This window comes from Tamandua tetradactyla, chromosome 7, assembly GCF_023851605.1.
Source record: "Tamandua tetradactyla isolate mTamTet1 chromosome 7, mTamTet1.pri, whole genome shotgun sequence".
NCBI lineage: Eukaryota > Metazoa > Chordata > Mammalia > Pilosa > Myrmecophagidae > Tamandua > Tamandua tetradactyla.
Genome location: NC_135333.1, coordinates 75,571,623 through 75,643,711, shown reverse-complemented (window position 1 = coordinate 75,643,711; position 72,089 = coordinate 75,571,623). Strand labels below are relative to the sequence as shown.

Here is a 72,089-nt window from a genome sequence, read left to right as displayed (position 1 = left end):
AAAAGCATGAGGAATAAATAAATAAATAATAGGGGGAGATAAAGGGTAAAAAATTGGGTAGATTGAAATATTGGCGGTTAAGAGAGTGAGAGGTACAGGATATGGGATGTATGGGGTTTTCTTTTTTTTTGCTTTTTATTTCTTTTTCTGGAGTGATGCAAATGTTCTAAAAATTATCATGATGATGAATACACAACTGTGTAATGATATTATGAGCCAGTGATTGTACACCAAGTATGTACTTTATGTGTTTGAAGATTTCTCAATAAAAATATTTTTTAAAAAAGGGTGGTCCCAGAAGTTGGGACAAATATTAAGTGCCAGTGAGACCATTAAAGTTCTCTTGACCTACCTTGGTACTAATCCTAGACCTGATGCTCACTAGCTGGGTAACTTTGACCAAGTTGTTGGGAGACAATTTTCTGGGGTCCTCTCACATTTTTGCATGTCTTATGAAAGGGACATTGACTGCCCTTTGTTCCAGATTATTTTTTCAGTGGTGTATATATAATAGGCAGTTTACTGTCTCTGGAAGACAGCAATAGTGCCTTCCTTTGGAATGAAAATCAGGCAGGTTTATTGCCCATTTTAAAGGATTTGGGTTCCCTAAGTTCAGGGTTCCTCTCCTGTAATGAAACCCACTGAAATACAGGTATCACCTGGCCACTTAGCACATTTACTCAACAAATTCAATTCCTTCCTTCCACTAACTAACTCAGAAATATATTGTAGGCATCCTTAAAAAGAGCTCATTGTAAATGCTAATGTACTACAATATTATAAATAATTATTATTAATAATATAACCCTTACTGCTTCTTCAAGACCCAGTTTAGCCGTTTGTCTCCATGATGATTTTTTCAAATTCTCTAGGACATAGACTAGCCACATAATTTACCATATTGTCAAAAATGTTTATGCTTATTTCTTGAATGTTATTCTTATCTCCCTGACTTGACTGTTAGTATCTGAGGGCAAAGATCATATCCCCTATTTCTTCTGGATCTGGTATCTATACTTAGCTTTTTGGTGGGAACCCAAAAGTAAACACTTATAAGCAGAGTCTCATATGTCACTATTCTGCATACCTATTACCAGAGGCAATTTAAGAAAAGTCAATAGGAAAGAATGTTAATTGTTTTTAATCAGTTTTACTATCTCTGTGATGCCTGCTTTGTAGCCTAGAGAGAGGGCAGGCTGGTAAAAACTGTGTATGGGATGGCAAGCCGATTGAAGTTATCTGAAAGGCTGATTTAGCAGGTAATGAGTTCATTAAGATATTTGCATCATGTGTATTCTTAAGCACAGGCTTAAGCATTTATATATGCAAATAGACTGCAATAATTCATATTAGCTCTTTTCAGAAGCTCATCAGGTAAAGCAGGCCATCTGTCCACCCACAGAAAATAGTCAGGATCAAATCTCAAAAGTTCTATCTGCACCCTATTCCTGGGATCTCTGACCACAAAGTATGTCATCTATTCCAAAAAGATGTTACTGGAATTGAGAACTGAGCTATAATAGTCATCAAGCAATAACTCGATGAGCAAAAGCAAAACTAAAGCTGGTAATAAAAATGGTCACTGAGCTATTATCATCATTATACATATTTGAGGCATCCAAGCAATTTATTTCCTCCGAGATACTTGTCCTGCAATGCGGATGAGTTGTCTTGGCCATGGCCTGACAGCTAGTTGCCTTGGACATGTTTTAACTCAGAGACATGGTTAACTAAGAACTCTTAATGCTAAAGGTACTAAATTGTTTCTACAGAGTCACAAATACAAATCCAAAATGTTACTGTCATTGTATAGATTAGCCTACAAAGTAAAATGAGTCTATCATTTCCCAAACCTCTAAATGAAGCTTTGTATCCCCAAAAGTGCCTAAATATTGAAGTGTATTGGTGTTAGAGTCTCACATTTCAGCATTGTCATCTCTCCTAGGCATTCTATCCTACAACAACAAGAATGTCTTCCTACCCCTTTATCCTTATGTTCTGATCTAAACTACACATCACCCATTGCATTCTTTCACTTAGATTTTCAAGAGCCAGAGCACTCAGGTAACAGGACAACCTGTGAAAGTAAGTGAATTGTATATGCAAAGTGTCTGATCTATTATAAACATTCCCTGAATGTTAGTTCACTTCTTTCTTTCTTCTCCCTAAATAAATCAGAAATTATAGATAAGAATGTGTCACCAAACCTAAGAAAGCAGTGATGATGAGAGATCAGCTTCATCAAAAGCCACCTCCATCCCTGTTTGCCATGTGTTGGTCAGGGAGCCAGAGGAAAACCCAGGCATTTGTTGCTACTGGAGATGGGAATACGCATCTTTAAAAGCTTGTACTGTGAAGAGATCTGCCCCCAATCAGTAGATCCTAATCCTCCTAATAGGTTCAGGTTATTTCTAGGCAGATAACATATCATACTGAGAGTATTTACATGGGTGATTAGGAAATAAATCTCTGCCATCTTTTTCTTTCACCAGAGCTAGAGAGATTTGCAGTGTGATTGAGTGCTGGTGAGCTAGACAGAGAACCAACCTTCAACCATTCCCAGTTGTGCATGTGATAACCTCCAAATCAACCACTATGCAGTCAGTAACTGGTCATTCGGTAGAGGTAGCCAGACAATTCACATCACTCAGAACTGGAAGCTGAGAAGCCCTTCAGCACCTCCTTGATTGAAGAACTCCACAAAGTTAATTAAAAATCAGAAACAATCAAATGATCTCTTCTCAAACCAATACATTGTCATTGCTTTTGTTGTTGTTTTCACCTAAGAGGTGAAACTGTAAACTTGGGCAAGTCAAACTACTCTCTCTATAATTTATGCCTGACAACAGATATAAGATATGTCTGGGATAAATATCTTAAAATGAAAGGCTCAGTCGTCTTTGCTGTTTCTGATGTTATTTTGCAGGAATCCAGTGATACTACTCGCTTCCTCTTTTGTCCCATGCTTTCTACTTCCCCTGGCCGAGGAAACAGAGCTGGAGAGAGTTGCTCGGACCCAGATTTTTCTCTGATTTTCTATGGGGAAGGGAAAGAGGAATGAAAGGGGACTTCTGGGTTAAGCTTTTCTGGTCACTGAAATGTAATAAGCTTTTCTCTTCAAACTAGATGAGTGCTGCAGATAAGGAACAATTTTATGATGGGCTCTATCAGCTCAACCTGTTGAACCTGCTATGCAAATACTATTTGTCTTAATGAATATTTTTGCTTCTTTTACTCAAGAGTCTTGGATTCTTTAGGATGAAAGGCCCCGGGAGCTTATAAGGCAGTAATGACAGACTTTCGGAGTTATTATCCTCCCACAGAGATACCTGCAATCTAGAAGGCAGGAGGTAAGTTTTTAGCCTGAAGCACTCATGTAACCGTGCAATTCTTGCTGCTCCAGAAAATCTCCCCCAGAGTGATCAACAGCACCAAGAGGAAAGAAGAACAAGGAAAATAATAGCAATCATGGGTTGAAAACTTACCATGTCACCAGATGCTGTTCTAAGTCCTTTAATTTAAGCCTGACAATGATATGATTTCCCATTTTACAGTTGAGGAAACTGAAGCACAGAGAGATAATGTAATTTCCTTAAATTTAACCATTCTGTAAGTGGTATAAGACAGGGTTTGAATCCATATAGTCTCATTCTGAAAACCAAGCTCTTGGCTTAGAAGAAATAAAGTCATTGAATCCTGTCCATTTCAGAAAAGACTTATCGACTCAGGTATGGTTAGAGCCCCCCTACTGTGTTCCTTGTTCCCCGATTGTACCTCTGGACTAATCATTGATGAATGCTAATCCTATCCACCATACCCAAGAATTTATGTGGAGGGAAAATCAAGAAGATAAGGAGGTATCTGCTGAACGCCTGCTCCTCCACACCATCTAAGATACTGCTGTGACAGGTTAGGTTAAGCAGAAAGAATAGTGAGAGACAGAAAGAGGACTACATTTAGCTCTGGGCATTCACTTTAAAATACAGACAAAAAGGAGCTCTTTCAGACAAATAACCAGAATGGTGGAAGGCCATGAAACTACACCAAATGCAGAGCTGCTGAAAGAGCTAGAAAGGGTTATTTAGCCTGGTATAAAGATGACTCAAGACAGGCCAGCTGTCCTCAAAGAAGCTATCTGTTCTTATGTGAGGAGGGATGAAACCCCTGCCTGGTGGCCCCAGTGGAAAGAAGTCACACAAAGGAAAAGAAAATGAAAGTTCAGGTGATGTCCAGAACTGTCCAAAGAAGAAGGGACTGCCTGTTCTCCAGCAAAGGATTTGAGTATAAGCAAGAAAATCACAAGTCAAAGATTCATGCCTGATGTCCTGGCATCCTTATTAGAAACACATCCTTTCACTCTCAAAAGTGTCCTAGTTTGGGATCTAAATTACTTGTCAGAGGAGAGAGGGAACCCAGCCCCTCCGCTCCCAGATAATTGGATAGGTTTCAAAATATTTCCAAGCGTGTAATTTAATTTGCCTAAGTGAAAAATTTTTAGATAATCCTATTAATGATTTGTAACTACATGGTTTATACTTTCTATCTCTTCTTCCATCATTTCCCACCGTGGTCATTGAGCATATTCTTTCGAAGGTTTGCTCCATTTTCCTCTATCTGTGAACTACGCGCCAGCAGTAGAAACAAACACAGGAATGTTGTACTGAATGGAAAGGCAGGAAAGCACTGTTTCACTTGGAATTCCATGGCATGTGGCTTGCAGGGTGGAGAAGTGACTGAGCTTTCTGAACAGGGTGTTCTTAGGGGCCTAGGAAACTTGGCAAGGGGATCTAAGTTCAAAACGAATGGGCATGCAAGGCAGGAGGGAGCAGAAGGGACCAGACCTGGTGTCCTGTGTGTTAGGTGGATGGTAGTGTCCAGCGATGTGTAGTCTTTTCACATTGCATTGCTGTTTTGTTTTAAGAAAATGTACCACAAACTTAGGGGCCAAAATAATATTCATAATTTTGGTTTATAAGGAGGGAAGAATTAAGAGAAAAGGCAAGCAAAAAATATAGAGAATTCAGTAAAAGAAAATTACATGAGAAAATGAGATAAACTAGACCCTCATACATTTTGGATATGCCTTAATTAGAAGAATAGAGCAAAAGCTCTCTCAAGCTGCCTTCTAGCTTACGAAGTCTGTTACAAACAGGAACTTCAGTTCAGTGCAGTGTTGAGAGAACAGAGAGCACTTGGCTGGGAGTCACTTCTTTCCCTGCTCAACTATGGAAATTTAACTGAATCCTCTTGCCTGAGAGTCCACATTTGTCCACATGAAAGTATTGGACTAGATGTTTCCAGGTCTCCTTCTAACTCTGAAATTTGGTAATTCTGTAATTAAATCCAAAAGGAGCATGTAATTGCCCCTAGAAACATCTTCCTCCAGGTAATGTATTGAAATGGCGGGAGTAGCAGAAAGGAATTTTGTCCATAGGCTTCTTGAAATGTTTGTAAGAAAGGAATAGAGCCAATGGGAAATGTAAGGGGGCATCCCCCAGCCTATTCCAGGAGATCAATAATCTTTGTCCTTCTCTACAACATTTACCAATATGGACCCTCTCTTTTGGACATCTCAGAGAGTGAGGTAGTGAATGGTAATGGTGAAAACTGAAAGTGTCACTTCCCCTAAAGGACCTGGAGAGACACAGACTGGAGACCTATGTGGCAGCAACAATCAGCTTTGTTAATAACCAGGTCAAGCGTCAAGCCCCATGAACCAAGTATATGAGTGGGTCAGCCCCACACCATGAGTTACACAATCCGGAAGAAGAAATTTGGCAAAATCTGGAGGGGACAGAGGAAGTATCAGGATAGAAATATTCATTACCAGGAAGTCAGAATAGTTAGGAGTTAGTTACTTTCTCATGGGGAAACTCTGTTCTGGGATCATGGAGAGTTCCCTAAACACAGCCAGTTTCCCCCTAAATGCCTGCCAGTAGTCTCAGGGAGCTCTGCATAACCAGTGACTTGTCAGTGCAAACACATCAGTGTTCAGGACACACCAGAGCACATCTCCTTTTGCCCCTGAAGGAGATCCAGTTTTGTGTCTATTGCTTTGTCAAGAGAACTTTAATAAAGACCCAGACCCTCAGCTGAGTAATATCCTAATAGTACCTTACAAGTATATTCTGCTTTACAGTATTTATAAGTGCTATCTCTGCAGATGCTTGCAACCAACTTGCAAAGAAAATAGAACTGATGTTATCACCCCCATTTCACAAATAATTGAGGCTCAAGGTGACTTAATGACATATTCAGGCTCCCATAGCTAGGGAGGGTCAGAGCATGGACTTTGGTGTCTAAATTATGAAAGGCAGAACTTCAAAGGAGAATGAAAAGACACATGACCAAATCCTCTTTGCCCTGCTTCAGAATTTACTTTCATTTATGCAACTTTCAACATCAGCCCCAGGGAAAGAATTGTGTGCATGTTGCTCTGAAAGAAGTTCCCAGTCCCTAGCAAATCATAAACTTCTCCCATGCACATCTGCCATGTATATTGCACACAACTCCCCAGAACCACATTGGGCCAAAAAATTAATAGCAGCCCAACTTGCCTCTGGCACCAATTAGTACCTAATATATTGAACACCCACACGGAACTCACTGAGACCTGAAGGGCTTTATGGCCACAGAGAAAATGCTGTCTTTTTTCTCAATGAATTTGCAGTCTTAAGAGGAAGTAGGAGAAGATGTGTATCAAGTTACATGTGGCATAAAATGCTTCACAAAATGCCAGTATAAAAAAGAGCACATGAAATCTGAAAATAGGTAGATAATGTCTCAACCAGGGAAAATTTATTAATATTTGGTCATACTTTCATGTCTAAAGCTAATTGCTTGAACAAGCATATATGCCTTGTTTACTGTCATTAGTAAATTAATACATAACATACTTGCATATTTTCAGATATATGCTTGAACTTCAGGAAACCTGCATATAATATTACTGCAACTAATATACTGCCCAATTCCTTTTAAACATTTCAATTCCATTCATATTGATTATGATTATTAATAATAATAGCTTCCATAATTAAATGTTTCTGTGCCTGACATTATTAAATGCCTTATATTGTTATCTCATTTAATTCTCTCAAAGACTGCGAAGTTGAGTGTCCACTTTTCAGATGAGGAACCTGAGACCTAGAGAGATTTTAAATAAACTTGCCCAAAGTTATATAGCTTATAAGTGAAAAAAGTAGGATTTGAACATGATCTGTCTAAATCGAAAGCTCTTAGGAAGTTTTTATTTTCTCATTTTAGCTTTATGACATCCTTAGGAAATGTTTTATTAACCCTATTTTAAAGATGTAGAAATAGGGTCACCCAAAATTTCAATGACTTACCTAAGGATTTTGGTGCTAAACTACAAGCCCAGTCTACTTATAACCCATCCCATCATCATTCTACAGTACCAGCAACTACTGGCATCAAGACAGGAGAACAGAATATCATAATTAGCCTTGAGGCTGAAGTATAAACAGGAGTACAATTCATATATTCTCTGATTGTTCTCACATTCAAATATTAAAAATTCTTTCTAGGATAGAGAATGCAGATGATTTGGAATCTTCAAAAAAAAAAAAAAGCTGAAAATGCCCTACTTTTGAGAAAACTCTTGCCATGAACTATTTTTCCAAGCCACGTGATACCTGGGATAACTTGGAACATTGAACAACTCCCGAATACCTATTTTAAAATAGCAGTTACATCCAGATTCTTAATGATTCAGCAGACTCTAGACTCCATCAGAGTTACTCTCCACACATCCTGTCCACTCTCAGTTTGCCTCTATGGAGATCCACCTTCTCTGAAATTCTATCATATTTGTTAATCATCATAATACATTGAGGTAAAATATGTCTCAGCCATGGTTCTGCTCCTTGCACAGAATTCCCATTAAAGCTACAGCCCTGTCATGACTTCTCAGAAAGCCGCACTCCCAGGTTCCTCATCAGTAAAATGATGTTAATAGAACCTCATTGCATTAACATGAGACAGTGAATTTTAAAACTCATAGTATGTATCTATCATGGTGTGCCAAACCCCAATCAAAACTATTCCTGCCAATCCTAAAGAACAACTAGGGCTTTAACTGAAATTCAACAAAGGCTCCATGCATTATGATTATTTTACAGAAACCTACAATCTCCAGATGGGTTCCTAGGCCAGATAAGTCTTGAAACCCAGAGAAGCCAACCTCTCAAGAACATCAGTTAGTTCCATCTCCTTATTCCATATTATCAACAGCCCCTTCCAATATGAAAAAGTTAAATGGGCATAGCTCAAATACTCATAAAGATTGGGAAAAAAATCAAAGGAAAAGGTGGAATTAGAACAGATGGGATTTAACAAATGAGTATGACTGCTGAATGCATTATATTGATGCTTCTTTTAGTCTCCAGTGTCTTGGAGTAGCCAGAGGAAAAACCTAAAATTGTGGATCTGTAACCCATACCAAACTCTGTAATCTGTTCTATAACAGATGTGGTGTGCTTTAAAATTTATTTCTTTTTCTATATATGTTATTTTTCACAATAAAAAAGTTAAAAATTAAAAAAAACTCATAGCATGTTACTGGTACAATGGAAGTAATCAGTAAACTTTAGCTAGCCAAACACTATTATTTTTTTCTGATGAGTTTATATAAAATTTAGTTAAAGAAAGCACATGGATTAAAAACAACAACTCTGAGCTGCATCCTCTCTCAATCAAACTATGATTTAAGAAAGAAAAAGACAAGAGGTAGAATGAATAGCGTAGTCAATTTAGATAATGTGATTGCCTATGATGTCTCAATGGACCAGAGAAAGAAGGCAAGGGTGGAGCCATCTACCTTTGGGTATTAGAAGAAGGAAAGGCCTATATGCAGAAGTTACATACCAGAAATTGCATTTTTGAGACTCTTGTTTCTTTATACAAAGTATCATTATATGTTCAATTTTCTATGTCATAAATTAAAAGCAATGAGACTCAGAGAGGACACACCTTCCAGAAGTATGCAAATGAGTTGGACCCTTATTTAGTGGAGGATTTTTTTTACATGATCATAGTACAATTATCAACATCAGTAAATTTTACATTGATATAATACTTTAATCAACCATCCACATTCCAATTTTGTCAATTGACTCAATAATATCCTTTATAGTATTTTTTCTCCTCAGATAAGGCATTTAGTAATCATGTCCTTAATTTTCTTTAATTTGGAATACTTCCATAACTTCTCTTTACCTTTTATGATATTGACATTTATGAAGAATATAGTCTAATATTTTTAAATAGAATGTTAGTCATTTTTTGATTTGTTTGATGTTTTCTCATGTTTTGATTCAGGTCATGCAGTATCAGCCTAAATACTATATAAATGATGCTGTGTCTGTGTCCTTCTCAGGGTTTCACATATGGAGACATAAGATGTCCATCTACCCCTCATTTGTGATGTAAATTTTAATCACCTTGTCAAGGTGTTACCCAATTTCTCAACTGTATAATTACTTTTTCCCTTTCAACTAATAGGCAATCTGTGGGCAGACACTTCAAGACCATGCAGACAGACTGTTTTTCATGAAAAATTTCCTTTATATTTAGCTTCCATTAATGATTGTGCCTAAATCCACCTTTACTCTAACAGTTTCAAAATGATTTTCCAACCAGCATCCCATCCACTCTTAACAGTAGGCGTCTTACACTGTGCAGAAGGGAAGTAAGTTTATCTACTTATCTGTTCATCTACCTATTTGTTATCAGTATGGAATCATGGATTTCTATTTATTTCCAATGATTTATAATTCAATACTGTACATAATTATTTCAGTGCTCAAATTATACCAGCTTTAATAAAAAGACTCTTTCACACTGACTCCTATGTCCTTGTGACATACCCCCATCATTTTTTTTTCTTTTTAGCATTTATTTACTTTCTGGTCTAACAAGATGTCTCAAGTTCATCTTGTACCAAATTTGCTCCAGGTCTGGAATTGTCCATTTCTTTAATGAGCTCTGTTTCCTTTTAGTGGAAAATGGTATGGAGACCAAGATTTGAATGCTACGTGTGCCCATTGTTACTGGGAAGTCTACTTCTAGGCCTTTCAGTAGACAGAGCTATAAAAATTACTGTTGTACTTTGCAGGTGTATATATCCCAGAAAAGGTCATGTTCTTTTAATCCATTTCTATAGGTGTAGACCTATTGTAGGTGGGACCTTTTGATTAGGTTATTTCAATTGAGATGTAACCCACCTCATTCAAAGTGGGTCTTAGTCCTCTTATCAGAGTCCTTTATAAGAGGATACAACACATAGAGAAATTCAGAAAAGCACCAAGAGAAGCTGAGAGAGGAAGCAGTCAGAAGCTGAAAGCAACAAAACTTGGGAGAGAAGGACCAGCAGACACTGCCACATGCCTTCCCAGGTGACAGAGGAGCCCAAGTTCACCAGCAGCTGACCCTCAGAGTCCAGGTATCATTCTGTTGATGACTAGATTTGGACACCTTTCTCAGTCTCAGAACTGTAAACTAGTAAGCTAATAAATCCCCACTGTAAAAGCCAACCCATTTCTGGTATATTGCATTTAGGCAACTTTAACAAACCAAAACAATTACACATGTATTTATACATTTACTTACAAAGAAACCTACACATAGATATTCATATACACAAACATATATGTGTGCATACCTATTTTATGTACATGCATATATACATCATACGCGTGTGTGTCTGTTAGAACGTGTGAGTTTATAGTGATGCCTCTAATTCCCATTCACCTCAGTAGGGTCCTTTCTTGCCTTCTCCATTACATATTTTCATTTCCCTTCTTCCACACTGAGAACACCAGTTCCCATTAGCATGAACACATTTCCTCATTTGTCCAATTCCATAATACATCTAAAATAATTTCAAAATTGCTCTACACATCTACCGATAAGCAATGCTACTAAGAGTTCAGGAATTGCTTGCACCTCTTCCCAGCCTCAACTTCACCTAGGTCTCAGGGTAGGTAGTGAAACACTGTGTTCCTAAATTACTTGGATTCATTCTTTCTTTTGCTCTTTTGCCCTTCAATGTGGTTATAATATTCATTTGAAATACAATTGTGTTCATTTGTTTCAGTTTAGATTTTTTTCCCTCCCAATCTTGTTTCAACTTTATTTTTAAATATGCAAAACAACAGCATGCTTCCAAAAGTCAATACTATACAGAAAAATTATTCTCTGAGAAGTATCACTCCCTCCTGAATAGCTTCTACTCCATCCCCTCCCTCTAGTATATAATCAACTTCATCGTTTTCTGTTTAATTCTTCCTGGGTTTCTTTTGGTAGCAATAAGCAGATATGTGTATGCTTTATTTCCCGTTCTTTCATACACAAAAGATAGTATATTATATATGACCTTTTGCACTTTGCTTTTTTTTCTGTTAGTACGTCCTGGAAATCATTCCATATCAGGTCATAGAAATCTCCTTAATATTATTTACAGCTGGTTAGTACTCTATTGTTTGTGCATACCATATCTCATTCAATCAATCTGTTATCCTTGGACATTTAAGCAGTTTCCAATATTTTACAATTATAAATAATGCTGCAATGAATGACTTTGTGCTATATTCTCCTACTGTTGGAGGTATAGCTTCAAAGGAAAGGCCTAGAAGTAGCATTTCTGGGAAAAGGGGTAGAGGTACAAGTAGTTTTGTTAGATATTGCAAAAATAGAGGTGGCACCATTTTGTATTCCCCTCACCAACATATAAGAGTATCTGTTTCCCCAGAAACAGGTTTTCTTTTTTGCTGTTCTGACAGATGAGAAATGATATTTCATTTCTCATTTCATATTTTCATTTGTATTACTCTTATTACTTGTGAATTTGAACATATTTTCATATATTTAAGTCATTTTACCTCTTTGCCTGTTCCTGCATTTTCCTATAATTTTAAAAGTTACTTTCCTTTCATTTTTAAATGTATTTGCATATTATGGGTATTAGCCTTATAGCTGTGCTATATATTCCAAATATTTTCTCCCAGTCGTAATTTACTTTTTATTTTCCTTATGATAATTTTGCCATGCAGAAGTTTTTCCTTATTTTTTAATGCATTCAGATTTATCAATTTAGAAATCTTTTCTTTACACCCAAGTCATAGAGGAATTTATGTTTTCTCATAGTACTTGTATAATTTCATGTTTTAAATTCAAATATGTACTCTGTTTGGAGTTTATTCTTGTATTTTAGTATGAGAAAATGATACAATTTATATTTTTATTCTTGTATATAGTATGAGAAATTGACACAATTTATATTTTTCCAAATGACTATACAGTTTTTCCAACATTATTTGTTAAAAGGATCATCTTTTAGATATTACCTTTGTCTTATAATAGATATCTATACGCAGGTGTTTTTATTTCTGGATTTTCTATTTATTCCATTGGTCTGTTTGTCTAGGCATGCACCAATACCACTGTTTGAATGGCAGAGGCTTTGTGGCACGTTTTAGTATCTGGTAGAGCTAGTACCCCTTCAGAACTCTTCTCTTTCATTGTTTTCCTAGCTAGTCTTGCGTGCTTGTTTCCTATATGCCCTAATATCAACTTGTCTTAACATTTTAAAATGCTCATTGGCATTTGTATTGATACTGTGTTATAATTACGAATTATTTAAGGAGAATTGACATCTCGATGAAGTTGAGACCTGCCAAGAGCAAGGCATGTTATTCCATTTGTTCAAGTTATTGTGGTAGATTGAATCATGTTCCCCACAACATGTTGAAGTCCTAACCCCCAGTCCTGTGGGTGTGAACCCCTTTTTAAATAGAACCTGCAAAGGTCCTATTTGGATGAGGCCACACTGAATCAGTGTGCCCCTTAATCCAATATGGCTGAAGTCCTTATACTCACAGAAAACTGTACACCGAAGCAGAAACCAGAGGAGGAGAAACAAAGAAACAGGTGGCCAGAAGCAGAGATTGAACCACCACCAGAATGCTACAGTCTTCACAAAAAAAAACATAGCCTGTCAATACCTTGATGTTGACCTTCTAGCCTCCAAAACTGTGAGACAATAAATTTCTGTTGTTTAAGCCAACTAGTCTGTAATGTTTGTCATAGCAGCCCTGGCTAACTAAAGCAGTTATTGACACTTTTAGATCTGATGTTCTCTCTTAGACATTTACTTTGGTATCTTAGGTAATTAAGTAAGATAATAATTATTTATTGAGCAACTATTATGCCCTCAGCTCTATATTAGGCACTAAAAGTAAAGAAGTAGCTTCTGTCCCTAAGCAGCTAGGCATTCCATAAGATAAACAGCCTCACACAACTAAAGCAAGCCAAAGTTCAAGACCCCATTTAAAGAAATTCCTCATTGTAGAGCTAGACCAGAACTGCTATGCAAGCTCTGAGGAAAGGGAGAGTAATGACAACTAGAATAATAAGGGAAGAATTGTGGCTGAAATGGGGCTGAAATCATGTGCCCTGAAGATTGGGTAGGATTTAAGTGGGGTGACAATGAAGTGGCTGGAATCCCAATGAAGGAAAACCTAGGTCAGCACAAAGATGAACTAAGCATATCACTTCTCAGGAGACAGAAGGTCCCCAGCCAGATTCTTAGCTATTGTGGGAGTTGTGTCTTGGTGTTAAAAGTTCCCAAATCCTAATTATTTATTCATATTCAAATTTATTATTCATAAAATTTATTATTCATAAAATTATGTTAGCAAATGTCTCATAAGTTTCCAGATACTAATCCTTTATTATGGTAATTTATTTTCATCATAACCTTGTCAGGGAATGGTCTACAGCTGTGCTATCTAGTACACTAGTAGCCACTAGCCACCACTGAACCCTTGTAATGTGGCTATTGCAATTGAGGGACTAGGTTTCTAATTAATTTAAATGAAAATGTAAAAACTAAAGCAGTGTAAATGGAAAAGAAAATGTATTTTTCCATTGAACACATCTTTGTTTTGTTAGAACTACACTTTACTGGTGTAAGATTGCATAAGATGTTATTGCATTGCACTGTGTGTCCACTTTATTTTTTTATATGTGGCTACTAGGAAATTCAAAATTACATAGTGGCTCAACATTGTATTTCTCTTGGACAGCACTTGATTTAGACGGTACAACTCAGAGTGTGGTCTGCAAATCAACAGCTTCTGCATCATGTGGGTGCCATCCCAGGCCTGAAAATTTTGCTTTAAGATCCCCAGGTGATTCTTATGCACAATAGAGAAGAAGCGCTGATCTAGATGACCTCAGAAGACATCCGCCCTTTGGTAGATACTCCAGGTTGCTCCCATGCTCTGGGGGGGAGGGGAGGAGGCAGGGGGAGCAGCAGGGTGGTCCCTGCCTGCCACTGTGATGTCACAGAGTAAACCCTGAGTCACCCAGCCCCTCCTAGGCAACTCTACTTTATGTCCTGCCTTCAGGACATCCTTTCCATTCTCTCCAACTCACCCCACACCACCTTGCCCCTCTGCTGGCAAGAGGGGACCTGATTCATCCTCACACACTCCTCATTCTACCCAGCTGAATAACACAGAGCAAAAGTGAAACTGAAACTCATTTGCCTCAGAACTTCATTAGTGAATGAGAAACCTCTCTCAACTGATTCGCAATGTTTGTTTCACCCAGGAGGTAGGTGGTGCCTTGATTTTTGAAATCTCATGGTATATCTCATTTGCGTAAAATGTGTATCATCTTAGTGAAACTGAGAATACAGATGTTAAGTTCTATTCCAAGAATAGCGAGACATCCCCATGGTCCCGCTGGAAAGCAGTTCTGTGCTGGAACTTGCTGGAACTGTGAAGTAGAGTGCAGCTTCAGGCTTTTTCTGGTCTGGAAAAATCTGCAGGGATCCTTCTAGACCCAAGAAAACCATCTCAGTCAGCAGACACTGCTTGGACAGATCTCTGCTTTTTTTAGGTTGGGACCCACATCTGGAAACCGCCTGCCTCCAGTGGGAGCTGCCAACTTTCAGCCCAAAGCGTTACTAAAAAAGCAACTGTTCATTCTCATATATCTTACTTTCCTCTGGAGAGAAAAGTGAAGCTTACAATTAGCCAGGGAAATTATTGTAGAAGTCAAATGGGGAGCAATGTGGGGTGCTGATTACTGGCTGAAAGCTAGAGATCTCAGGAGGAGAGACAGGGCCTAAGTAAGAGACTGTTTTGAGCCTGCAGATCAGAGCTAACAATTCTGCAGAACCATCAGTGGGGGCTCACCCAACTTCCCTAATTCAGAAGAATAGATTGTGAATGGCAGAATCATCAGAAGTGGCTGTGCGTATGACAGAAAAAGCCAGGCACAGCTTAAATTTTACTATTGTTTTTCTTTTTTGTTTGTTTTGGTACTATCGTTTTTCTGTTAACGAATTTCGAGGAGACAGAAAATATGGGAGAGTTTATTAATGTATACCTGCGAAGTATGAGGTGCCCTTAATACACTGCTGCATTCTGAGTTTTCATAATCTGGCCTGAACGTTGCATATTTTTTAAAGGTGCATATGCCTTCCATTTACGAAGAGACTGAACAATGAGTCAAGCTCACAATCTATGGAGATTTGAATACCATCTACTTAGTTTTGTAGCCTTAAACAAATGTTCCGAACCTAGAATGGAAAAGCTCCCTCTTTCAGGCTGGTTGTGAGGACTTAAAGTGCTGATGTTTGAGAGGAGCCTAGCAAGAAGCCTGATACAAGCACAGCTTCACTTTCCCTTCTTTTCCCCTTAGAAAGCACTTTCAAAAAGCTCTTTTGAAATCTACAGCAGAACTGTGAAGAGCAACTCTTTAATCTATCTCTGAGGAAACTGTCGCTCAGGGAGGTTATGTAACCTTGTTCGTAAGGGTGTGATCAACACAGATTTGCTCAGCTTCACAGTGAGATTTCACCTCATAGACCCAGGAATTAAGGCAAAGTCATACCCTTCAGAATAGGACCACCGAGTTGCCCCTTTGGCCGGAGGAGGAGGGGACAGGGAAATGCCTGACATTGGGTTCCACAGCAACCCAGCATCTCTTGACCCCCGGGCTCAGGAGCTAGGGTGGGGCATTTACCAGATGTCCAGTCACTTCATCCCTTCTCCCAAGCCCTGTCAGGGCCGCAGGGGGCTTCCAGCCACCGCCACCAGACGAGCAGCCAGGCTGTCACAGCCCCTCCCTCAGCGGCTCCAAGCCCCCGCCCCGGCCTCTCCCGCCCTTTCCCTCTCTCTGGGAGCGCCCCTGGGACACTGTTCTCTTCAGACGCAGGAAGACAGGCCCCTAACGCCCCTGCCCCACCCGGTCAGGAAGTCCGGAAAGACCAGCCGCCGCGAGGGCGGAGCCCCGCCATACAATTCAAAAACGTTGCCGGCGCGTCGCCGTGGTAACGCGCGGCGCTGCTAGGCAACCGGGCCCCGTAGTAAACGTGGGGAGGGGCTGCGGACGGCCGAAGGGAGGGAGAGGGCGTTCCACATCTAGGGAGCCGGCGCTAGTGAACCGGCTCCGGCACCCAGACAGCCGGGGGCGGAGGGCGAAAAGAAAGGCGGAGAGGGGCGCCCACTGGCCGCCACACCCCGGGCTCCCCTTGCCGGCCGCTCCCGTTCCCGCCCCGGCTGCCCCGCGGGCCCCGTCACCCGCGCGTGAGCGATTGCCCCACAGGATGTGCAGCTGTGGCTGCCCCCTGATTGACTCCAGCTGCTTAGGGCAGGGAAGAAAGGCGGCTTCCTCTCCTGGAAGTGACTGCTCTAGCAAAAGTCCTCATACAATTCCAATAAAAAGCGGAAAAGGAAAGGCAGGAGAGAGCAGGGAGAGGAGAGGCCCTGAAATGCTTTTCTTTGGTCCTTCCCACTGAACATAACTACAAGTGTTCCCAAAATTCAGACGCGTCCGTGTTTATTATGGGAATGTTTGGAGTCAAGGAGAGTAAACACAGTTACAATTTAAAATAATTAACCTGAAGGTGGGAAATCCCGGGGCTAAGTGTCCTATAGTGATGTTGGTATTTTGGATCCCCAGCAGGGGCATTTTGGTGGCATTTCTCTTCTCTTCAGGGCTAGGAGACAGGTGCCAAAATGTCCTGTGTGCAGACCTTCATTATTTTCATCAGTGAGGGAGTCAAATGGTTGATATGGAAGCAAAAATTGTTAACAAGAGCAACAAACTCTCAGTGGGTTCCAGTCATCTAAAAGGGCTCTCTAATCCGTAGGGAATCACGGAGCTTGGGAAAGGGCATAACATTTCCTATCTGTCACTGGCTTTTGAGCAATCTGTTTGTACCACAGTCTCTGTGAACTAAAGATAATACATGTCCATGAGATCATTGCTGTTTTCTGAACTTTGCTCATCCAAAAGCAGGAATGTTTCCACAGGTGGGAGGAAATGTATTGGCAGAGGATCTGTTGGGTGAAATTCTGGATGCATCTGTGTACAAATGTGTAAGGGGGGTTGGGTCAGGATCTGAGGATCCCCTTCTTACCTTACCCTACTCTTCTAAATGTGACTTGGATTTATGTCCACTTCAGCAACAGAAGCCTGTTTGGACAGATTTCTTTATTCACATCTGATCTTCGTCCACAGGCTTCCTAACTGAATTAATGAGCTTTGTTTCCATTACAAACCTCATTCATTCATCCATCAATATTAGTGCTAGGCTCTGAGGATCAACAATGAATAAAACATAGCTACTACTATATCACACAACTTAAAGTCAAGTGAGTAGGACAGAGAAGTAAACCGTGGAGTTGAGAGAGGCACACACACTAGCCCATGCAGGAGTAGAGAAAAGTGAGTGTCAGCGACTGCAGAAAGGTTTATACTCCAATCCAGCCTTTTGTTCTACGAGTAACAGAAGGGAGCTCATGGGGGCATGGATTGGCAATCTGGCTCCTCCTGGAAGGACAGAGATACTACTGCCAGGAGTCGCCAGTATGGATGAAGTGAAAAACAAAAAAATCCACTGGATCTCTTAGCCCCAGGCTTTGGGATTTGAGGCAGTGTGGTACACAGTCTGCTCTGGTTCAGCATTCTTACCCATAGTTTTAATCACCTCTAATCACCAGTGTATCCACAAAACAATACATTGGATTCTTATTTACAAAGAATGCATAAGTGTCCCAAGATCATGGTTTCCCTTTCTACATATCTAGTCAATGTGGTTTTGTAGTGCAGGAAACAGTGGCCAAAGACCATCGTGAGTCGCAGCACTAACCTTTGTGATGTCATAAATGTTGAGCTGTATATATATATATATATATAGCTGTGCAACTAATCCTAAAATACTAACAGTCCAATGTACCAAAGTTAAATACTGTTTGAGATATGGAATTTTCAGGTCTGGGCTGAGTGATTAGCTTCATAGCTTCTGAGCCCAGCCTAATGATGTTCCTTAGACTAGCAAATTACCTTTTCTAAGAGAGGACAAGAAAAAAATATTAACATGCCCAAATTACAATTAAAGGAAGTGAGTAGATGATGGGCATTGATATTTGTGGCCAGGCTGAGAAACTCATGTTTTGTTAAAAAGAGGAAATAAGTTGTGGCATCAAGTCCTTGACGAGGGGATTCAAGACTGGTTATGGCTAGCAGCTATCCAGCTAGTTGATTGTAAACACAAAATGTATAGTGGCTTAAGGGGTAGATCCAGGTTTTGTGGAGGTCTAAAATAATAGAATTTTAGAGGCCCTCTTTAAGAAAAATAACAAAATTGCAAACACAAATTTAGCAACAGGGCCTTGGAAGGGACCTGAGTAAGCAAGGGACCATGAAGCTGAATTTCCCTTAGCTTTATTCTAAATTCCCCACTAGATCTCTTCATGTTACACATTAAGATCCTGCCGCTCCCATTCCGTTTTCCCTAGAGAAGGCAAACATCAGATTATTAAGGCATAGGGGGTGTGGTTTATGAGCAGAGGCAATAAAAACCAAAGACATAAGGTTGTGCCAAATAGTGACTCAAGTGGGATATGAGAAATGTCTGCAAGTATTTGGAGGGTGTAAGTTCAGAGAAGGAAAAAGAATCATTCACTGTTCTGGGGTGGAAAGGGAGCGAGGATACAATTAAATAAAGAAAAATGTGCACAAAACTCATCAGGAAACGTTGACTAAATGTAGTTTCTGATACTATGGACTTTATTTCCCATGGGAAGTATTTGAGGATCTATTGAATCACCAAAAAGCTGGAACTGGCAACAAAAATGTGCTACAGGAAACAATCCCACAAAGACATCCTCAAGGGAGTGGCTAGATGCCCCCAAAGATCACTCCGAGCTCTAAATTCCATAAGGCTGACACATGACATTCTGTGAATTAGTATTTGGGGAGGAGGCCAAATGAAGAAAAAAGAGAACAGTCCTACAGAGAGTCCTCCACCCACATTTTGCTGACTGATGGTGGAAACATGTTAACTGAAAGAGGAAAAAAGCATGAGGAGATAGCGCCACCCAGCGTTGGGATGAAAACCATGTAGCCAGGCAACCAATCCTGAGACAAACAGGGCCTAAAACTCTAGGGAAACCAATAGCCAATGCAACAGTAAAAAATATGAAATCCCTACTCCCTTCTCTCAAACCAGAGTGAGCCCTGTCATAATGAATAAAGGATTGCTTGGATAATTTAGGAATTGCTTCTGGACATAATCACATGTGTGTTAAAATGTGCTGACATAAGTCTAAAAGTAGTAGCGAGTATACTGGGTGAGAAAGGCTGGAACCAACAAGACCCACTTAGCTAAAATGTAGGCTAATTCAAACACTCTGAAGTTAAAGGGAATCTGCTTTTGATTCTGTAAACCAACTGCACAAATACAGAAGGGGAAAACATGACCTAGTAGAAAATCTGTTGGGAAAGGGCAGGGCAGGATATAGAGGTTTCCATGAAATGTAATCAAAATAGGAGCTCAGGGGTGGGCCAGATTCCCGGTGCCTGCCCATGTAAAAAAAAAAAAAAAGAGCTCAGTATGTGTCACCTAAGTATCATTTTGTGGTACATTAATTTCCTGGGTATAAAGAGCTTTCTGAAATTACAGATTCCTGGGCCCCATCCCAGAACTACTTCATAATCTCTCAGGGCAGCCCAAGAATCTGCATATTTTCCAAAGTTCCAGAGATTATTCTGATGCCCAGTAAGAACTGAAAACTGCTTTAAAATAAGGAAGAGGCTTTTGAAGAATTTAAGTCAAGAGGAGAGAGACAAATAATTATAATGGAATATAGAAAGTGCTATGAGAAAGTTACAGTGTCATGAGGACAGAGGTGGGAACTGTTCTGTCTTAGGGAGAAAAAAAAAGGGTTCAAAGAATGAGTGACTTTAAACCAATCCTGAGAGGGAGCTGACCAGGTAAAAAGAGTTCGAAGGCATTCTCGTGGAAGGAAGAGCATTAGCAAAGACACAGAGGATAGAAGTCAAGAGTATTTAGGAAGCCAGGGCAGTTGCAGAATGTTTCCCAGCCTTTCATCCTACTTAATTTGTACAATTTTTGAGGACCAAAAAGAAAAACTTGTACTTCTAGATGAACAGCGGCCAGAAGATATATGATTGACCCCTTACTGACTTGTCAGATTACTTTTATAAAAATTTTAGAAACCCTTTTTTAAAAAATAAAAGATTTTTATTTATTTGCCAGAAGGTTGGGGGACAAATTAGATGCAGCCAAAGGATTAATGAACCTGGAATTTACTTCTCTTGTCTTTCTCTATCCCTTAGCCCCAACCCATTCCCACCCACCTCTTTCTCTCATTCTCTCTCTTTCAGCATTCGAAGTGAAGCAAGGCTAATCATCCTTACTAATGATGCCAACAAATGGTAGAGACCAGCAATTGGCACAAGGAGGCTCTTGTGGTCTCCATGAGGCCCTGACACTGCAGATAGTAAAGCTTACTCAAAAAGATGGAAAATCCTACTTGAGAAAATGGGAACTTTTGTAGCAACAATATTTTTTGTTTCTTCCATATAGTCAAGCTCAATCTGTTAACACCAGTTACTTAGGGAGCAGCAGCTGGATAAAAACTGAACTGTACATTTTAAAGAAACTTCCTTTATGGATGCAAATCCTTGCTTCTTTGTGCTTAACCCATTGGTAATTCCTCCTGTGTAATGTCCCAGAACGGCTGAACCATGATTGCATTGTCAGTTATTAAATGTCCATGTTCCCAGCATTTACTCATGAGGCACTCTAAAAAGTATACAGTAGAAGGGGAGGGGTTGGGGAGGCAATGTGGAAAGGCAGTTTTCATTCTTTCAATATTAAACCAATGGGATTTGGACTGCAGATGGCATTCTGTGGTCCTTCTGAACAAGATGCAAGACACTGATCACGGCTAAGGTAACCAACTCCCCATTCTCATTGCTTGGGAAATACACTCCATAGCTGTTTTGCACGTGATTCTTTTAAGAGATTCAATATATTGTCCTTTAAGAGCTACAATATATTGTCCTTAGCTTATGCTAATTCCAAGTTTGTTAATTATGTTGTTGGAAGAATTACTGAGTATTTGGGCACCAATGTGCTTCTTAATAATGTGAGCCCCTGAATTCAGTGAAGCCACTCTTTGTCCCTTTTCTAGGGATTATAGAGTCACTGTGGCATGGGACCTGTAAGGCTGTGCAATGATAGAGCTTTTCTTCACCATCAACTGCACCTTAAAGAAATAACTGCAAAAAAGGAAAAAGAAAAAATGTTATTCCAATTCTAGAGGTAACTGGAGCCTACAGAGAAAAGGCATATTTTCATGTCTTCAGAGAGTAGTGATATACCTGACAAGCCATGGCATTATAGGTATTGAAGATAATCCATGAAAATGAGAATCTTTAAGTCTGTCCTCAGTAGACACTCCATTTGAAAGGACCCTCTTAACTTCACTCCAAGCTCCTTTTCATTCTTGTTTCTCAAATCACCTCTTTCTTATTAATTGACACCTTGGTGCTGAGCAAGGTGTGGGGTGTCTACTTTGGTGTGGGATTTGTTATTCTTTATTTCTGAGTTACCTGGAAAATAACTTACAGATATGTGTAACTTGAAATAAATTGAATGTAGAATTAAAATCTGATGTGACATGATTGTAGACACATTTCCAAACCAAGTAAGATTGAAAATTAGGTTGTTGAAATGAATTTTCTAAATTTTGAGATTATAAAACTTAGAATTGCCTAAATTCTTAGGTTAATCTTTATACAGAATGATAATTATAAAGATGTTAACCTGGAAGCCCATTTCTGCATGGAGCAACGGATATAAGAATAATTAGAAAGGATAACTTATAGCATCAACAATGACTAAAACCAAGGTAATTTTCATAATTAAAAGGTAAAAAATAGGGTGGGCAACAGTGGCTCAATGGCAGAGTTCTCGCCTGCCGTGCTAGAGACCTGGGTTCGATTCCTGGAGCCTGCCCACGTCAAAAAAAAAAAAAAAAAAGATGAAAACATTCTTTATGAGGATGGGGGAAACATTTGACTCCTATATTTGGCAATATAAGACCCCTTCTCCTTCCAGATGCTGTGGTGGTTTGAGTACTTAGCCTTGGTCACCCAGAGTCTGGCAAGAACTGACAATTCCTGGTGGAGTTAATTTGTTGAATGCTTAAAAAAAAATTGGATTAGCATATTGCTTTCCAGAACTGTTTTTATATGTTTTGTATATGGGTATACATACACAGAGAACCTTGTGTATTTTTATGCCATAAATATGCACCTTGTCTGTGGTGTGCATTATTTTAGTTTCTGGAAATCCTGAAGAGCAAACTTTATATTTCGAAGATTAAGTTTTCTGCTAAGTTTAGAAAATGTTAAGTTGCGGACAGTGAGAGAGGCAGGTTTTATGGCCCTGTCCCATTTAGCTATGGTTTTATTTATGTCTCTTAATCTAAGCAGATTTGGGTCTGATTAATTCTGATATGAGTGATCCCCTGGAAAGCTCAAGATGGCTTACTCTAGGAAGCAACTGTCAGCAATGAAGCCTTGGACTTCTTTTTTGTTCACTATGTATTAACATACTAGTACAAGCTGCTCCATACCACAAAGTACAAGACATCAAGTTTCTTTCGTTTTCTAAGTCGAATTAAATCTGGCTCCCAGCCACTGCTTACCAAAGTTGACAAATCCAACACTGATCACTGCTCTTAGAACGAAGTGCCGGGAAACATAGGGGAGGGCCAGGGCTCTGGCTACAGCCACCGGCCACTGTCCTTCCTGCTGCTACCTACTGTGTCCCTGCTGTGAGCCAGGCACTGCTGCCCCTCCAGGCTCCTCTATGCTGACCAAGGTTTTGCCACCTTCCCCTTGCTACAATGTCATGACACCTGGAGTCCAGTCTCCCCAGGCACGGCACAGCCTTCCCATGGAAGGTGCTGGTTAGGGGATCCTCCTGAAGGAGGTAGGATTTGAGATGAGCCTTGAAGGGACAGGATTTCAATAGTGACTGGCCAACAGAAGTCATTGTAGTGATAACACCGCCATGTCTTCTTAATCCTGTTGAATCAAAGGCACCAGTTAGTGGTTGCAGGCAAATTAATCACTGCTGTTCAGAGAACATGCTGGGCTGTGGGAAGGTGAGTGGGCATTATGACAAGATACACATACATATTGTCCCTAAGGTTTTCCAACTGGGGATCAAACAGATATTATTATCAACCTTTGGAGGCAGATATGGAAGATTTGATATATCATCAATAATTCATTTTACTTCTGAATGGTGGATCACCTTTATCCCTAATTCTGTGTATTGCTATATATTGTTCCCACAGTTCAGCCCTTCTCATTATTTGACCTATAGAAATCACAGCTCCTTTTTCATAGGAACCACATGAGGACCAGCTTGAGCAAGCAGAGCTTCCACATAACTACCTGGAGAAAACTCCCACTGCCTGGTTATACCTGTTAGTGTTGGAGGATCACTTCTGGCTCTCCAACTCCCTTCCCTTCCACTTGTATTTATCTCTTACAGATGGAGCCGAAGGTCTTCCCCAGCCAACGGACATACTTATCTGCCTGCCTCAGCGTGCTATCACTCAGCTTCTCCACAACATTCTTGCTCAGCAAATACTGGTTTGTGGGCACACAGAAGGTGCCCGAGCCCCTGTGCAGGAAAGGTCTGGCAATCAAATGCTTTGGCATGCCGATGTCCTTGGATGGGGGCAGTGCCAGCACACCAGCCCAGGAGGTGGTGCGATACAGCTGGGAGACTGGGGATGAATGCTTCTCCTCCTATACCTTCCACAGTGGCTTGTGGCTATCCTGTGAGGAAATCATGGAAGAATCAGGTAGTCTATCTTAGCTCATCTGCCTGATTTTTTCCCTCAAAGGAATCTCACCCAGGCAAAGAACCAATTGGGATAGCTTAAGGGCTATAGTAGCAGTGGGAAGTATAATATTCCCCTATACCCAGGGGGGCTCCACCTCCAACCAAGCTCAGCGTCTTCCACCTCTGTAGAGTGTCCCTTCTCAACAGGGTTCCCTTTTAATATGTTTCTTTTTGGGGGGCGGGGGGGTGGAGGGGTGGGGAAGGCAGTGCATGGTCTGGAAATTGAACCCAGGTCTCCAGCATGAAAGGCGAGCATTCTACCACTGAACCACCAGGGCACCCAATAGGGTTCCCTTTTAATAAGGTCAGAAGTTCATCTGGTTCTTCACCTCCTGCCTTTTTAGAAGACTGTTAACAAAAGGTCTCTCTAGCTTAAAATATTAACCTTGAGGATTTCATTGAGACCTTTAATATTTTATTGAGACCTTTATCATCAGGAAAATTTTCCATTCTAGTGAAATGCTGTTCATCAGGAAAATTTTCCATTCTAGTGAAATGCTGTTTACAGACAAAACAAGGAGAGATGAATATTGTAGGAAAGCCCTAACTCTGCCCAAATTATATGAATAACTTCATTTCTGCAGCCTTGGTTTTCTTGTTTGTGAGGTGAAAGGACCAGAGTAGATCACACTTTAAAGCCCCTTCCTCCATCTCCCTATGAAAAAAAAAGTTATTTCATCCCAAGTATTTTTGTTACAATTTAAAAGACGGGAACTAAAGCCAGAGAGAGTACCTGGATCGTGTAAGGGAGCCCTTGACATGCAGAAGACAGATCCTCCCAGATCTTGTCACTTGGTGCATACTAGCAAAGGTGGCACTGTATCAACGGGTATTAGTCAGTGTTTATCCCTGGGTTAAGAAGAATTAGACAGAGGACACCTCCTCCTCTTCCCTGCATAGAGCATTCAAGGTCACCCTGTGTCCTGGGAACAGTACACCAGGCAGTGAATTTTTTCTAATGACCAGAATCATGTATAATTAGAGACCTGCCACTTCTTCCTATGTTGGCTAATGGAAAGGGAGTTGGAAGAGGAATATATGTATTTACAACTTATTTTTAAATTATTATTGTGCCATTTAGCACTGTTCCAACCCCAGTGCTAGAGACTGTTTACAGCCAGTCAGTTTGGTGGTGCAGTGCCAGCCAGCAAAATGGTACTGTGCTGTTAATGCTTCTTGATACAGGACATGGGAACACTTCCCTGTGTAGGCACTCTCAGGGAAACATCTTCTTCGTTATCAGGAATTGTGATAGAAAGAAATCTTGTATGACTCTTGCCTGTGCCATTCATTCATCCACGCATTCTTTCCTGCTTTGAAAAGAAGCATTTATTGAGTGTCTTCTATATGCTAGGCAGGCAGTGTGCCAGAACAAATGGAGCAGCACCAGGTATGGGATGGGGAGAGCTTTCAACTCAGTGGTCCAAGGAAGCATCTCCATAAACATTGTGCCTTGGATATGTTTCAGGGGAGAGGTGCCGAAGTTTCACTGAACTCACACCACCAACCAAGAGAAGTGAGAAAGGACTACTGGAATTTGCCACGTTGCAAGGCCCACGTCACCCCACTATCCGATTTGGAGGGAAGCGGTTAATGGAGAAGGCTTTCCTCCCCCACCTTCCCTTGAGGATTGTGGCAAGTATGTGGGTTTGATAAAGAATTTAGTTGCCATTGATTTGGGTCTCTCTTGACCTAAACTGTACTGTGATATGCTTTTTCCTTCTTCTGCACCCCACTGGGCGACATGGATTCTTCCTACAGATGACTTGCATTTGTCTGCAGGAACGCAAAAAAAAATGAACAGCGGAGATAAAAGAGAGTTCGCAAATAGAAAACCACCAACAGCTCCAACCTACCCTTTCACTAGCTGTTGCCAAGTAACCATGTTGAATGTTTTAGTTTTTTTCCTCCAATTTTTTTGTGTGTGTGTGTGTGAAACAAAAGGAAAGAAGGGCGGGTGGTAAGGAGGGTGTACAGAAAGAAAATAAACAAAACTGATTTTCCCAAAATTAAATAAGAAAAAAGACTTTAAAATGATACTTAACAGTTACATCCTTGCAAGACTTTATGAAAACAGAAAGCTTTCTTCTCAAATCTCCCTAATGGCATTTATAGTCCCCAAAATTAAGAACCCCAAATTAAGTAAGTTTCCTAGCTGGTTTCAGCTGTTTCTCATTTTCCCCATTTTCTAGGCTCCTAGTTTTTTAACTTTGAACAAGCATCATATGTTCACCTGTTTGTTTGGTTATTTAACTGTCAGGGTAAGAGTTCCTTCTTTCTCTGGTTTCTGGCAGAAATCCTATGGTTATCAACGGGAACCCAAATTACCTACTTTGGACTGCAATTCATCAGTTTCCTCCTCTTACTAATGGACTTGCTGTTGTTTGGGAAGCCTGGCTCTCGGCTCAAAATGAGTGCCTTTGGTATTTTCTCTTTTCAGTCAGGTGAGTACTTCCCAAGGCAGGAGAGGGTGGTTGCCCTCAGCCACCACTGAGGCAGTAGCTACAGTGTTTGATTGTGTTTCCAGAGAAGGTAGGTAGGAGCCCAAAGGTGGTTCAGTGGATGGAGATGTGAGATACAACATCTTTAATTTTAAATTGAAATGGCATGTGAAATTTTATATTGGACAATAATATTCTGTGCAAGATGATTTATCACTAAGTTCCTTTTATTTCCAAACTTTCTCAATGTGTAACATATGTTGCTTGGTTAATTTTCAGTTTTGAAATATACACATTTTGAGACCATCGCTGTTGGATAAAATGAGGACACCAATACTGGGGGTAAAGGCAGGGAGAAGTAAAAGGGAGCAGTGGTTTTCTATGCAGCATTGACCCAGGGGCTTTTTACATGGCTCTGAGCAAAAGTTAGGGGTAATCTATTGCAAAATATGCCTTGGAGGAAAAGCCTCCTTTGCAGATTAGTCTCCCTGGTCATGGGGTGGCATATGGGCAAAGGAAAGCCCCAAGATAGGCTGTACACTGATACAAAATAGGAGGTTGCTTCAAATTCATACTCTCAGTATGGCAACATCAACCTTTTTTCTAAGGACTGTGTCCTTCTGTTCCCTCTGCAGGCCTTCTGGGGATGACAGTCTATTTGACATATTCACAAGTCTTCCAGGCAACTGCCAACTTGGGTCCAGAAGATTGGAAGCTGCATGCTTTGAATTATGGCTGGGCCTTCTAGTAAGTGCTTTTCATCTCCTGAACCTTTCTAGACCCTACCCCCCAACCTTTATTAGATTTTACCTCCTCACCTAGATGCCTGCTCTGTGTCCTTTGCCTTCTCTTCATCCCTCATTCCGGAAGTCTGTCATGGTCAACAAGGCCAGATCATCACGCCATATTCAATCTTTCCCCCCTTCTAAGAGACACAGAGAAGATTCTTCTCATTTTATTTGTGAGGCTACTGTCTGGTCCAGTTGTACTGCTGACTTAGCTTTAACAATTGCTTCCTCATCTGATATGTATGTTGCCCTTGGGAAATGGGAATAATTTTGTTTGGCTTATGGAAATGACAGTCTATTTTCTAGTTACATTTATGATTCAAGATACTGGAGGACTGAAAAATGAAGAATTACCTTTGAGGTTTGGATTTAATTCCATTCCCTGTGACTGGCTCTCTCTTCTCCTGTGAAGTAATCTTCTTCCTCATACCTCCATTCTTAGTTCATCAAATTGTATTAGAAACAAAATGTTCTCTATCATTGTCATTCTCTAATCCTTAAAGAGCTATCAGGTCAGTTATTTTAGATTTTTCTTAAAAAAAAAAGAGAGAGAAGCAGCAACCATTACAAAACAAATGCATTCAAAGCTCAATTTTCCCTTTGTTTAAGAACTCCTTAACTTTCCCCTTTCCCTCTTGAGAAGCCTGAACACTCTTATGCACTGTATATTGGCCACTTTGGACTTAAACTGTATCTGGGATAAGTGCTAAGTACATTAACAGTGCTGAAAAGATATTGTTCTGTGCCTTGAATCTCCATTCTATAGGCAATATGGAAACCTATATAAACATTTTTCTTCCAATGTCTTTTATGACATCCTATCCCTTCATCATGGTTTAATATGTGCTATTTCATTCAGAAATCTTTGGTCTGTCCCACCAGCCACTACATCAGTTTGGCTCATTTTTCAGACCCACTGTTTTCTCATCTTTTGTCTATCTTCAAGCCATTTTTGCCAGAACGGCTTCTGAGCTCAGGCTACCAAACTCCCATCAAAGCAGCCCCAGGCTGAATCTACTTAGTCAGAGGCAACAGATAGGAATGTACAGTACCAGCATGTGGCCTGGCTTTAACCATCATTTAGCCTCATGGAATCCCTCACTAACTTCACAAAACGTCCTGTTTCCTGAGCGTCCCAGAATTGTGGGAGATTTAGGGTGGTGACTCTCTAAGTTTTTAAGAATGTTTGCTACAATTCTTTGTGGTACTTTTTTTTCTTCTTCTTAAATCCATCAAGATTCTCTTAATCCCCAACTTCTTTTCCATCCAATATAAACTCCCTCAAGCCAAGAACAAAATTGTTTCCATAAGCAAATTCCACTAGTGCAACCTATACCTCCAGATTTGCAGTAAATGCTTCTTGATTGACTCCCAGAGGCTCAACTCTAGATTCTGAGACTGCTAAATCCAAAACAAAGGCAGAAAAGGGACGATTCCTCCTGGCATCTGGATGAAGGAAAATCTGTGTATATTGGGGTATGGGTGTGAGAGGTGAAGTAGGGTAGTGCAGTAGGCTATGTTAACTATACACAGCTGAGTTAAAGTTCTGTAGAATCTTGGGGATTATACAAGGGTAAGTGCAACAAAGAAAGCAGGAGCCAAAAAAAAAAAAACCTCTGTATTTCATATTAAATAGGCACACATGGAATAAAAGAGAATGACACAGATTCCTGGCCCATGCACTTCCCCCCCCAAACTTTTTTTCAACAAAAAAATAGTCACATAGAAAAGAAAGAAATGTGACCCCCACCATACAGCATACCAAAAAAAAAAAAAAAAAGAACACGGCACATCCTGACGATCAGTTCGGTTAAAACAATTTCATTGAGCCCTTTGACTTTAATACTGCAAGTCATTCTCTCAATACAAAACATTCAGAATATACACTACTGAGACAGATCAAATTAAGTCCTTTTGCCCATAATTCTTTACCTGGATATGGTAGAAGACAGCACATTCAGGTTCCTAAATACCTAAGAGACATCGGCCTAGTCTACTGATATGGAGGGATCATAGTAGGTTGTTTTTTTTTTCACTTGTAAGAAAGACAGATTCTTAATGTCCAATTTATTGTTGTTGTTGTTTTGTACATTTGTACCTAGCACCTCCTGGGTTCCCTTCATCTACTGCATGGAATCCGCTGTCACCACCTTCAATAAATCCAACAGGATCGTACTGGAGTTCAAGTGCAAACATAGTAAGAGCTTCAAAGAAAACCTGAATTGCCTACCCTGTCACCACCAGTGTTTCCTGAGCAACTATCACCTGCAGCCTGTCAGGGGGCGCCTTTGATCAGCTACCTCTGGTACCAAAATGTGCCCATCTGCTCTGTCTCTGAAGGCGTTGACTTCTACTCAGCGCTACAAAACAAGGGATTTCAACAAGGGACCAACCAGGGGCTAAAAAAAAGAGGCAATTAGGTCATCTGTAGAGGAAGAACAGTGTTAGGAGTAAGAGGGTTTGGAGTGCAGGCTGAACCCTACCTTACATGTTTGTTTATCAACACGTGCTTAAGCCAAACTTTGTTTCCTGAGCATGGTTTTTAGAGACTAAAAACAAAGGTATCTTAAAGTAGAAGTCCAAAGGAGTTCTGGGGGCGCCACTGCTCCCTTTTCCTTCACAACTCTATCTAATGTCACCATCCCCCATATCTCATTTCTCCCTTCTGTGCATTCAGAATTATCTTCTCTGTCTGACTGACTACTTGTTATGTGCCAGGTGCTAGGCTAAGCAATGGAGGCAAAAAGGGGTAAAATAGAGACCCTACCCGGTCATTTATCAGGGATTTGATGGGCAAATTAATGACAGCTGGATTGTGCCTCACAATACTATGGCTGCAGTTGAATTTGAGAGGAAGTGACAATGAAAGACAAAACTATTGGGTGCTTTGTTATCAAGGCCTGATGTCCTCCACACTACCTCCTACCCCCCAAAAATGTCATTAAATAGTATCCTATAAGCCATTATGAGAGTAATATATTATGAGGAGGTCCCTAGAGCATACAGGGACAAGTCTACTCCCAAAAATGGACCAACGAAGCTATTCCAGATAGGATTATGGCTCTTTCGTGAAGAACCAACTGGAGTCTTCCCTACTGAGCAGAGGTAGGGCATATACTTTTCTATGGATCCATACCTTCTCATCTTTTCGGAGAGACTTAAACCCTATTATTTCCTCCATAAAGAATGCCATCCAACCATTCATCCTCTCTTTTCCATTAGGGAAAGCAAACCAGCCTTGATGGCCAAGAAGAATGAAAATGGCACACAAGTATGGTCCTATACATAATATTTATTTATTCTGTAACATTTCACATTTTAAATAGTGCTTTCTGGCACTATACCGGCAGGCTCTTCTTTAATATGGGCAATATGGAAAGAAATTCACATTTCAGTGTCACAATACCACACTAGAAGGGTGAGTAGAGACGATGTGGGGGGTGGTGAGGATGTTGTTTGGAGTGGAAGGGAGGGTCTATAATGGAAGGAAAGAAGAGAGATTGGGAGGAGAGGAACACCCCACATTTGCAGAAGTCATATTTCTAAGTAGCGCTATAATAGTTTTCCTGGTAACCTCATATTGAGAATTGGTTGGGTGGCTGCTGGCAAGGAGAAGAAAGTTTGGAAAGACATTTAACAAGAAACCAGCACCCACAGTGGTTAAATAAAGCTTCTTCAATCTTCAACCATCACATGTACTCTTCTGTACTTGACATAAGATGGAGAAGAAACCTAGAGATTGTACTGGGTCCAGCAAGGAGAGATGCAAACTTATGGTAGTCAAAAACAATATGTTGTGGGTTCACAAGTATGCCATGAAGAATTCACGGATATCATATTTTTCTAGCTTTCCCTTATATATTTTCTGGGACTCAACCAGCAGGAACAGTCTTCTGCCCAAAACAATCCCCCCAAACCAAGTCCTCAGTAAAACACTTTGCATTTTACTCCTTCTAGAGTGACTGGCTTCTCAAAGAGCTTCAATATAGTAGAGAACCAAGTTTATACATTGATGGCTCAGCCCAGGCTGTAGGACACCACCCAAGTTTTGAGAGTTCACTCGGGTATAATTCTATATTAGACTAAACTAGATTGTAGGCCCTTCTACTCAAGCAGATTTAAATCCCAGAAATGAACCTGAAATCATCCCCATGCTCTGGAATATCATCTAATTTGCTCCCTCAAAGTCTATAATAAGCTGGACCCACATATGTCTTCCAAAGTGTCGAAACCAAATTGCCTTCAGGAGCAACAGTACCCAGAAACCTACATGCCCATCTGCAGGTCAGGCAGCATGCTTCATTAGATCTATTGCTACCAACCTCCAGTTATGTTATAAAGGCCAATGGGCAATTAATATATCTCTTTAAATCTGGCTAAAAGAAAAATTTCTAAAACCTCTATTATTAAAGCTAGAAAGAAAGATACAGATTCAAATAAAGAGATGACCCGAGTTATCTATCTCAATAGATAACTCAAAACTCAAACTATTGAGTTATGATCTATCTCAAAACTTTCTGAGAAGAAAAGCAGTTCTCCACTAGCTAATGTGAGATTTACAGCTATATAAGAAATTATCTGGAAGCTTAGAAGTAACAAATTTACATAGGAGGAGGAAGTACTGTAGATAATTCTAAGGAAGTTAACTATTTACAAAAGTTACAGCATTTCCATAGGAATTTTCTCAAAACAATGGTTCAGAGGCTCTAAAAAGAAAGAAATATGCAGGGCAGAATGGCTGCATACTATGCTTGAGCAGCAAGGGTAAAAGTCCAGAAACAGCTTTGCTCTCATGCAAGCAAAGCAAAAGATCCCTGAATAAAAGAAAAGCAAAGTGAAAGGAGGTAGGGAAGAAAGAAGCCCTATAGGAAAAGATGCTAAGAAAGCAGAAAAGGGATTAAGCAAAGATACAGATAATGCCTCCTTGTTCCTGACTTCATTTTCTTCCAAGTTGGGGATAGCACACACACATTTCTGAAATTACTACAATAAAAAAAGACCATGACTGGCAGAGGTCATTTAAACTATATTTGTCTTGCTCCCTTTGTGGTAGTAATATGGGTATTATGGCCACTAAATATATATAGATGGACAGTCTGAGGAAAAGGATTTAAGAGATGAATATGCTGGGATGGCTAATCTCCCACACTAATCTCTCTCTCACTACTGCACACAATTTGGAAGTGGCCAAAGTGCTAGTGGGAAGAGAATAAGGAGAGAAATGAGTGGCTCAATATCAGAGGTAGGTCATCTAGAAGATTCAAGACAACCAAACAAACCAGATATATTTCAGAGGAGCAAGAAAATGGATTCCTGGAGCTTAGCATAACAAGGACAATTAACAAGGACCACAATATACTTAAAAAAAAAAAAAAAAAAAACACCCAAATGGTATAATGCAAAACAAAGTGTTTCCTAGAATTTCAATGGAATTTCCCAGCAAGAGCTTATAAATTAGAAACAAAAATAAACATAAGATTCACATTTCCAAACTACCCGTACAGTGTCTAGATGATGTTAATATAAGTACTGAAAAGGTAAGATACCCCAGCCAAATTGATCATGCTGTTATCAAAGAATTCCAACATGCCTTAAAAGTGCAGCAATCACACAGAGGTGGTAAAATGAGTTTGAAGTCTTCTTTCCAAAGAACTGACTGGTATCCGTTCTATTCATCTGGTACTGAATATTCCGTCAAATAATCTAGGGAAAAAGGGAGTTATCAGTGACTTTAATTTTTTTCATGGTAGAGATTTTCAAATAAATGGAAGAAATTTAAAAGAATACTCCTCTAAATATTTTCCTGTTTTATAAATGGCCTTCCAGAAAGGTCCAGAGATTTTATATATTCCTATAAGCTCTTGAACTTTAAACCACACCTCAGTATTTCTAGGGGAGGGAGGTGGGTGCGTAAGAGGGAATATTAGCATTCTGAGCAGGATAAATTTTTTAAATATAATGGGGAAGTATAATACATTTTCTAGTAATGTATTTCAGTTAATGATAAACATGGGCTTTTCTTTAATACAATTTTATAGGATAATTCCTTTTAATATAGAAATGCCACAGGTACTACATGATATCATCATGGCACCTACCCAGAAAGTACCAGAGTATCCATCCACCTCCATCACTGGGACAATAAAAATACGACTCCATATTCCAGATGCCCCAAGGGAGATGATATTTCCAGCTGAGAACAATTAACCATTTTTTACTGATCATAGAAGCACACTTGGGAAATAGTGCTGGTCCAAAACAACCTGTTCTTAATATCCAGCTACTCAAAAAAGCTCTCACTCTCCCTACTTTCTAAAAAACGAAGCTAGAGTTGGGTTTCCTTTCTCCTCAACCCATAATAGTATAGTTCTTTCAGAAGCTATTCACCTGGTAAGGAGATTCAACAAACTTTATCCTAGAGAGGAATCTTCGCAGCTCCCCACGGCCAATTTTGGGGGTGGTCTCCTTTAGCTGGACCATTTGGCCCTCCATCAGTGCCCACCGCAGACTAAGCTTGCTGACTACCAAGGGTGCTGGATGGCCTTCAGAGTGGGGCCCTGTTGTCCTGGTAACATAAAAGGCATCTTTCCAGAGGTCATTAATTCCAACTGAGGAAAAACAAAAATAAGAGCAGTTAACAAAGATTAATAGCTTCCAGCAAAAAGAGAGTGGTTTGCTTTAAAAACTAAATTCATTAACTCATTAATTCACCTGAAACTTACTAAGCACCGAATAAATGCAAAGCACTGAGCTGACAGTGGGTGCATAGTAGTAAATGACTGCATGCTTTGTCTTTGCATCTTTGTTTGTCTGAAGTTATTTCCAAGAAAACCCCAACTTAGGAGATAAGAGCATATGCCAACTATAGCGAGAAATCAGTAGAAAACTGAGCCAATCAGCAAATGAGAGCCTGAGAATTCTGTCAGTACATGGTCACATAAGCTATCTCTCCAGCCAGTGTTTATCTTACCTCATCTTTAAAATAGGAGTTATAATAAAAATGTTCTTGAAAGTCTTAATTACCAGTTTGAATGTTACCTGAATAATATGTTAATATTGAAAAATAACTCATTTAGATCCAATCACAGGATTTTGCAAGTTGACACCTTCCCACCCTCCACCACACACACAGCCAGAGGAGAAGCGTACCTAGAAGTTCCAGATTAGCTATTTTTCCCCATGTGTCCCAATAAAAGGAAAGCCACAAGTACTAGCTTCAACTTTACAGCGAACAGTTAAGTTTGTAAGTGGAGAGCAAGACTTTGAGTGGTAAGAGAATATGGAAAGTAGTAAAGAAAAGGGAACATGGCCAGTCTGGTCTTTGTCCTCCAGCAAGAATGGCAGATTCCCTGAGGCCAGCATGAGATACAGAATTTCTGAGGAAGAAGCCATCGGACAATTCCAGACTAGTAGGTAGCCGAGTTGCCAAAGGCTTATTTTCCTGATTAAAAGTCCCCAATATATGATCCAAATGTTGCTTTACCAATATTATTTGGATAAATATATAAAGTAGATGAACACTTCCAAAATGTTAACAATGATTACAAGTAGTCATATAATGGGTAATTTTTCTTTTTCTTTGATTTTTTTGCTAGCTCTGATTTTTATGCAATGGTCATGTTTACTTTTACTATTCAAAAGAGTTTCTGGGCAGTGCAACGGTGGCTCAGTGGCAGAATTCTTGCCTGCTATGCTAGAGACCCGGGTTCAATTCCCAGTGCCTGCCAATGAGAAAAAACAAAAAGTTTCTACTGATCCTAAAACCACACCCTGACAAAACATATTCTACCTTTTTCATTATGTCCCTTGAAGTCAATTCTAAATTCTAAGTTCCTAGAGGGGCAAGAACCTAGTCTTATTTCTATTCCCACTACCTGGCCCAGTGCCTGGCATATAGTGATGTTCAATAAGCATTTGCTGAGTGAATGGCTACATGAATCCTCTGGGGATGGGAATGTGCTTTTGCTTCAGTGTTCAGCACATTCAGAAAATATGGGTTTTCACCCAGTCAGCTTGTTGTCCCTACCAAGAGACACAGCACTCCTCCAGACACAAGGGGTACTACATAGGTGTGGCTCAGCATAAACACACTGCTGTCATTTGAAAAGCACACCTCTTTCTGTTAGTGGAAAAATGGTATCGTCATACACAGCACGTGCTCTCCCCTTGTCTGAATACAGGGACTTACCATCTGAAGCGGTCACTGTGCCCGTGGTATTGGCCAGATCCAAAAGAATCGAGGGAAATGCTGGATGTAGGAGGTAAAGGTGGTGAAGGCTAGACGGCTCAGTTCCTAGGATGATATCCTAGTGGTGAGGAACAAAAAAGAAGAGCAAGGGTAACTCTAAACTCCCAAATCCGATGCGCCTCAGATGAAAAGGCAGAGGAGAAAGTAATGATTACTCATTCAGATACTAAAAACCTGATCCAAACCATAAACATTTTCTTGAAAAAAATTCCTATATGCAGGAGACATGTTTCAGAGAGCACAAAACACTGATCCTTAACTTCTGCAAACCACTATCTATAGCTAAGAAATGCTTTCTTCTAAGAAAAAAAGGAAGAAAGGAAATGTGCATGCCCCTGGAGAGAAATCTGATGTAGAGACCCCTCCAGGCTTCTGCCAAAGGGAGTACTAAAATACTTACTTGTTCATCCTTTGCAGCCACTGGGGATTTACAGAGATAAAATCTACTTATGAAAACACAGCAAGCCAAAGACCTTTCCTTTCACTGGATATCAAACCTAATCACAGGCAGCAGGCTAAATATTACCAAATCTTAGTTCTTGAAATATACAGAACTTGGCAGATAGAACCAAATCAATTATAAAAAAAAATTCCAAAGCCTAAGTGTCAGTCTGCAAAGTCCCTACAGCAGAAGAAATGCACAATAGAAATACCTTTGTTAATATGGCTTCCTGGTGGGAATAGTATTTGGCCAATACACACATGTAAAGTTATATAGTTGTTAAAGCACTGAAGTACTCCCATAAAGGTTAGTAAATGGCGGCTCTTCTGAGCAACTCAAGTACCACCTGTGCCCTGGGACCATCTTGAGCCTCCCCTAGTAGCAGCATGGGGAAAAGTCTGCTAAGTGAAGAGAAACGTGAGTGGGAAGCTACAACCTCACACCCTCACATGCCTATAAAGCAGAAGAGGGCAATTTTCCACATACCCTTATGGTCTCATATGTAAGAAGACAGATAGATCTCTGTCACAGCTAACGACAATAAAAAAGCCAAACTTCTTCTGCAATGTCTACAGAAGGAGGTTCAAATTCCTCAGCACAAAAATCAAGGTCTTACACCATTTAGTCAAAATTTGCTTTTTTCTAGCCTGCTGCTGCATTTGTATACCCACCCACCCTGTGCTGCAAGAATGTCTGATTATTACCCTAAAACCATGCTTCATTTCTCTCTAACCTCTGCCAATCTTATCATGCTACCCTTAGATTTCTAACCATCACTCTCTACCCATTTCCACACATTAAAACACTGCCCCTCCTTAGGTCCCCAACTTGAATGCCACCTCTTTTATGAAGGGCTCCATAATCGCTCCAGCAAAATTAATCTCTCCCTCCTTTTATGCTTCTATTTAAACTTCTTATTTGTACCTCTACTATAGCACTTATAACATGCCTTTGTGTTGTAGTTATTTACATAAGTAAACAATTGAGAATCACCTAGTCCAATCACTTTAATATATGAGAAAAGGAAGTTAAAATGTTAGGTAAATTGCCCAGGGTCCCTGTTTAGGACATGGCAGAATCAGGAATATAATCTAGATTTTAACTAAATCTAATCCTCAAAATGAAGGAATATGTTAGCATCTTCATTTAATGGCTAAATATGAATCTCAGAAAAGTTAAATTGTCCATGAATTCAGGACATTTCCTCCATCAGTCTCCTTCACCTGTGTACCATCTGTCTTCTCCTCTAAATGACCAGGATTTTAAAAGTTTATCTGAGGATGCTACAGAGAACACACTGCTTGCACATAGTAGGTGCTGAGTCTAAATTTATTTAATTGAATTAAGTCAGGATGGGTCATACTAAAAACTCCTAGGCCCCTATTACAGGCAGCCCCTGCCTCATCGACCCTAATAAAATACTACATTATAGCATCTAAGACTTTCTAGAATCTGTCTTATTCTATATATTAGACCTTCTCTCACATAACTCCCCCAGTTGAACCTCCACTTTAGCCTATCCAATCCCAACCCCACTGCTAATCCCTATGTCCTCACATCTCATACCCTCTGAGATGAGTTTATTCATCTCACAGCCCAGCCTAACCTCTCCCATGACATTTTACATACCCACTCCAAACCAGTCATAATATTTCTCCATTTCAAAAACAAAAGCATATATGAATTTTCTGCACATTTTGACCCAGTATCCTGAGAGGACTTCATATATTTTTAACTAGCCTCCCCCAGTAGGCAGGCAGTAATTAGGCGCTGTTGTTGGCTTTCACATTGCTTGGCTAGAAGGTAAAGGCATGCAAGCTTAGCTCAGGAGGAAGTGAGGTCCCTGATTTTTCCATGAGAGTGTTGCTTTGTACTGCCCATACTACTTGGAAGCACAGCTAGTCGAATAACATCTCTAGACCCCAATGATTTCTACAGAGTAGCTGTCCTTGGACAAAGGGAAAGGAAACCTCCTAGGCTCACGCACAGAATTGGGAGATGCAGCTGACAGCCCTTCAGCCCAGAAGAGGAAGACAGACTTCTGGTCTGAAGTCACTGCTGAAGTGGATGGTGTTTCTTTCATGTGACATGGAACACTGTAACTCCAAGTAACAGAGCCAGAGTCTCCGTCCACCACCATCATCTGCAAAAGGGAAGACATGGAGAGTAAGTATAACCAGTCCCTAGAAAAGCAACAGGCCAAGAAAACACATAAAAATAAAATAAAACAGAAAACTACTTATATTAAAATAATAATACATATATTAACATACGAGCTTCTTCTATTTAAGAAAGTAGGGTGCTCAGAGAGCATTAAAAAAAATGGTTAAGGACCAAGACCCCAATTTTTTTAGCCTTTGTCCCTATTTAATAGAGGTTAAAGAAGCATAAAATTCTTGAGTGGTAAGAGAATATTATAAATCATCTAGTTCATCTCTCATTTTACAGATGAGAAGATGGAGGCTCAGAAACAGGGAGTGACAGGTTGTTCTGTGGCAGTTCTCAGGAAGAGAAAGAGCAGACAATCTGCAGTAACAGTATTGAATCAGATGCCTACAGCAGCACCTTATTATAATTTCTTCACTCCCACAACAGCAGCAACACTTAGGAAGCAACTACGGAGTGAATACTATGTCCTATGCACTGGGCTAAGAGCTGTATGTATTTGCACTAGAGCAGGCTCAAAAGGAATATGGTCTGAACAGGTAAAATAATAAGCGGAGAGGTTTGCATCCCTTAGTTGCATCCCTCAAAGGATAATTAAGGGGTCATATTCACAACCCCCAGCAGCAGCACTTATATCTCCTTTCATGCCTTATAGTTCTAGGACCTTTCACTTGCCAAAATCCCCTTCTACCGCCAGCCCTCTCCTCCGAGTCTCTGTTCTTCAGTAAGTGGAAGGAATAAATCTCTTTGGACAATCACTTGATCTATTTTTCCAGTCTCTCAGGTCTTGGCCTTCTTTACCCATTCTCAGACTAAGCATCACAGAAGGTCTTGGAACCAACCTGACAGAGACAGTTCTTCTGAGTAGGCAGAGAAGGAAAAAATAATAACCTAGCAATTCAAGACTCCCTTTAGCAGTCTTGGAGAGAAAAGATATCTAGAAACACCTCATTAAAATATTTTATCCTGTCACATGCATATTTTATTATAACCATCACAAAAACCCTATGAAGGAAGAAGATATCATTACTCCTGTTTTATAGATGCAGAAACTGAGGCTAGGAGAGATTATGTAATTTGCTCGAGGTCATTAGTAAATAATGGAGCTAGTATCAAAACCCAGGTCTGAAACCCTGAGAATCTCAGCTCTTAACTAATCTCCTATATACCCTTACTCCTCCTAGGAATGTCAGTGAAAATTCTAGTATCTACCTGAAATTCCTTTCAAATACAATCAGACATTGCTTCATCCCAGTATAGCCCTGCTAGAACACTCACCCTGAAGTGGTACTTTTATCATCATGACTGTCCTCTGCTTACAACCCAATAACATTATTGCCTCCAATAGCTCATCCAAATTCTGCAGCCTCACTTTCAGGGCCCTCCATAAGCTGACCTCTTTCTCATCTCTCTGGCAGTAATGCACTATCCATCTAGCAAGCCTCTTCTCTACTCTATGGTTCTGGCAAACAATTACTGACCAACATGAAGCATTGTTGACTCCTGGGCCTCTAGCCATTTGCTTCCCATGTGCACACCTCCATGGTAGTGTGTCCCATGATGTGCTAGATCAATGGGTGCATTGGTATCCAATGGACTATGAGCTACACAAGAGCAGTGGCCTTGTATTCATTAATTTTGTCTCCAGCATCTAGCACAGAATTTGGTATACATCAGAAGTGCTTGCTGAATTATTTTTCTCTGCAGGGAATAATGTATGCCTATGCAATATACAGTTACATATTTTACATAAAGATAAGTCAAAAAATTAGGTCAATTATTAAAAAAAAAGAAAGTTTAAAAATTCTATACCTAAACAAAATTAAAGGAATGAAAACTGTCTAATCAATCAGTGTACCCTTACAATATGCAACCTGACATAAAATCAGAAAGATATATTCACTGTCCTTGGAACATGTCACACCCACTTCTGTCTCTGGGCCTCTGATCTGGGTGTTCCTGACCTGGAATGTCTTCCTTTCTATCCCCTGCTCATAGAAGTGCAATTCAACTTTAAAGGCCCTGCTAAATATGGAACAGAAATCCTAGAATGAGCTGGGACTCAGCATTAAAGGATTGAGAAAACCTTCTTGACCAAAAGGGAGAAGAGAGAAATGAGACAAAAGAAAGTGTCAGTCGCTGAGAGATTTCAGAGTCAAGAGGTTATCCTGGAGGTTATTCTTACACAATACATAGATATCCCACTTTTAGTTTAAGGTGTTTTAGAGAGGCTAGAAGGAAGTGCCTGAAACTGTACAGCTGTGTTCCAGTAGCCATATTTCTTGGAGATGATTGTATAACGATATAGCTTTCACAATGGGACTGTGTGATTGTAAAAACCTTGTGTGTGATGTTCCTTTTATCTATGGTACAGACAGATGAGTAAACCATATGGATTAAAAAATAAGTAAATAATAGGGGGAACAAATGTTAAAGTAAATTGAGAAGATTGAAATACTATTGATCAATGAAAGGGAGTGATAAGGGGTATAGAAAAAAAGTAGGGGGAACAAAGGTTAAAATACATTGGGTAGATGGAAATACTAGTGGTCAATGAGAGGGAGGGGTGAGGGGTATGGTATGTATGAGTTTTTTCTTTTTTCTTTTTATTTCTTTTTCTGGAGTGATGCAAATGTTCTAAGAAATGATCATGGTGATGAATATACAACTATGTGATGATATTGTGAGTCACATTATATACCAAGAATGGAATGTTCATATGTTAAGAATGTTCGTGTTTATATGTTGCTATGTTTGTTAATAAAAATATAAATTAAAAAATAATAATAAAGGCCCTACTCATATTCTCCACCTTTACAAAGTTTTCCATCACAACCCCAGACACCAGAGATATGCTGACTTCGCTGAAATCGTATATATATATATGTGTGCACTAAAGTTTTTCCCTTTTTATATCTGCCTTTCTCCACCAAGAGACTTCAGAAGGCTTCTATTGCTTAACTCTAAGTTAGTGATCCAGATGAAGGAACCCCTGCACAGGAAGGAGGTCAGCTTAGATCAGTTTCCAAAGATACATAACTTAGCACTGAATTGTCTCTCCATTGTCTTCTCTGTTTGCATTTTATACATCCAGCTAGACTTTTGAGCTCTACAAAGGAAGGGATCATGTACAGGTTCTTTTTCTTCCTCACAGTGCTTAGCACAGGGCTGGACACAAAGTAAGTACTTTATGTTTTTTATTTATTTGAGTGCCAAAATTTTACCTTTTTCATCCCAACTCCATCTTGTATCTGCAGAAGGAAGTCCAAGGTCTGATCGTCAGTGAAATACCCAGGGGTAGGCTGGCTGCAAATGAGAACAGAGAAAGTAATCAATAGTGTCTAAGAAAACAGGAAAACAAGAACCATCTGCCCTCCACTTTCTTACCCCAGATATCAAGCAATTGTTCTAGACTGTTTTTATCCATAGAAGGTGGGTCAAAACAGCAGACATAGGAAGGAGTATGCTGCAAACCTGTGCAGGCCTTGAATGCTCAATGTCCAATAAGGTGTAAGATTTTGTCCCCGAAGCAGGACAAGGCCTTGTCTGGTTGTAATCAGGAGGTTGCTACAGTTGGAATCTGATGCCTTCACCATCTGGAGCAGCTCAACACCATCACTGAATTACACAAGACCAATGACATGACTTGAATGAGACTGCTGATCCACTTATTTTAACTTTTTCTCTTGATATACATATATTTGTATAGACTTTGATTTTCATTTCCCACGATGATCTTATTAAATGGAGAACTTAATCTTTTCCAGTTGAATCTCATTTTCTTGATCCTTAGAAACCAAGGATCTCTAGCTAATTCCATGCAAGTTCAAAAGGAACTCACAGGAAAAGTGTTGTGGTGCCATACCTCTCCCACTGGCTACTCTGGGAAAGAAAACAGAGCCAAGGATAATGGCAGAGAATGCTACCCTTACTTCTGGCAAAATGATGCCTCAACTAAGAGAAAAATACAGAAAAAGAGTAGGAAACATAGTCTTTGCACCTCTTTACAAACTTTTTTTTTAATGTATCTCTACCTAAAGGTTTCCCAGCCTCACTCTGTCTGTCCTGCTCTGACTTGGAACCCTGAACAAATATCCCTCCTTGCAACCTATGTGTGAAGCGATTACACAGTGTGGTCACTGACACATAAATATCAACAAATTATGTTACCAAGAGAAGAAAATTTCTCATCACATTAAACAGATCAGAAAATGATATACTAAGGCTACGTTTCCACCCAAAGCTCTGCCCATATATTCACCAACCCAACCAAACCAAGAGGCTCCATGGCAAGTAACTTCACCAAGTGACCAAGGACAGACATCTGCCCTACCTGTAAATGTCAATGAGTTCAGACAGGTTGATGGATCTTCGCTTCTCCCATTCTGGCTCTTCTAGCTGCAGAGAAGGTGGCATGCTGTCTCGATTTTGGGCCTGAACAAAAATGTCCCGCAGGGCGACAGCTTGGATATTGCCTAGCACCACAGGAAGAACCAACACTAAGAAGTTGAATTTAACAGAACAATCCTGGGATGTATCTGAGTGAGAGACCTGAGCCTAATCAGATGGGTCTGGCACAGCCCACCTAGACAGGCCCAACATGGAGTGAACGGGGAAATGATTAAGTAGATGCCAGATAAAGATGCTTTTCTCTGGAGAAGGCATCAAGGGAAGCAATTAACAACCAGCAACAGGAGGGGGAGTAGTGACAGGCTCCTGCAAGACCAGCTGATGAAAGGGAGGTGTCACCCACTGCTGAGCTTTCACCCTATCTCACAAGGGAGTCTTAATCATACATACCAATGAGGAGCAGTAGCAAAAACTAGCCTTGCTTCTTACCAAAGCCAAACAGAATGTAGACAGCCCCATTTGTGGTGACGTAAACCTGAGGACCAATCAGATTTCCCACTCCCACGATGTTGTACTTCACTGGTCGGCCCACTGGACTTCCGGTCCGGCCAGACACCAGCAGAAAGCACAGATCTGGCTGACGAAGCAAAAGATGGGAGTCAAGTTAATAAAGGCCTATCATTTTCTAATCAAATAGCTTCTCTAGTCATTGCCTCTCATTAGCTTAAGGTTCAAAAACATTTCCCAAAGCTGAAAAGCACAAAGCTAACGCTGCTTCACTTTATCTCCCTGGAAGTGAGAAAGTCCCTGCATTAGATATCTGCAAAGGTCATCTTTATGGTATCTCATGCAATTTCTCTGAAGTACAACTATTACTGACAAAACAGCCTCCTGAGATAAAGAATTCTACTACTCTAGAGCTAAATAAAGGTTGACTGAGCCCCAGGTCTACACTCCTACACCCAGAAATTTCTAGTAATATTTGGTCCCTACTAGAATAAATCCACAGAGTGTTCTCAAATAATAACATCAAACTTCTGGCCTGACTACTATCAACCTTACTCTCTAGTAAGGGCCAACAAACGTTTTCTGTGAAGAGCCAGATGCTAAGTATTATAAATTCTTTAGGAATTATAATTTCTAAACTACTTTGCTGCAACTACTCTGCCACTATAGTGGGAAAGCAGCCAGAGGCACATAAATGAATGAGCATGAATATGTTCCAATAAAACTTTATTCACAAAAACAAGCAGTGGACCAGATTTGGCCTGCAAGGCACAATTTGACAACCCTGCTATAGAGGATTTTCTTCTGGGGAAAGAGTAGCTAGTTGGGAAATAAAGAGATTATTTCAATATTTTTACTTCAGTAAAGCTATTGACAAAGTTTATCATGATTTTCTTATACATAACAAAAAGAAATGCCATTTGCAATACATACCCAGAGAAAGGCACTTACGGGGTCAATGACAAGCCAGAAGGAGGTTTTTAGTGGAATGCCACAGCATTCTATTGCCCCATATCTATTAAACATTCTTATCAATGACTCAAATGAATAAGCTCAATCTTATCGCAAAGCTAAGAGGGATAGATAAAATACTGTATGACAAATTCAAAATTCAAAAAGGCTAGAAGATGGGTCAAAATTCACACATGAAATTTAACAGAAAAATGTGAAGCCCCTCATTAATTAATTAACTAATTTTAAAATGTGGTTGTTTAACATCATAAAAATTCAATCTTCGGCTACCACAGCCTTTGGCTGCATAAATAGAACTACAGCAACAATATCAAAAGATGTAACAATTTTCTTATATTGATATAACGGCTTATACTACAAAGAGATATTGTTTATGGATTCAGGTGCCACATTTTAAAAGAAATATGGATAAACTGGAGTGCAAAGGGAAAGAAATTAAGTGAGAGATCTGGACTTCATGTTGCTTGAGGAAAATACAAGAAATTAGTGATAATTAGCCTTGAAAGTAGCAGGCTTAGAGGGACCAGGCTAATGGCTAAAGGACTTTCACATAGAAAGATTAGACTCATTCTGAACAGGTCTACGGGACTGAAGCTGAAACAATGAATGGAGACTATCAGAAAGCAGATTTCTTGTGAATATGACAGAATTTTATAGGGCTGTCCAAAAATGAAACAGATTGCCTCTAAAATAAGACATCAAAAAATCATGAGATTGTCAGGAAAAATGGGCTCATAATGCAACTTATTCAATGAATCCCACAAAAAGAATTTCGAATTTAGTTTCTGCCTCTGGAAATTAGTGATGTTCCCCTCCGCCCGAATACTCAAGGAGAGTATGGGTACAAATTTGTCTGGAATGCTGTATCGCAGATTACAATACAACCACATGGCCTTTAAGGTCCCTTCTCACTAATGTTCTAGACCAGATCAGTTCCTCTAATCCCAAACCAGGTCCAGTTCTCCCAAACCTTGTTCTAAATCCACATATAAGAATGTAATCACTTCAAGTCATAGACCTATTATTTCCTGTCTTGTGAAAAGAGAGCCTTCCACGCCTATTAGCTTACAGGAAGTAAACAGTGCTTCCTCAGGTTGTTGCTGGTATAGAGGTTAAAAACAGTCATCATAAAGATGAAGTGACTCCTTTAAACCCAGTACCTTTCCAAGGTTTTCCTAATACTATTTATCATTTTTCAGGCAGAATGGAGATTAGTCCATATCTGGACACTATTGTGCAAATGAGTTAATTCTGAAGCAAGCTGGAGAACGCACTGTGTGGAGACCAAAAAAGTTGCAGAATAGGAGTAGGAGAGAAGCTGATTCCTCTAAAATAAGACACCATATGAGGCAAAATAATCTGTATACACATTTTTCCACAAATATTATTTGCCAATCGTTCAATTTCTCTGTCTACAAGCATTTCCTGGCAAGCAAGCACTGGGAGATCTAAGAAAAAGTCTTAGAGAAACTTTGACAAAAGCTCAAAGAATAAAAACTTTCAAAAATTGAGACAATTCTATTCATTGACTTATTCTTTATTATGATTCCAAGGAATAAAGACTACTATTATTTTATCTGTCACAGAATAAACTTGTTCCAGTTCACCAGAATTTCCAGAGAAGTATAATTTAAGGACCACCATACTAGAAACAAAGTCTGTATTGTCAAAGCATATATTACAACAATCCTTTCTTTGGTCATTATTGTTATTACTTGCTTTTGCTTAGATTTTTTTCCATATATATTTTATGAACTTCCTGTAAGTTTATCCAATGTTTATAGTTAAAAAGTTTAACTATACATATAATAGAGTAAAACTAACAACACATTTTACATGGTTAAAAAAAGGAAAAACAGGCACTTTAAATATGTTAATTCTAATTTTTATAACAGTCCCACAGTAGATTTTAACATACCCATTTTAGATATGAAGAAACTAGAACTTGGATAGTTAATATGGCTTGCCCAAGGCCACGAACCTACAAAGTGGTAGAGGCAAAATTCAAACACAGACCTGCCTAGCTCCAGAGCTCCACTATACCATAGTCAAAGGAATAATCATAATGACTGCCAGGAAGAATGGGTTCATAAGGACAACTTATTCAATGAATCCCACAAAAAAGAATTTATTTAAACCTAAGCCTTAGTAAAAAGAAAGTCTCAAGCAGCATTTATAATGTAACACTAGGAAATGAGATAAATTGAAGCATTCCCTATAAGAAACAAGACTCATTTAGTGTAGAACATACCTGCAATTCACCAATAGCCAGAACTACAAGATCTCTGATCCCGTCTTCATCCACATCTGGCAGTACCACGGCTGGGGCAGCCAAGGTACCATTGGACAAGTATTTTGGGTTCAATGTCCAAATGGCTCTCCCTATGTAAGGACAAAGAGTCTGATCATATTTATAGCTTTCCGCCTCTGGAAAAGGCAGATGCAGGTTCCAGCTCAATAAAGAAAAACTCAATGGGCTGAACAAGAGACAGCAACTCCTACTTACTTTTATCTTTTCATTTTATCTTATTGGGGAGGAAGGGAGCAGGGCTCGTAAGATGAAGTCCTCAAGTATCTGGCAAACAAACCCATGTAATAACTTTACATCTAAATTTTTTAGAGATGAAGATACTGTTCTACAAGAAAGAACAACTCATTTGTCTAGGGAGGTGGGACTGAGCTGTTAGAGATTATTACAACTTGTAAGGAATCATCCAAGGTCAGTCAACCAGAAAACCAACTCTCTCTCCTTCTACCACATGTTCACCTAAGTAAGCACCACAGAAATTGTAGGAGGTTTTCAAGGTGACCTCAGTTTCAGAGTTAACTCACATCCAAATTTTTTTCACCCAAAAACTTTCTACCACCAAACTCCTAACTCTAAAAGTAGGATATATTATTTATTCAGCTTCAGTAGAATCTATAAACTAAGGTGTTATTTCTTTTTTAACAAGCATGTTGACAGTACACTTATGAGCATTCATTTTATTAGATTCTTCTTCAATCCTTTTGGCATGTATGTTTGAATGCAATAAGAAGATAAAAGGCCAAGTCAGCACACCTCAACAAACCTTTGTTTATTCACTGACATATCTTTAAGTCATTGATCCCTAAGTTTACACATGGACCCCATCATATCAAGGCTGAAGAGACAAGGCTCAGCAGTCTTTCATATAAAGAGCAGAGACTAGATAGTCTCTGTCTAGATAATTCAGTTTAGCTCCAACCTTTCACCAAAAAGGTTGAGCCAAGGATGTTTTATTCAATCAATCCAAACTCTTTCTCTTATTTTCCTTAATATCCACCATCCAGAGTAATAAATTAGACCTCCTACCATGTAAGGACAGGGAGGTCCCTCCACCACTGGACAGACCCAGAACTATAGCTCATTGAAGGAGAGAATCTTTGTGACAAATGAGCTTTACCTGATGATGCATTGAATGCACTGAGCATCTTGTGCGTCCCTGTCACAAGGCAGATGGTTTCAGCCAAGCTTCCTGGTATCAGATCCAGACAGGTTATATCACGGGCCTCCTCTGAGAGGGGACTAGACCAGAGTGTGCTGCCATTCATCCCCGAAAGGCATGCAAGAATAGCTGTTGGCCTTGAGACACCTAGAAGTAAACGAGAGAGAAGAAAGGAAAGAACACAGAGGAGATAAGACACAGAGATGAGCAGGAGACCTCATCTCTCAACATCTGCTCAAAACATTTCTTCATATAAAGGCAAGACATTGGGGATCTTCTCCATTCTGCTTTGTATCCATCTCCACTTTTACAGTTTGTTTATATGTCCATCTCCTCAGCCCCTACTTAATAGTGATATTCTTGAGGATAAACATGGTCTCATTAATTTCTACATTTTCAGTACTTTGCAAAGTGCCTGGCACATACTAACCAAATGTTTGCCAAGTAAGAGACAGGAGCAAAATCAAGAACATAGAAAAGTAGTTGTTGAGAACAAAAAACTAGTAGAGAAAGGGGCACTCAGAAAAGTGGCACTGAGCTAAAATACATGAATAGCAGGGAGTAAAACACCTGAATTCTAATCATCCCTAGTAAATACTCCCTAAGAGCAGGAAAAAAAAATGGAAATAAACCCAAAGACTCCGCTTAGCAAGAATCAGTAGGTCTTCCCGACCTGGTGTTCTATGCAATAGGCTCATTTGGCCAGGTCAGGAAAGAATACTTGGGAAAATATATCCAGGTCCAAGAATACCTGAGAAAAGATCAGAGGACCTCACCTCTTTAGTAAATAATCCTTTCTGTCACTTACTTAACGTATCACAATAATAACTTTCTTTCTTGCCAGTTTTACGGTGACTTTTGGGATAGGTACACTGACCCATCATGTATACTTTCCACTTCTGGCAACAACTAATACAGACAGACAAACCTAAGCTGCAGAGTACCATTTTACCTACTCCTCAGTATTACTAATACAAACCCTAACAAGTGACAAACTGTAGCTCACTCTGTCTCAGACTCTGTTGCCAGAAGAAGTGATACATATGGCAAACTGCAGTAATACATTTTACTCTTAGCCTTCCCAAGGATGCTATAGCTAATATACTGTGCTGCTTGTCCTACTTGAGAACCCCAATGATTCTGTTCAGTGCTCTAAGTCACTTTTTTCTGGGTGGTAATGGGTCCTCCCTCCCCACTAAACCATGATTCTTGAGGCAGGGATCATGCTCATCTTGTTTAGCACTACATAACCAGCACCTAACACAGTGCCTGCCACACAGCAGGCACCAATACACAGTTGTTGAATGAATGAATAAACAAATGAACAAAAAATTTTAAACTTGATTCCTTTTATGCTCAGTGACACAGATCTGTGCTGTAGCTGGCTTTATGGGCATACCAATCTGGCACATGGTCAGAGCCACACTTGCTAAGTTTGAGTCCCAGTTCTACCGTTTAGCAGATGTGGGACTTTCAGCAAGTTCCTTAATCTCACTATGTCTCCATTTCCTCATCTACCAAAGCAGGATAATATTAGTCTACCTATAGGATTATGTGAAGGGATAGATTAGTTCACATGTTATGTAGTTACAATGGTGCATCACACAGAGAAAGATCATATGTTAGCGATTTTATTATTTCTACAATCTGTGATCAAATCAGGCTGGTGTACACTGTGTCCAAACCTATGGCCTTTATATTATGAGGCCTGATTCACAGCAAACCTGAGATACCAAATGACTAAATGCATCTCTAAATCTAAAAGTGGATGGGAAACTTTTATTTCAAAGGTTAATGAGTCATAAGCAGGAAAAAATGTAATCAAGGCTTGAGCAAATAAAAACCAATTTCTAATCTGGTCAGGACGAAGGTAAATCAGGATACAGGGGTAAGGATGACATTGTCTATATTTTAGAACTTCACCTACTGTATGAAATCAAAGGAAGAGAGGTTTATTTTGTCCAAAACCTACATTTTCTATAGCACATAATATAACTCAACCTGTCTGGATAGCTTACTTATACAACCCAAACACATGGAGCCTAGAATGGAAACAAGGGCTTGTAATTCTGTATAGCTTAATGTATTATCTGGATACATCCCCGAGTATGTTGGGTAGATAATTTAAAAGTATTGGCAAAGTCCCTTGAGGGACTGGAGAAAAAGTATGGAACTATTAAGCTTTACCACCAGAGAAACCCCCGATACTGTCTCAAACATTAGGGTCTCCCAAGTCAATAGGCCAAGCCATTGATTTTGAGGCTTGTTCTTACGAAGCATATTTCTGTAGTGGAGAATCTAAGCCTACCTATAGTTATGCCTAAAGAGATACTTCTGGAGGATCTCTTTTAAAAGTTTCTCAGATGTGGCCTCTCTCTCTAAGCCCAATTCAGCAAGTAAAATCATTACCCTCCCCTCACCATGGGCCATGAAAGCCAGAGGCGAAAGTCTCCCAGGCAATGTAAGACATGACTCCCAGGGATGAGCCTGGCCCTAGCACCATGGGATCAACAACACCTTCCTGATCAAAACAGGGGAAAGAAATGTAACAAAGTAAGGTATCAGTGGCTAAGAGAGTTCAAAAGTCGAAAGGCTATTCTGGTGGCTACTTTTACACAAGCTTCATCTTTATCAGCATTACCATGGTTTGCCAACCCACAATGAAAACCATTCCTGTTAACCCTAAAAAACATATAGGGCTCTACCTGGGATTCTAAAAAAGTTTCACATGCTAATATTACTTTCTAGAAACCTAAAACCTCCAGATAGGTTCCTAGACCAGATAAGTCCTGAAAACCCAGAGGGGCCAGTCTCTCCAAGAACATCAACTGGTTCCATCCCCCTATCCTATAATGTTGACACCCCTTTCCAACATGAAAAAGTTAGAATGGGCATAGCCCAAATCAAATATCTGTAAAGATTGGGAGGAGGATAAAAGGAGAAAAGAGGAGTTATAACAGAGTAGATAGGATTTAACAAATGAGTATGACTGTTGGATCATTATATTTATATTTATTTTAGTCTCTAGTGTCTTGGAACAGCTAGAAGGAAAAACCTGAAATTGTGGAACTATAACCCATATCAAAGTGTGAAATCTATTCTATAACAACTTGTTAAAATGTATTTTGAAGTTTATTGCTTTTTCACATATATGTTATATTTCACAATAAAAAATGTTTTAAAAAAAACAATTTCTAGGCTGGAGGTTCTCTCAGCAACAGTTCATCTGCCTATATGCTGTCTACATAAATTGCATAAGCCTCAGAATGGTTTTCCTAATAACATCAGAGAGGGACACGATTTAGAATTCTCTAAAACATACCTAGACAGTTTGGCAGTTCCTCAGGAAGATAAGTATAGAATAGCCATATGATCTGGCAATCTTGCTACTAGGTTGTTTCAGTTTGCTAAAGCTGCTGAAACATAATATACCAGTAATGGGTTGGCTTTAAAATGGGGATTTATTAACTTACTATTTACAGTTCTTAAGCCATGTCCAACTCAAGCCATCAACAGGACAATACCTGGACTCTGAAGAGAAACATCTGGGGCTCTGTCACATGGGGAGACATATGGCAACATGTGCTGGTCTTTCTGTCCCAGGTTTAAGGTCTTAATGCTTTCAGCTTCTGGATCAAAGCTTCCTCTCTCCCTCTCTCAGCTTCTCTTAATTTCATCTCTTAGCTTCTGTATGTGTTTATCCTCTTATAAAAGACTTCAATAAGATTTAATACCCACGTTGAATGGGGCAGGTCACAACTGAAATAATCTAATCACAAGGTCCTACCTACAATAGGTCCATACCCACAGGAATTGATTAAAATAACATGGCCTTTTCTTGGGTGCATAACAGCTTCAAACAATCACAGAAGTATATACTCAGAAGAACTTAAAGCAGTCCACAGCAGCATTATTCACAACTACCAAAAGATAAAAGCAACCCAAGCATCCCTCAACCAATGAATGGATGGATAGAGGAACTATATAAGATCGCACATCCCCAAAACTGTTACCACTCCTAGGCCCAAAGAGACAAGGGAAGAAGCAATGACTGGAACCCAGAAAAGGAAAGTCACATAAGAGGACCATCGTGGGAGGATCTGTGATGAAGGACGTAGCCATCCTGAGATGAACCCTAGCGAAGAGGTTATGGGAAGTCCTTATAACTGTAATATGATTCTTTGAAATAAGATTTATTTACATGCAGGGACTTTCTGATAATGCTAATCATGTAAGACAGAACCACGAGGACTTTCTATTCACTGCAGATCCTCTTCTATAGTGCAGTGCTCCTCTGGAGACAGTTCTGTTACCTTCTCTTAGCCCCTCCAATCAATGAGCTCCTCCTGTAGCAGCCTCTAAAAGACATGTCTTTTACCTGTTGCACTCTCATTTCTTGAAGTTACAAAGGAGAGAAGTACATCACGTAGGCTATTTCCATTCACATCAGCCAGTTCCAAGGGAGACAGGTCCCCACCTAATAAACACATAAAAAGAACAAAAAGATCCTCAGTAGATCATCACAAACCAGGTCTCTGCTCTCCCAGGTTAGAAAGGGAACAGATGCATACCATTACCAGCACTCCCTTAAACACCAGGCAGACCAACAGTCCCAAGACAAGACCTCCAGTCCCAAGACACTTTCCCTATTCCTCCCATTAAATACAGCTAAAAACTCTGGGCATTATATATAAAACAAACACAAGAAGTCCCTAAAAAGTATAGAGAAGCAGCAGACAAGCTAGACTGTGAGACCCCAGGGATGACACAGTGCGGCATTCCCTGGGTTTTCTTTTGGCCTCATGAATTCCAGACAGGGATCTGGAGAAACTGGCAACCCAGAAACACCAACAGATGTCCCCCCAAAAAAGCTGGCTCTCTCTAATCAAAGGAGCTGGAAAGGGGCTGTCTAGCAAAACAGAAAAGTTTTAGATAATAACCCCTTTCCTCCAACCAAATGCCACAGGAAAAACCGCATCCCCACCCCCAGCCCCACAGCAAGGCCAAGTGGAGAGCCTAGACTTCACCCTAGTTGTCTGCAGCAAGGTACCCCTCCTTCCCCTGCCAGAGTGGTACTGAAGAAGGAAAAGGGGGAGCCACGGCTTTCATCCACCCCACCCTCACAGGAACAGGGCCTCCCTCAAGCAAGGGAAGCCTATATTTCTACCCCTACCCAGCAGTAATGAGGCAGCCCTCCCCCAGCCCATTGGGATGTCTCAGCAGAGGCCTGGTGGAGAGCATGAACTTCCACCCTCACCTGTCAGTGACAAGGTTTGCCCCCTCCTCTCCAGCCAGGGCAGTGTCAGAAGAATGCCTGCCAAGTTTGAAGAGAACTCTCACAATGCCGATGGAAGTGTAAATTGGTACGACCATTTCGGAAAATAATTGAATACAAACTACTAAGAATGAACATACACATATCCTATGACCCAGGAATTTCCCTCCCAGGTTTATGCCCTAGAGAAATTCTGATACAAACAGGTATAAGAATATTATTAGCAGCATTATTTATTTAAAAAAAATAATAACTATAAGCCACCTAAATGTTCATCAACAGTAAAATGGATAAATCATGAGCTATTCATAACTTGGACTACTAGAGAATAACAAAAATGAATAAACTTTATCAATATGGATGAACCTCAAAAATATTCTTTTAAATAATTCAGAATAAGAAAGTAAATTACAAAAGACTATATAATTATATTTATATAAAATTCAAAAACAGACAAAATTAAAGAACATATTGTTTAGGGATATACATCTATGTGGTAAAACTTTATACAAAAAATTAGAGGTATGGTCAACACAAAATTTAGGCTACTGTAAGACTCTGGTGGGCAGAGGAGGATACAGTCAAGAGAGGCATACAGGGGACGTCAAAAATCTTAATAATGTTCTATTTCTAAAGCTGGGCAGTGGATATGCCAACATTTATAACTAGTCTTTACACTGTACACAAGTATTATATTTATCATTTAGAAAACTCAAAAAAGAGAGCAAGGGGAAAAAAATATAAGTCACATCCACTCAGTTTTGCCTTAAGAGAAACTGAAAATGAGGACACAGAACTCATCAGAAGCTAATTCAACTGGGATCAGAGAAGTTTCACAGATAAAATATTTCTACGTCAAGATGAGGCAAGAGGTCTGGGAGAAGTCTAATCCAGTTTACAAGAGGCAAAAATCCTGAACACTGTCAGTTTAGATGTAATCCCCAACCTGGACCCAGAGCAAACTGTTTTAAAGAAACCTGCTCCAAGATACGACAAAACAGCTGCAATTATTCGGGCTGCATCACCTGACCCACTAAGAGCAAAAATGAGAAGACAGCAACTTTCTTTTACATGAAATGAAATTATTTTAAAATTTAAAATAGGTCAGGCATCTACAATGAAGAATGCCTCAGGGTCCTACAGCTGCACGAGGCTCTGCTGTGGCCAGGCCTTGGGCCTTACTTTTCTCTGTAAATATTCCTTCTACCAGTTCCGAATGCCCCGAGAGTTCTGGCTCCAAGGCAGGAACCTGGAAAATTGAAGCACTGCCTTCTGCGTCTACTGAAGAAGACCAAGGCCAACAGAGATACAACAAAGGTGGGATTCCCAAGTTTCTGATATGTATCACTCCACATGTTGTTTAAATGAAATCTTAACCTCCTAAGCTTCATATACCGGGAGGAAATTGCTGTAAAAACAATCCATTTTTAAGATTTGGAGGAGTCTTAAAAACTTCCAGGAAGTTTTACGGAACTAGGGTTGAAAATCCTCCAACTCACCTCCCTGGATGCCCAAGTGGCGGCTCCAAGTGCTGTGCAGATCTCTGGGGGGGCAGGGGATCAGGAAAGCACAGACAAGCACCAAGATCATGGAGACTATCAACGTGAGCAGGAAGACAGATGTGCGCACATAAGACGCGATGGAAGAGGCTGCCTTCTGCTCCAGGCCCTCCAGGGGCTCCGAAGGATACCCCTCTGTGGTGACTTCTGAAAGATGCGGCTTTGCAGGCCCTGGAATCTCTGCATCGGAGTCAGGTTCTGGTGCTTCTCCCAGAGGACTCTTCCCATTTTTGACCCCTCCATTCTTCTGCTGCAAGTTGAGCACAAGATCATCTTCACTCTCGTCACTGTCAGCCTGTGTGAGGGGATCATACTCCCCCAGGTCTGGGCTCTTCTTCCCTGAAAAGACAGAGACAGAGAGTCAGGAGAACACCTCCCCAATACATGGTAACTTGAATACCTACGAGAACACACAGAAAACAACAAATCTGGGTTCACATCAAGTTTGGACTTTACTGGCTATTGGTAAATAGATGCCAGCAAAGTGGAGAAGAATGGGGAAGGGGAGGGATAAAGCACAGTATTCTAGAATCATATGCCTTTACAAGTTTAAGGAAATTGAAAAGAAGATAGAAAAATTAGTAACTTTCAAATACCTGTTCAGTTTTAAAAGTATCTTAATTTGTTTGAATCTCATTAATGAAAAAGGCCATGGCTCTTGTCAGCTTTCCACATGCCCAATGTGCACACTTCCTTAGATTTTCTTAGATCTGTGATTTCCTAATCTTTCCTGGAAAATTTTTAGAATAATGCTTCTCCATATACTACTTTTCACAGTCCAATATTTGTGGCTCTCCAATTATTTCTATAGAAACAATTTGGAAAGTTAAACATTTAATGTCACCTGAAGATGTTTTACTGAAAACTCACCTCTGACAGGTGACTCTAATGACCTTTCAGTACACCTTTCAATAATAAACAATGCTTACCTCTAAAAATGCTTTTCTGAGTATGTATTGTGGGAGGGTAGCAATCTACCAGAATGCAAAAGTAAAGGACTTGTCTTGAAGCTGGTTTGCACAGCAAACACCCTGCCTTTACTTAGACTCTATGTTTATGAGGGGTGACTAAGAGGTAGAAATTAGAGGAGGGCATAAGCACACCTCCTCCTAAGCCACCCTTAGCCCTCACTGCCAACAACTGAATGATTTTTGCCTTTATTTCATTCTGTAACTAAGTAAAAACCAAGAAAAAGTTTCTGGTTTTAGAAATTACCTGGCAAACTGTTAGTAATATAAACTTTATTGTTAAATATTTTGCTTAGAGGAACTATATAAAAGAAAATACAACCTGGCCAATTAAAAAGGGAAAAAGAATTCTTGATGCAAATCTCTGCCTCTGGGTCGCTGTGATTTTAGTGACGTCATTTCAAATATTATGTGTTTCAATTTGCTCAAAACATCAAGTAAAATAAAATGTTATGGAGAGCAAATTTGGGAAATAAAATCTTCAGTGTGAAGTTCAGTGTATGGCACATAAAAATCAATAATTGTGTGTTTTAATTTAAAAAGTTAACATTCCACAGAGTATTTTATAACATCAAATATTCTGCCCCCACTCAAAAAAGCCACCCACAAAAGACACCAATGAATCATGAATCCATGTTCTATTAACTATAAACTTTCATCTACTTTCACTTTCAAAGTTATTAACTTTGGGGCAATAAATATTGGATTATATTTTTAAAGATATAAATTACAAGGAAATAAACTTCTTATTAAGAGCTCAATCCAAAATAGTACTTCATAGTGTTAACACAGGTTCAGGCTAATATCTCTCAATTTATATAGCTACTCTATGAACCAAATTATCTTATTAATTTGGATACCCCACTCCCTAACCATCCCAGATAACTTTCTATACATAATATTTGGAAACAGAACCAGAGATTTTATAGTAATATTAACTCTGAGACTTTTTAAAGTGGCTTCTTTGTTTAAGTAAAAGAATATAGAGACAAAGAAGAAAACATACACAGTTCCTCCAAATGTCAGTGTTGTTAGACTTTGAAGATCACAATATCCATCCCCATCCCTATTCCAAATTTGCAACTCCTTACAAATATTCACCAAGCAATCACACAGCGCATACCTGAACATCATCAGTATTAGGGAATCCACTGCCCTCTACTCTGGAAATAATTCCTTATACTGATTCAAGAATCTGTTTCTGAGCATTGCCAGCCATCTGTCCTAGTTTTAATTTCTGGAGTATTTCCTGCATATATATAGGTCCTCTGACTACTGGAAATACCAAGGGTACAAGACATATAACATGATATCTAAGAGCTCAGACAAACATAGAATCAAATCTTGGCTCTACCTCTTATTAACTGCGAGACTGCAATTAAATTTCTCACCTTTATTGAGCCTCAGTTTCCCTATTTATAAAATAATATAATAATTATTCCTACCTCACAGGATTGTTGTGAGGATTAGGTAAGATAATATAAGCATTGTTCTTAGTGCCTGCCTTACAGCAGCACTTAATAAATTTTAGCTTCTATTATCCTAACCATTACTATTCTTGGCATTTTATCTCCCAACTGCCCCACCCAGTCTTCTCATCTCCAGATTAAATGTATCCATCTCTCTCAACCCACTACCTGAAGAAGCACTGTTTCATCCTGGTCACTATCCTCTGGACACCACATGGTATGTCAATGCTTTCACAAGTTTGGTGCTGGGAACTGGGTGCAATCCCCCAGGTGAAGTCTGACTAGAGGAGGGCAGGGCAGAACTGTGTCCTCCCTTGTTCAGATCGCACATTACAATGCAGTGACTGTAACCTAAGATCTTGGCAGTCACATTACACAACAGATTCAACTAAAACTCCCAAGCATTTTTTATATACACACTTCTTAGCCTATAATTAATTATACACGTGGATTATTAGGATAAAGTAAAAAATTTAGCACTGACACCTGCTCAATTAAATCTTGCTAGTAAGTTTCCCATCAGCCTGAAACAGCACTTTTGCCAAAGTGAAATCATTAATGAAATACTGGCTAACAGTTTAAAGAAAATGTATTCTTTTTTATAGGAAATATACTTTTATTATATGATATACAATCACAGGTAGAGAGGAAAAGAACTTGGCTGCATATGGTACAGAAATCCGTAAAGTCTTTAATAAATCTAGACAAATAATTTGCAAATACTCTTTGTAAAACAAAGCTGATATTGAATTAATCCTTTAAAAAAGATTATATGCTTCTAGTTAATGATGGCAATTAAAGGCATTTGGTCTTTCTCTCTTCCTTAAAACCAGGAGGGAAAAAAAGAGAGAAAAATAAAAATAGGGAAAAATTATGGTAAACAGCTATAATCCCAAACCACTTTTATGAAAAATTGTTGCCGAATACAATGAAACTTGTATCAAACTGAGAAAGCATGGTAAGAGTAGGCATCTACTTCTACAGATCTCCAGCAAGGAGAGTTTCCAGAACTGATGATGATGATGATGATGATGATATGTGCAAGTTTACTAAGTACATACTACATCCCAGGCACTAGTCCAAGCACTTGACGTATATTAATTCATTTAATCCTCACAATAACCTTATAAGATAGGTATTATTACTACCCCCATTTTATCAACAGAAAAGCCAAAGTATAGCAAGGAAGTTCTACAAAAAGAGAAGCCCAGATTCAAATCCAGGCAATTTGACCAGAGAGACCACACTCCTAGCCAATAAATTATACTACCTCCTTTGCTCTAAAAATACATAGCCAAAGCAGTAATCTCTTATTTGAAAAGGCAAAGTCTGGGATCACAGAAGCACCAATAAATCCCATTCAATAAATACCACAGAGTTAAAGGGGAGAAAGGCTGAATAAGAAAAAGTACAAACTTTTATCTCTACAAGAAGCAGACTGATAATAGGGCAGGTTAGAAAAGTATCCAAGCATCCATAGGAGCAATCAATGCTAAAAAGGCAGATTTTTGACACTTATATCAATCTGGGTCCAATCAGGAGATAGAGGAAACTTAATATAAAAAGGTTATCAACAATGATAGAAGAATAAATGTAAAGCTGGAAAGGGAACTCTAAAAGGTACCCTAGGGCTGAGGGACAGTATCCAGTGACTTGGTATTTAAAGGGCTCATATTCATTTTCACAGATCAGGCAACAAAGATGAATTTGGAACTGAGGGACAATAAAACTGATAACTGGCACAACCACCAAAGAAAGGTAAATGCTAAATCAGCACTCTAAGGCCCTGTGACAAATAAGCAGACCTCCTGCTAGCCAGGGTAGATATCTCCACAAAGAAGAGCGTTGATGGGAAAGGGATCTGAGTTAATTTTAAATTCTAGCTTCCAACTGCCCCACCTCACTCCCCTGGGCCCACCCACTGCCCCATATGTCAGCCGACCGGTAGCTGAACACCACTGCCTTATTTAAACATGGTTAATATTCAGAAAGGAACTATAATTGGCTCTCATTCTACAAGAACTACAAAGTTCTATAAATACTCAAGAAGCTACAATGAAACACAGCTAGCAAAATCAGCTAAAGAATAAATGCTAGGGAAAAAAAAGAAGAAATGCTCGGGGCGGTTCACCAGTGGCTCAATGGCAAAATTCTTGTCTGCTGTGCCAGAGACCCGGGTTCAATTTCTGGAGCCTACAAATGTAAAAAAAAAAAAGAATAAATGTTGGATAAATTATACCATGAAATGGAAGAAATAATGAGCAGATGCTTTCCCTTAAAAAAAAAACTTTTTAAGAAAGGTCTTCTCTGATGTGTACTCACTGAAGAGATACAATATTTCTAAGAGAAAAATGGCTATTCAATATTTAGTAGAAAAGATGAAAAGTAAATAAACAGGGTATAGGAAGCCAATGAAAGAAAATAATAAAACAATTTTAGAAAAGACACATTTATTAGAACCAGCAAAATGAGAGCAGACAGCGTTGAAAACAGGGCCAGAAATATGAAGGACAGGATGGAGAAAACCAAGCAAAATGAAATGGAAATAATAATAATTACCTGCAGTTACCAAGCACTTACACACTTTCAAGCTTTTTTAATGTCTATCTCAGGAAATCTTCCTACTAACTCTTTGAGGTAGATCCATAACTATTTCTATTTTAAAGATGAGGAAACTGAGGTATGGCAGTTTAAGTAGCTCAACCATAGTTAAATAGCAAGTGAAAGTGCAAGGATTCAAACCCTGGCAGGCTGTCATGAAAACCTGTTCTCTTGACAACTACCTATATGTCTCCCATGGAGAAGAAAAGGTTCTTAAAAGGACTAGAAAATGATAGGTATAGAGGACAAAGGTGACCCAACATATGCATAACTGAAGAAAAGAACAGAAAGAAAAAGATGAGAACAAAGAAAATGAACCAAAAACAATATTTAGAAGATAAACCAAAAAAGTTCCTGCAATAAAGCAAGATGTAAAAACTACAGAATAAAAGGGTACACTGAGTCCCATGAAACACTGATACACAATAATCAATATTGAGACATATCCTAGTCAAAGCACTGGACTGGAAGAACAAAAGAATCAAATGAGTAGCCAGGCCAAAGCAAAAAGAATCAAGTCACTAATGATGGGAATAAAAGTCAGGCTGACTTCTCCAAGATACATGCAGTAGTAAAAGATCTACAGTGTCCTCAGAGAAAGAACACAGGGTGTAAAATCCAAGAGCTCTGACCCAGCCATGAGATCTCTGAAGTATAGGCAAGCAGGTAAGAACTCAGAAGCTATCATACCCTTGAGCCTTTCTTTAAAAGATCATAAAAAATTAAGGCCAGTTCTTGACAGAACTCATGGAAAGGATAATTTTTACATTATTAATATATACTTTTCAGACAGTACAAAAACATATCTCAGCTTAATTACAACAGACTGAAAGTTTCAAATAGGGAAATCCTAAATAAATAAATATTCAATTCATTCATAGAAAGACAGCAAAACAGAGTAAAGTTTATAAAAAAGTACTCAATCTTGCCTAAAGTTAGACTCAGGCTAAAGAGCTAGACAACAAATCCATGCTTTATAATTCAAGGCACTTAGCATTCTCTTCTCTGCTGTTTTCCACCACGACCTAGATTTTTAATCACTGAAATATCTTCAAAGAATAAAGGGAGGGCATTGATTTCAAAATACATCAATATAAATGAGCTTTCCACAGCTATTGCTCTTCCTCTTAGAAAGGCTGAAGGTACTGGTTAAACAGCATTCCCAAAATGGCACAGAGGGAAACATAAATAAGAAATGCAATCGTACCATCCCCAAATGTTTTCAGGAAAATACACTATAACATATACTATTCTATAACATATACTATACTCTCTAATGAAACTAAAGGTAAATAATTCATATCATAGATTAGTTTATCCACGGACATATAGGCATTCTGAGTAGCACATAATAAACTATTACAACAATATTATGCCCTGAGATTCCCTTCAGTGTTTGAACTTCAAACTCTAAAATGGCCCTAAAAAAAACATGTATACTTATGAAATAAGTTGTCCCACACGTTTTATGGATGTTTCATTGTCCTTCTGTTACTGATTAGCCTACTTCTATGCATGTATGCCAATCGTTTCTCCACCCTGAACTTAGTGAATACATTGCCAGCAACTGTACTGTCATCACAAAGTTGCTGAAGTCTATCCTTCGCTCACGATTACATTAGTCCACTAACGTACCACATCAGGTATTACATTCTTTCATGATCACAGTGTTAACCGCTGTTAATAATAATAGTAACACTTATTAATTAGCTATTAATGTGGCAGAAGTTAATAAGTCTCAGAAATATATCCATCTCTTTTCATATTCCAATAACACTACAAGGTAAACAGGTAGTGAGGCGTGTGTGACATGTAGTAAACATTCCACAATAATATTTTTATTACAGATGAGGAAACTAAAGTTTAAAAAGATTAAGTAATAATCAGATGGCTGGATGTGATCCCAGGCCTTTCTCATGCTCTTAGCCACCATTTCATCATGTCTCTCTTATTCATAAAAATACTGAGGTAACATGACACAGCAGCCCAAACAGGACCGCAGTCTCACAGCTCCAATTACAGAGTATCTGTAAAGAGATTTAGGAAAACAATTTCTACCTAAAATAAAAACTAAAAGAGTGTGTTTTAAGGAGAGGAAGGGCAAGAGGGAGGCGAGGAAAAGTACAAGGTTGGGGTGGGGGCAAGGACCCAGCATCAAATAAAATAATAACTGATTATTACATCTGGACCTAGAAAAACATCAAGACACACCTGACTGCTTAGGGAGATGCTGCCTTCCAAATACAGGCCCCAAGAACCAAAACCAGACTACTGGAATGCGTTTCCTGTCAGGTCACCAAATTACTGCAACTAAATATTCCAGAGAGTAGTAAGTGCCACAGCTAGGGATGTGAGGGTGCAAAAGAGCTCAAGAGTTTCTAAAGCAAGATTTTCTTGCATTCTCATCCTCAGAAAATAGCAATTACCTATACTAAAATAAAACAAGGAATTTAAAAGAAAAAAGAGCTCAAGAGTTTCTAAAGCAAGATTTTCTTGCATTCTCATCCTCAGAAAATAGCAATTACCTATACTAAAATAAAACAAGGAATTTAAAAGAAAAAAGAAAGCAAGCTAAATATGCCTCACATCTCAACAATCCCTTGTGGAATACACCAAGTATACAGAAGGCAACTTTCTTCAAAGTTAATAAATTTTGCAGATAAAGGGATATATCCCTGATTTAATTCCAATGTTGCATACACATTCCAAGGTAGATAATATCAGTGTTTCCTCCAATGGTCTAATGAGGTCATGAAGTCTTAGGACAGAAATGCAATTTCATTTCCAACTCAGCGTCAGCCAAGGCAGAAGGCTGGCTTTTAATGTAACTGATTGGAAAATCCACATGAAAATAAGGATCCTGTAATTCCCCTCAGTCTTTTGTATCCAGCAGACAGAATATTACCCCTCATAATGATACTTTACAATTAAAAAAAGTTAAAAAAAATTTATTTGGGTAGGATAAATTACATACTTCTATCTAAACAGCAGTATTTCTAATAGCACAGTCCCATTCCGGAGGTTTAGAGAAAAAAAGACAAAAAACAAACAAAAAACGTAAAGCTGCTGCCCAAAGTACTGAATTAGCTCTGGAAGTTGTCGTCATCACTACTGCCTCCATAAAGGAAATTCTAAAACTATCTGCAACTTGAAGGTGTCGGATCATTTCCCTCGGAAATGCTGAGCCTCGACAGCGGGCGGCTGACCAAATAAAATCAAAAGTCCAGATCTACAGTCAAAAGACACGTGGAATTCAAGACTAGGCTCTTCCAATACTACTGGTGTCACCTTGGACAAGTCAATTAACCAAACTTACTCTCATTTTCCTTTTCGGTAAAATAGGAAGAGAAATACCTGTCCCTCCTACCCGAGGGCTGCGTCACTGTTATTATTAAGGGGAGAAGGTGTTTCACAGGGGGTCATTCGCCGCCCTACTGTCCCTTCCCCCTGCCCAGGTCCAACCTACGACTGAAGAAGCAGGAGACCCCTCGGTACCTCGTCCAGGGCGCTCGGGGAAGGATGCTCCCCGTACCACCCCTCCCCTTGGGACGGCGGCCGCACGCGTTTTTGACAGTCGCTGCCTCTCCGACGAGGGCCGGTTGCAGCCACCTGCCCCGGGCGCCTCCAGCAGCGCCTCCTCTCACGTCTCCCAGGCTCGTCCAGCGCCCGCGCACCCTGGGTGGCCCCGCGCTCCGCCCGCCCCCTGACCGCACACGGACCTCAGCCCACGGATGCTGCGCCCGCCTAGTCTTACGCCTGCAGTTCCGCGCGGGTCGGCGCCAGGCCCAACTGGCTTCGCCCGGAGAGCCTCGCCTCCCTGTCTCCCGGGCTAAGAAGGACGAGAGGGTCGCGAGCCTGCAACTCCTTACCCGGCAGCTTGAGCGCCCTGGACAGCACGGTCGCCATGGCGGAGGCCTCAGTGCGCGTGCGCGCGCCCGCTCCCTGCCGGGAAGTGTAGTTCTGGAGGGCGGCGCGCCGGGCCGACTCTGGGGAGATGGGAACCGCGCAGCCGGACAGAGCCAAGGGGAGGCGCGGTGCTGCGGCATCCGGGCTCATGTGCGCACGCCTGCACGCTCCTCTCACCTATCCTGAGCCAGACCCCTTACTTTAGCAAGTTATTTGACTGCTGTGAGACTCACCTCATCGGTAAAATGGGGGAATAGCTACCCATGGGCTTGCCATGAGAATGGAATAAGATGATGTAGCTATTAAAGAAGGCATGGGTTGGGAAATGCGCCTGGGCCTTGGAGGCAGTGAGACTGGATTTGAGTGCTGGCCGCATCACCCCCTAGCTAGCTGGGCCATCTTAGGCACGTCTAAGCTTCAGCTTCATTTTTTTTTTTTTATTAATTTTTTTAAAACATTACAGGAAACACAAACATTCTTAATATGTGATCTTTCCATTGTACATATATAATCAGTAATTCACTATATCATCACATAGTTGCATATTCATCATCATCATGATCATTTCTTAGAACATTTGCATTAATTCAGAAAAAGAAATAAAAAGACAGAAAAAAAACATACACATCATACCCCTTACTCCTCCCTTTAATTGATCACTACCATTTCAAACTAAATCTATTTTAACATTTGTTCCCCCTATTATTTATTTTTATTCCATATGTTCTACTCATCTGTTGACAAGGTAGATAAAAGGAGTATCAGACACAAGGTTTTCACAATCACACAGTCACACTGTGAAAGCTACACCATTATACAATCATCATCAAGAAACATGGCTACTGGGAACACAGCCCTGCATTTTCAGGCAGTTCCCTCCAGCCTCTCCATTACATCTTGACTAACAAGGTGATATCTACTTAATGCATAAGAATAACCTCCAGGATAACCTCTGGACTCTGTTTGGAATCTCTCAGCCATTGACACTTTGTCTCATTTCACTCTTCCCCCTTTTGGTCGAGAGGATTTTCTCAGTCCCTTGATGCTGGGTCTCAGCTCATTCTAGGGTTTTTCTCAATCCCTTGATGCTGAGTCCCAGCTCATTCTAGGATTTCTGTCCCACGTTGCCAGGAAGGTCCACACCCCTGGGAGTCATGTCCCATGTAGACAGGGAGAGGTTGGTGAATTTGCTTGTTGTGTTGGCTGGAGAGAGAGGCCACATCTGAGCAACAAAGGAGGTTCTCGTGGGGATGACTCGTAGGCCTAATTTTAAGTAGGCTTGACCTATCATTTGTGGGGCCAAGTTTCATATGAACAAACCCCAAGACTGGGGGTTCAGCCCACAGCTCTGGTTGTCCACACTGCTTGTGAGAATACCAAGAATTCAACTTGGGGAGGTTGAATTTTCCCCTGGTCTCACCATTCCCCAAAGAGGACTTTGCAAATACTTTTCCGCTCACTGATCAGATCACTCTGGGATTCTTTGGGGCATCACTCTGGACAAACCAACAAAATCTCGTGTCCTACCCAAGGTTCCATGTACTTATGTCGTTCAACCAAGCTATCTACATAAGTTATATTAAGAACTGCACTAGTCAAAGTGTAAACTTAGTACCAAATAAACATTTTTTTGCTTTAGTCTCACACATAAGTTGAAATTTTAAAATATTAATTACCATCTATTTTCAGCACCCTGCAGTAATGACATTCCTTTGTTCTTTCTCATGCAAAAACATTTTTTAAATTTGTACATTTAGTCACTGTCATTATACACTCTAGGCAATCCTAGATTATACCATCTCAATCTTTATCGTCTATCTTTCTTTCTGGTTTCATTTGTGTCCCCAGCCCTCCTCCCTCTATCATTCTCACATTCAGCCTCATTCAGTGTTTTAACATAGTTGCATTACAGTTAGGTAGTATTGTGTTGTCCATTTCTGAGTTTTTACATTCAGTCCTGTTGCATAATCTGCATCCCTTCAGCTCCAATCACCCAATATCTTACCCTATTTCTACTTCCTGATGGTCTCTGTTACCAACGTAATTCTCCAAGTTCATTCACCAATGTCAGTTCACATCAATGAGACCATACAGTATTTGTCCTTTTGTTTCTGGCTAATCTCACTCAGCATAATGTCCATAAGGTCCATCCATGCTGTTACCTACTTTATAAATTTATTCTGTCCTACAGCTGCGTAATATTCCATCATATGTATATACCACAGTTTGTTTAGCCACCCATCTGTTGATGGACATTTTGGCTGTTTCCATATCTTGGTAACTGTAAATAATGCTGCTATAAACATTGGTGTGCAAATGTCCTCTTGTGTCCTTGCCCTCATGTCCTTTGAGTAGAGACAGCATATAGATGGGTCCCATTCCCTAATCCATTCTGCCAGTCCATGTCCCCTGATTGGGAAGCTTAATCCATCAACATCAGTGTTATTACTGCCCAGGCAGTACCCTCCTCTGCCATTGGGCCTTTTGGCTTTTATATGTCCTTCTAATTTTCCTTCTTTTTACGTTTACTCATGGTCTTCCTTTCTACACTCTTCTCCACACCTCTCTCTTCTGTCTTTTCGTATCTGTCTCTAGTGCTCCCTTTAGTATTTCTTGCAGAGCTGGTCTCTTGGTCACAAATTCTCTCAGTGATTTTTTTGTCTGAAGATGTTTTAATTTCTCCCTCATTTTTGAAGGACAGATTTGCTGGATATAGAATTCTTGGTTGGCAGTTTTTCTCTTTTAATGATTTAAATATATCATCCCACTGTCTTCTCGCCTCCATGGTTTCTGCTGAGAAGGCTATGTATAGTCTTATTGGGCTTCCCTTGTATGTGATGGATTGCTTTTCTCTTGCTGCTTTCAAGATCCTCTCTTTCTCTTTGACGTCTGACATTCTGATTATTAAATGTCTTGGAGTATGTCTATTTGGATCTATTCTCTTTGGGGTACACTGCACTTCTTGGTTCTGTAATTTTAAGTCTTTCATAAGAGTTGGGAAATTTTCAGTGATAATTTCTTCCATCAGTTTTTCTCCTCCTTTTCCCTTCTCTTCTCCTTCTGGGACATCCAGAACACGTATATTTGTGCGCTTCATATTGTCCTTCAATTCCCTGAGTCCCTGCTCATGTTTTTCCATTTTTTCCCCTATAGTTCCTGTTTCTTGTTGGATTTCAGATGTTCCATCCTCCAGTTCAGAAATCCTATGTTCTGTCTCTCGAAATCTACCATTGTAGGTTTCCATTGTTTTTTTCATCTCCTCTACTGTGCCTTTCATTCCCATAAGTTCTGTGATTTGTTTTTTCAGACTTTCCATTTCTTCTTTTTGTTCATTCCTTGCCTTCTTTATATCCTCCCTCAACTCATTGATTTGGTTTTTGATGAGGTTTTCCATGTCTGTTTGTATATTCTGAATTAATTGTTTCCGCTCCTGTAGCTCATTTGAATTGTTGGTTTGTTCCTTTGACTGGGCCATATCTTCAATTTTCCTAGTGTGATTTGTTATTTTTTGCTGGCATCTAGACATTTAATTGCCTTAATTAGTTTATTCTGGAGATTGCTTTTACTTCTTTTACCTAGGGTTTTCTTGCTGGATGAATTTGTTGTCTATCTGTTCTTTGACCTTCAGTTCAGCTTTATCTGGACCTCTAGCTTAGGTTTTGTTTAACAGAGGAGAATTTTTCGGTTCTTGTTTTCTTGTTTCTTGCCCTGCTTGTGTGGTGCCTTTTCCCCACACACATGCTTAGAAGCGTCTACTTAGGTGTTATAGACCCCAGCTGGATTTTCCCAGATCAAACTGGCCTCCTATGAGGAGGAAAGAGTCACCTGCATCAGTTTTCCCTGAGTGTGGGACCCAGCAGGTTGAAAGACTTTCCTGTGAAGTCTGTGGACTCTGTTTTTCGTATCCTGCCCAGTATGTGGTGCTTGTCTGCCTGTAGGTCCCACCAGCGTAAGATGATGCGGTACCTTTAACTTTGGCAGACTCTCCCAGCTGGCACGTGGTGGAGACAGAGGAGAGGTTGCAGGCTGGTTTTAATGGCTTCAAGTTACCAAGCCCTGGGTTCTGAATTCCTTGAGGGAGGGAGTCCACCTGAGTTGGGCTTCACCCCTCCTCTGCGGGACGCAAAGGCTCCACACAAGCTCTTAAACAACCTTGTTTCTGCCTATGTCTGGGGCAGTTGCAGCCTGAGAAGTCCTGCTGCTGAATCCAGAGGCAGTCAAGCCTTTGTAGAAAGACAGCCACAAAAACCTCTGTTTCCTTTTTTTTCTTTTTCCATCAGCCCTGCCCCCTCAGCTCCAGGGCAAAAATGAGTGGCCTCGGCTTTGACCAGGTTCACCTGAGCTTGGGGCAGAACTTATTAATTAATTCACAATTGGCATTTAGTTGCCTCAGCCCCTATTCCTGGGAAAGTCTGTTTCCTTTCTGCTCTGGAAAGCAGCCTGTGGGGGAGGGGCGCCAGCTGCCGCGGCTTGGGGAACTCACGGTTCTGGGGGGGGCTTGCAGCTGGTCCAGCTGGTCCAGACTGGGGTACACTGTGTGTCCAGTCACTGACATGGCCCAGGAGCTGTTCTGTACTGTTTCTGGTTATTTAGTAGTTTTTCTGGAGGACGAACTAAAATGCACTCATTGTTAAGCCGCCATCTTGGCCTGGAAGTCTTCAGCTTCATTTTTAAATGGAGACAGTCCTACTTACTTTCACGGGCTTGCTGTGAGAATGAAATTACATCATCTATTTTAAACTCATAGCACACAGTAGGCATCTAATAAGTGTATGTCTTTTCTGTTTCTTAGATAAAGTTTGAAGCTTCCTGAAGCTCTAACCTTCATTTCTTGTTATCATTTCTTTCCAGGTGTCTGTTCAGCACTCAACCCCGCAGCTTCTAGCCTGAATGGGTCAAAAAAAGATCTAATGTGCTTCTTCCCCCATTTACCAAGAGATTAGCATTTTAGTAGACAGGACCAGATCCAGATCTTAGAGATTGTCTAGTCTCACTCTCCTTGTTTCGCTGAAGAGAAAACAGAGATCTAAAAATGTTAATAACTTCTTAGTGCCAGGAAAATATTCTCCCTTCCAAGCAGCTTCATTCCCAGAGGAAATTGTGGGTCGATAGGACTATTCTGTGGATGTAATCTGAGAGGCTCTAACAGCCCTTTCCCTGTGGAAAAAAAAAAATGTCACCCACTGTAACAGAGCTCAGACTCAGGAGCTAAACTGCCTGAGTTCAATTTCCAGCGCCTCCATTTCCCAGGTGCGAGAACTTGTACTAGTTTAATCTCTAATTGCCTCAATTTCCTCATGCCCAAGATGGGGATAAAATATTTCCTATTCCATAGAGTTGTCAGGATTAAACAAGTTCATATATGCAAAGCCTTAGAACAGTACCTGGCATATAGTAAATGCTTCATAAGTATTAACACTTCCTTTTATTAATATTATTCCTTAACTATTCTACAATACCCAAAAGTTCTATTTGCCACATCTCTGGAGGTATGATCAAAAAAAATATTTTACATCTATGTAGGTCATCCAAGAGGAGCAATACTGCAAGTCACAATAAACCAGTAGTAACTTGCTTCTATCAGATTAGCTAATTGGAACACATTCTTGAGATAGGAAGACTGAGGAAAATAACCTTTGAGTATGGTAGAATGTGGGAAATGTCAGCTTTATTTGCAGAAGAACAGGAACTTGAGTTCTAGGAGAGGTGCAGGTAGACTGAAACAGTCAGGTTACACAGAATAAGAGGAAAAGAGAAAAATCTGTCCTTGGAGAGGGTGTTTTCAGTGATAAAGTATATTTCAGGAGAGTTTCTCCATATATGAATAAAGTAAAATAAAATCGTACCTTTCAAAGTTTATCTAATCCACTTTAACAATCACTCTTGATTGAGTCACATCTCCGAGAAGATGATCTAATTAAAGTTTCAAGCATACAGTATTGAATAGGGATTAGAAGAAACGGCTGCCTTTACAAAATGGAATAGATTAAAACATGGCTTTTCTAGGGTATGTACATCCTTTCAAACTGGCACAGTGGTATATACATACAATGAAATATTATTCAGTTGTAGAAAGAAGTGAAGTCCTGATGCAGGAAACAATATGGATGAACCTTAAGGACATTAGGTTGAGTGAAATAAACTAGACACAAAAGGATAAATATTTCACTGTCATGAACTAATTATAATTGGCAAACTCATGAAGTTAGAGTCTAGAATATTGTTTACCAGGAGATAAAGTGGGGTGAGGGAATTGAGAGTTGATGCTTAACTTGTACAGATTTTTTATATAGGCTGATGGCAAAGGCTTGCAAATGAATGGTAGTGATAGTAGCACATTATTGTGAGTGTAGTTAACAGCACTGAACTGTACAGATGAATGTGTTTAAAGGGGGAAACTTTATCATGTATATGTTACTAAAATATTAAAGGATAAAACAGTACTGTATAACACAGTGAGCCCAACTTAGACAAGGTATTATAGTTAACAGTACAGATAAGAATGTTTCTTTCACGAATTATAACAAATGTACAACACTAATATGGGGAAACATATAAACTTAATGTAAACTATGGATAATGGTTAATAATCCATAATAATAATTTAATAATCTTTCATCGATTGTAACATATGTAACTACTATTTGAAAAGTAGTAGATTATAAAAAAACAAAAGTGCTAGCAACAATGTAACAAATGTTCCATACTGATGCAACGTGCCTTTCTCATCTAGGGACCAAAATTTTGTTCCTGAGTCAAGCTTGTTGTCCTGACTTATGAACTTTCGATTGTCTTTGAGAATCCCCACCCCAAAGGCTCCTCAGTCCCTCTGCAGATAGATTTCTGGAGGCCATTCTTACATATCTCAGCAAGTCATGGACATATCCAAACTCCATTGGTGGAGCCTTCTCAAGATCAGAGTTGTACCCTCTGATACACTGGTACCAAACAGAGAGTCAAGAAACAGTAAGTGTGAGATCAAGAAAGCAAAAAAATACTACGGCAAATAGCAATAAGAGCTTGAGATTGAGAAAAGCAAAAGAGTTGCTCAGCAGAACATATTTCTGTTTTAAACGCAAATGTCAAAAAGAATCTGTGAAATAAGGCTTACATTCAGATCAGGAAGTGAAAAACGGACCTGTACAAGTGGCATATTTACTTCTCATTGTAGAAAATTTGACTCTATGATCAGGAGCTGCATGGCTTGTCATAAAGACAAACATGTTTACATTCCCAGAGCATCCTTAAATAAAACACATGGGCTCATCCAGCTCGGATCCATACAGCCTTCCAGCTTACACAGCTTTCTAGAATCTAGACAATAAAATGCTTTCTGGCCCTGAGATTTAAACAAAGACTTGTTAACAAATCTTGGGCTGGAACATATGTTTTAGGACAGTGTAATTAAGGACATAGCCACTCTGGCCATCTTAGCTCTCCCTCTTCTATGCTCGTTCATACATCTACCAAAGCATTTGTGGTAACAGTGTAGATGGTAATTGTTCTAGTTTGCTAGCTGCCGGAATGCAATGTACCAGAAACAGAACAGCTTTTAAAAGGGGGAATTTAGTAAGTTGCTAGTTTACAGTTCTAAGGTCAAGATAACGTCCCAATTAAAGGAAGTCTATAGAAATGTCCAATCAAAGACATCCATGGAAAGATACCTTGGTTCAAGAAGGCCGATGAAGTTCAAGGTTTCTCTCTCAAGTGAGAAGGTACATGGCGAACATAGTCAGGGCTTCTCTCTCTCTCTCAACTGGAAGAGCACATGGCGAACATGGCCTCATCTTCTAGCTTTCTCTCCTGGATTCCTGTTTCATGAAGCTCCCAGGGAGGCGTTTTCTTCCTTCATCTCCAAAGGTCACTGGTTAATGGACTCTCTGCTTCTCGTGGCTATGTCATTCTTCTCTGCTCTCTCCAAATCTCTCACTTTCTCCAAAATGTTTCCTCTTTTATTGGATTCCAATAAACTAATCAAGACCCACCTGAATGGGTGGAGACATGTGTCTACCTAATCCAGTTTAACAACCACTCTTGATCACTCAAGATCACATCAAGATCACATCTCCAAGGAGATGATCTAATTACAGTTTCAAACATACAGTACTGAATACGGAGTAGAAGAAACGGTTGGCTTTACAAAATGGGATTAGGATTTAAACATGGCTTTTCTAGGGAACATACATCCTTTCAAACCAGCACAGTGATATGTACCATTTAATAGACACATCACCTACAAAGGCAGACACTGTTTTGGACACTTTCCAGCCTTGATCCAAAATTCAGCCCCTTCAACCAGCTTTGGGGAAAAAAAATCCAATGAACTAATGATTGTGATTTGTCTAGTTTTACTGAAGATTTGTAGGATGATGGGAGGAGCCATAGAGTACACAAATACATGGCATGTGTGCTACAATGTCCCTTCATCCCTAACATCTGTCAATCACCACACTTTCACACAGAGCCTAGACACAGTTTTCAAATCCTTCATTCAGTCATCCAGGGGGCCACTACCTATCAATTTGATTTGGCTTAAAGACTGAAGACAAATTGTAATCCCTAGTTTACTTTTAGCATTGTAACCAGACTAAGAACCCCTTTAGGACAGTACCCAACTTATGATAGATGTTTAATATCTGATGAAGCTGACATTTGG

The 72,089-nt window shown here is 39.8% G+C and overlaps 2 protein-coding genes across 2 annotated transcripts; one reads left to right on the top strand and one right to left on the bottom strand.

Annotated features, from left to right (window-relative positions):
* Nucleotides 1–14,387: 14,387 nt before the first annotated feature.
* On the top strand, nt 14,388–31,189 carry GSG1 (germ cell associated 1). Its single transcript, XM_077170126.1, is given in 8 exon segments — nt 14,388–14,637; nt 23,918–24,233; nt 25,743–25,913; nt 26,569–26,718; nt 27,351–27,462; nt 29,606–29,748; nt 29,751–29,908; nt 29,910–31,189. Coding segments are annotated over 8 exon segments (1,140 nt in total). The 5' UTR covers nt 14,388–14,589; the 3' UTR covers nt 29,952–31,189.
* On the bottom strand, nt 29,606–63,464 carry FAM234B (family with sequence similarity 234 member B). Its single transcript, XM_077170124.1, has 13 exons — nt 63,397–63,464; nt 54,430–54,828; nt 52,034–52,132; nt 47,614–47,802; nt 46,440–46,570; nt 43,199–43,346; nt 42,693–42,834; nt 41,834–41,977; nt 41,584–41,665; nt 38,181–38,336; nt 35,692–35,809; nt 33,891–34,111; nt 29,606–33,206 (listed from the first exon to the last, which is right to left on the bottom strand). Exons 1-13 carry the CDS (start codon nt 63,431–63,433, stop codon nt 33,198–33,200), a joined length of 1,875 nt encoding a protein of 624 aa, XP_077026239.1. The 5' UTR covers nt 63,434–63,464; the 3' UTR covers nt 29,606–33,197.
* Between the last annotated feature and the right edge of the window lie 8,625 nt (nt 63,465–72,089).

Bases quoted from the DNA above. Each gene is read 5' to 3' on its own strand.
- FAM234B (XM_077170124.1), bottom strand. From the start codon at position 63,433: ATGGCGACCGTGCTGTCCAGGGCGCTCAAGCTGCCGG. The intron at 52,133-54,429 runs GTGAGTTGGAGG...TGTGTTTATTAG, and splicing joins CCACTTGGGCATCCAGGGAG to GTGGGGACCTGTCTCCCTTG. The intron at 34,112-35,691 runs GTAAGTCCCTGT...GTTTTTCCTCAG, and splicing joins CACAGTGACCGCTTCAGATG to TTGGAATTAATGACCTCTGG.